Below are 72,089 nucleotides of genomic sequence, written 5' to 3' on the forward strand. Positions count from 1 at the left end.
CTAGGTTATTCGTGATTGCATTGTCGAGCTTATCTCAAAAGAGGTTCTAGCTTAAAGATGACATAATGACAATGGGGATTGAGATGATTAATGATATATCAGAGGTGTTCCCTTTACTGATCTTCCAGAGAAATCCGTGCCTTCAGAAAAGATCTCACGTACTCAGAAAATGGGGTTGTTACAAGATACCCCAACAAACTATATTGTTCTGTGAGATCTTTGATGTGTGGGGTATTGACTTCATGGGGCCTTTCCCAAACTCTAATAATTTTCTCTATATTCTACTAGCTATTGACTATGTGTCCAAATGGGTGAAAGTGGTATGCACCCGGACGGATGATGCTAATGTGGTTCTTTCTTTTGTTCGGAATAACATAATTTGTCACTTTGGATCACCAGGAGCAATCTTGAGTGATCAAGGCTCACATTTTTGTAACAAGAGAATGACAGGGCTAATGAAGAAGTATGGCATCATTCACAAAGTGGCCACGGCCTACCATCCCCAAACGAATGGCCAAGCCGAGGTTTCCAATCGGGAGATCAAGCGCATCTCGGAGAAAATTATGAAACCTCATCTGAAGGATTGGAGTGCTAAGCTCACTGATGCGCTATGGGCCTACCGAACAGCTTACAAGACATCAATTGGCATGAGCCCATTTCAGTTGGTCTATGGCAAAGCTTGCCATTTACCGGTGGAGATAGAGCACAAGGCGTATTGGGCCGTCAAAGAGTGCAACTCAAGTTTGGGGGGGCCGAAAGTGAAAAAAGCCACAATTAGTGGAATTGGAGTGTTTGAGATTAGAAGCTTATAAGAGTTCTAGACTCTACAAAGAGAAAATGAAAGCGGTGCATGACAAAAACATCCAAAGAAGAGAATTTAGAGTCAAAGAGCTTATCCTTCTCTACAATTCTATATTGAGGTTGATGCCTGAAAAATTGAGATCAAGATGGGAAGGACCCTATAGAGTAGAGAAAGTGGAACCGTATGAGGTGTATCGCTTGTGTCATCCTTCTAGCCGCACAATCTTCAAGGGTAATGGTCATTGTCTAAAGCTATACCATTAGGAAAAGGTGAAAAGCAACAAGGAAGTTGAGGTGTTCCTCCTAGAGGATGCACTCGAAGAAGAAAAGCCATGAGCTCATGACCATCCAACTTAAGGACGTTAAACAAAAGTGTTAGGTGGGAGACACCACACCATGGTAGGATCTTCCTATTTGTATCTTTTGTATATAGTTCTTGAACTCTTTGTTGATTTGATGATTGCTTAGTTCTAGACTTGATTTTGGTTGCCTTAGTTAAGTTGTTCATGAAGGATTTCATTGATCTTAAGTAAGTAGATTCATAGTGTGGAAGAAAACACTCCATTTTAAGTATTGCATGGTTTTTTGAGTGTTTTTTGTCCTTTTAGCTTGCATGCCTACTAAATTTGTGCTAAAAATGCATCTCTTCGTGTCTATGAAAAAAAGGGGTCCCTACGCGTGAGCGTGCTAGACGCGTACGCGTCGATGGCCTTCGCAACTCCTGGTACAAAAATCCAGAGAGTTATGCGATAATTGAGCCAGAACTGAGCCCCACGCCTGACCCCACTCATGCGTACGCGTGCCTGACGCGTTCGCATCCCTAGTCATGAGTACGCAACCTACGCGTAAGCATGGGCGACGCGCACGCGTCTACTGCGCCACCTGCAACTCTTGGTACATTTTCGAAAGAGTTAGGCGATGTTTATGCTGACACTGTGCCCAACGCCTAACCCTGCCCACGCGTACACACGCATGACGCGTACCCGTCCTTTTTGCTGATCCGTGCATCCACGAGTGAACGTGCATGATGCGCACGCGTCGATCGCGTAACTTCACCTCTGGTACATTTTTCCTGAGAGTTGCACGAACATTGTGCAAACACTGTGCTGGGAGCCCAGCTCCCACCCACGCATAAGCATGGGCGATGCTAACGCGTCGCTTGCTTTATGCCAATGCACGCATGCGCGCGCTTGACGTGTACGCGTCGATAGTCTATATAGCCAACTCCTAGTACAAAAACCAGAGAGTTGCGCAAGTTTCATGCTAACATTGCGCTACTAGCGCAATTCCCCCCACGCATGTGTGCCACTTGCGCGTACGCGTCCTCCCTGCTTCTGCTGCACACGCGTACGCATGGGCGACGCTTCCGTCTCCTTACTGATTCCTACTCATCCACGCGTATGTGTAGATGGCGCGCGGGCATCGATTTTGCGACGCAATTTCAAACCAATGCACCTTATTTCACTCTTTTCTTCATTCTTCGTCTTCCCCACTTCTTCTTTACCCATTCCTACCACCCTATCTCCGCCCACTACCACCGGCAGTACCACCCACGGGCGACCACCACCTCTGGCAGTCCCACACTTTTCTCTCTCATCTCTTTCTCCCATTTTTCTTCTCCTCTCGTCACTTGCATTCTACACCACTTTTTTTCCCCTCTCAAGGTATTACTCACCTTTCCTTTCTCTTTGTTTTGTTTCAATTCCTTTTCTTTTCTTAGTTGCATTTCTTTGCATTCTTTCTTAGTTAGCTTCTCCTTTATGCATTTTTGTTATTTTCTTGATTCTTTCTTCTATTTTTCATGGGTGTTGAGGATGGAGTTATCTCTTGTATTAATGGGTTATTTTGCTATGTTTGATTCCTTTGTGATATGTGGTGCTATATGATGATTAGTAATGCATTTTGGGGTGCTACATTGCTACAATTCCTCCACTTATGATGGGTGAAAAATTAGATTTCCACACAAACACACCGACAAGTGTACCGGGTCGCATCAAGTAGTAATAACTACAAAGTGAGGTCGATCCCACAGGGATTGATGGATCAAGCAACTTTAGTGAGGTGATTAGTTTAGTCAAGCTAACAGTTGGGAATTGGGTGAAAATGAAGCGACAGAAAGTAAATTACAGAGAATGTAAAGTGCAGAATGCAAATTAGCAGAACCTTAAAGAGCAAGAAAAGTAAATTGCATCAAATGTAAAGGAAATTGGGTGCAGAGAAATTAAAGAAAGCATTAAATCAGAACTCAGAACAATTGCAGATGATTTAAATTGTATGAAAAGTAAATTCAGATCACAGCAAACTCAAATGTAAAGTTGCAGAAAGGGAAATTTGCAGAAGAGAATTATAAGAAACTGAAACTGTATAAGCCAAATTGAATACTGAAATGTAATAGTGCAGAAAAATAAAAGTGTATCAACTATGCTAAGCTCTCTGGAGTCTCTAATCCTCCAAAAGAGATTTGGAGTCTCTAATCCTCCAGCCTGAGCCTTTTATTCCTTGCCCGACGCGTGCGCATCTTGTACTCTTGCACGTCGTTATGTTTTCGCGCCAAGAGCCTTTTCTTTGTTTAAATCATAGGCCATGCTTTTAAAAGCGTAGCCTATGGCTCCAAAGTGTGCCCAAGCTCAAAAATGTGCCCCAGAATTCCTCTTTTCTCCTGTTTAGCTTATTTTGTGCTTTTTGCTTCTTTTTTCACTTATTTTCTACAAAGTTTATAAAATTAAAAGATTAAAGAAATATACCATTTAAGCACAAAAAGCATTCAATATTTAAGCACTAATCATCAATTTCTTGTATGAAAAAGCATAGAAAAACATGACATGATGACATGTCATCAACTTACTGCTTCAAAGTTGCATACCAAGTGTTTGTTGAAAGGCACTTATGAGTTCTTGTTGAAAAATTGACTTGACGCTTTTAACATAGTGCCTTTTCTCATTCACTTACTTATTTCTATGTGCATTGAGCCCATTACTCTTCACGTTTCCCATTTATTTGCTCATTCCTTATGACTTACTTCTTGTTATTGATGCTTGAGTGTATGCCTCTCATGCCTTTTACTTGCATGCTTATATCACTCTGGCATCACATGCTCGTGACTTGCCCATTGTTTCCATTCTTGTCTTGCCTACATGTTGCAGTTGTCATGTTTTCAAGACACTTATTCTTTTGTGGCTTTCTTTCTCACTTGCATGTTACTATTCATGGGTATTTCTTTGAGTTGAATGTCTCCTCCTTTTCCCCCTTTTTAGGATGGTCATAAAAAAGGGGACGGAAAAGGCACTGAAGAAACCGCTTACCAAAAGGGCACCTCAAAGATTTACCACCAAGGCGCACCAAGCACCAAAAGCTAAGCCCCTCCTCAAGAAGGCAAGGAGCATCATTAATGTTGATGAACAAGAGAAGGATAACTGATGAGCGGATAATTTATACGCTTTTTGGCATTGTTTTTAGGTAGTTTTTAGTAGGATCTAGCTACTTTTAGGGATATTTTCATTAGTTTTTATGCAAAATTTACATTTCTGGACTTCACTATGAATTTGTGTGTTTTTTTGTGATTTCAGGTATTTTCTGGCTAAAATTAAGGGACCTGAGCAAAAATCTGATTCAGGCAGAAAAAGGATTACTGATGCTGTTAGATTCTGACCTCCCTACACTTGAAATAGATTTTCTGGATCTACAAAACTCTAAATGGCATGCTCTCAACGGCGTTGGAAAGTAGACATCCATAGCTTTCCAGAAATATCTAATAGTCTATACTTTGTTCGAGTTTAGACAATGCAAACTGGCGTTCAACGCTAGTTCCATGCTGCATTCTAGAGTAAAACGCCAGAAACACGTCACAAACCAGAGTTAAATGCCAAAAACATGTTACAACTTGACGTTTAACTCCAAAAGAAGCCTCTGAATGTGTAAAGCTCAAGCTCAGCCCAAGCATACACCAACGTAGGCCCCGGAAGTGGATTTCTGCATTTAGACTTATTTTTATAAACCCTAGTAACTAGTCTAGTATAAATAGGACATTTTACTATTGTATTAGACATCTTTGGATTAATTTTGTTCACCTTTTAATCCTTTGATCACGTTTATGGGGGCTAGCCATTTGGCCATGCCTGGACCATCACTTATGTATTTTCAACGGTGGAGTTTTTACACACCATAGATTAAGGGTGTGGAGCTCTGCTGTACCTCGAGAATTAATGCAATTACTACTGTTTTCCATTCAATTCAGCTTATTCTTATTCTAAGATATTCGTTGCACTTCAACATGATAAATGTGATGATCCGTGACACTCATCATCATTCGCACCTATGAACGCGTGACTGACAACCACTTTCGTTCTACCTTAGAACGAGCGAATATCTCTTGGATTCCTTAACCAGAATCTTCGTGGTATAAGCTAGAATTATTGGCGGCCATTCTTGAGAATCCAGAAAGTCTAAACCTTGTCTGTGGTATTCCAAGTAGGATTCAGGGATTGAATGACTGTGACGAGCTTCAAACTCGCGATTGTTGGACGTGGTGACAGACGTAAAAGAATCAATGGATTCTATTCCGACATGATCGAGAACCGACAGATGATTAGCCATGCTGTGACAGAGCATTTGGACCATTTTCACTGAGAGGATGGGATGTAGCCTTTGACAATGGTGATTCCCTACATACAGCTTGCCATGGAAGGGAGTATGAAGGATTGAAGGAAGGTAGTAGGAAAGCAAAGATTCAACAGGGACAAAGCATCTCCATACACTTATTTGAAATTCCCATCAATGATTTACATAAGTATCTCTATCTTTATTCTATTTTTTATTTATTATTATTTTTGAAAACCATTATAACCATTTGAATCCGCCTAACTGAGATTTACAAGATGACCAAAGCTTGCTTCATACCAACAATCTCCGTGGGATCGACCCTTACTCACGTAAGGTTTATTACTTGGACGACCCAGTGCACCTGCTGGTTAGTTGTGCGAAGTTGTGACAAAGTGTTATTCATATTTGAGAGCGCTACCAAGTTTTTGGCGCCATTCTTGATGATCACAATTTCGTGCACCAATAACCCTGTGAGGGATCCAACCAGGTTTCCCACCCGATACTGTGAGCTCATATGCCACATGATGGTTGAATGGAATTCTGAGCCTCTTCTTGCCCCTCCGGAGCATGTTGTTCAGTTTGTCATACCCCGCATCGAGCGGCGCCAATGGGAGTTTCTCATGAGAAGATCGCAGGAGGCCAACCTTTCTTGGGTGGTGGAGTTTTACTCCAACTACCACTCACCTTCTCTCGCATCAATTTTTGTGCGTCAGAAGCAAGTCCTCGTCTCGGAGGAAGCTATTCAAGGAGTACTCAAGATCGTGCCATTGGCGGATGGGATAGACGCTTACCAAGAGGTCTTGTCGCAGCGTTGTGAATATGGTTTCAATTGGGATGCTATTCTCCGGGTAATTGCCGAACCGGAAGCGTTTTGGACCCAAGGGAGAATGAGACCCCGACCCAAGGGCATTGACGCACGTTTCCTCACTGTAGAGGCTCAGGCATGGGCCCAAATATCCCATTATGTGCTCCCAAGCACCCACGGGTCATTTATCACGGCGGAGCTAGCCCTATTAGTTTGGTGCATACTTACAGAGAAACCGGTCAATATCCCTCTCCTCATCTGACAAGCCATGGGTCCTATCCATGCTAAGGAAAACCTCCCCTTCCCTACTTTGGTGACGGACTTAGTTGCTGCAGCTGGTGTTCCCTGGGAGGCTAAGGATCGGAAGGCAATGATTCTGCTAGCAGGCGATGTCGTCCTAACCAAAAAATATCTCAAGCCTCCAGCGGAAACTGGTAACCTTGACATAGCTATTCCCGCGGGCGTCCCCACTACTTCATCCGTACCACCGAGATCGTCCTACCAACAGCTTGTGGATCTCCATTAGAAGATGGACCGATATGAACGGCGGAACCAATGCTGGTTTCCTTATGTGAAGAAGCTTTTGAGTTTTGTGACCCCACCAATGGAGGAACCAGAGATCTCTACATCTACCTCGAACTTAAATAAAGATAGCATCCGTGAAGGGGATAGTGGAAGTGTTGGACCTGATCGCCCCTTACCCCTCACCAATAGCACAGAGGACCGTGCTAATTCTTAAGTGTGGGGAGGTCGTCCGACCGATCTCCGTAGGTAACACCCAGTAAAACTTTGATCTTCTTTTGTTAAGTAGGATAGATTGCATGAGTAGTTTTTGCTTTTTGAACACCTTTTTGCATGATTAGTGTTTCTTGTCATAACAACTTGGTTAGGGTAATGACTTCTGTTCATACCCTGGGTCGAGCTGTCCGAGCCGGGATGTTCAGTAGCAAAGCGACCGACCTCTTTAGGTCAAGCGAACCGACTTCTTCGTAAAGAACTCGGCCGAATCGACAGGAAAGCCTAAAGAAGGGCCCAACTCAAGGAATACGACCCCGATCTAAAGGCAGCCCAAGCCTATAGAGATAAGGGCGGTTCCATGGAAGATAAGCTGACCTCGACAAAAGATAAGATAAGATAAGATAACTAACTTATCTTATCCAAAGAAGGTCACATCTCACCATTATAAATACACTGGAGCACCCAGGTATAACTCATACTCTGATTCTACTCAATACCTGCTTAATACCCTTGCTAACTTAAGCATCGGAGTCCCTTGCAGGTACCCCCACCCTTCGATGACAAAGGATCAGCAGCATTCTCAGTTCCACAAGTCGGACACACCAGCTCAGGGCCGCTATACACCGGCTGGACACGTCGACTCCGACCAACTCAGAAGATCTCGACCGAGATCGACCTATAGTTTCAGGTAACCATCGGAACATTGGCGCCGTTGCCGGGGAACCTGGAAGACATCCCATCACCATGGCGGACGACCATGACAACGACCACGACTCAGATCTAGAGGATAGAACGCCACACAAAAATGCGGACACTACACCAAAGGATACTCCTTAACTTAACAACAAAAAGGATTCCCCAAACGCGGGAGCTATAGAGGCGCTTGAAGATCGATTAAAGCAACTCGAGAAAGAAGCCCAACATCAACGCGAAAAAGAAGAGGATCTATATCGGGAGATAAGGCGACGCCGGGAATCAGAAGATAAGCTTCTAAAACTCGAAGCCGATCTCAAAACCAAAGCTACTCGATCCACTCCAGAGGATAGCTCTCGCAAGGATCAAGATCCATTCACCAGGGAAATCATGAAGACCAAAATCCCAAAGGACTTCAAACTTCCGGATATGACTCTGTACGATGGCCGTTCAGACCCTAACCATCACCTCAGAAATTTCAAAAGTAGAATGTACCTTACTGACACCTCGGATGCAGTTCGCTGTAAAGCCTTTCCAACACTCTTACCAAGACAGCCATTAGATGGTTCGACAGCCTACCTCCAAAGTCCATCTCGAGCTTCGACGACCTGGCCAAAAAGTTCCTGGCCAAATTTTCCATACAAAAAGATAAGGCTAAATACGGCCCCAGCCTACTAGGAATCAAGCAAGGAGATAAGGAAAGTCTTCGTAAGTACATGGAAAGATTCAACAAAACATGCATGGACATACAAAGTCTACCAACAGAAGCTGCCATTATGGGCCTCATAAATAGCCTACGAGAAGGACCTTTTAGCCAATCTATATCTAAGAAATACCCTGCATCCCTGGACGAAGTACAAGAACGGGCGCAGAAGTACATCAACGTGGAGGAGAATTCACGACTTGGGGAAGCCTCGAGGTTCGGTTCCACCTACCGAGACAAAGACATAGAATCCAAGAAAAAGGAAGATCGCTTCGGGGAGAAAATCAAAAATATCATAACTACACCCCTCTTATGGTATCCTTGGTAGATGTTTACAAAGAAGTCTGCCATACGGAAAAAATACCCCCAGCTCGGCCACTCAAAGGCAAAAGAGGAGGAGGAAATCGGAACGAATACTGTGAGTATCATCGAGTCCGAGGACATTCCACTAACGAATGCTTCGACTTGAAAAATTTCATAGAAAAATTAGTAAGAGAAGGAAAATTAGATCGGTTTTTGGCCAACCGTGATGAGGAGCCAAGAAAAAGAAGAAGGGATGAAGATGTCGGGCGGTCTGAGCGATCACCTTGCACACCGAAAAGACATGTCCACATGATACACGGCAGATTTGCAGGAGGAGGAATCTCCAAATCATCCCGCAAGCGACATCTCAAAGAAGAATACCATGTCGAAGGAAAGAAGGAGGCGCCAGATATCTCAGCAATTACGTTTACCAAAGAAAACGCATCCGGAATCATCCCAGGACATGACGACCCCATGGTCATCACTATCATACTAGCAAACGCCAACCTCCACCGTACATTAATTGACCAAGGAAGCATCGCCGACATCTTATTCAAAACTACCTTTGACAAGCTCGGCTTAGAAGAAAAAGAGCTAAGAGCATATCCGAACAGCCTGTTCGGACTTGGGGATACCCCAGTACAACCACTGGGATACGTATCGCAACATACAACCTTTGGAAAGGGGAACCAATCCAGAACACTCAAGATAGACTACATCGTAGTCAATGTAAGCTCAGCCTACAATGCCTTAATAGGTCGGACAACGTTAAACAAACTCGGCGCAATAGTTTCAACTCCACACCTATGTATAAAATTCCCAACTGCAGAAGGGATAGCTATGATAAAAGCAGATCAAAGGATGGCGCGTTGCTGTTATAACAAAAGCCTAAACCTCATAGGCGAAGGAGAAAAATTCCACACAATTGAACTTGGTGGAGTTCAGAGGTGAGAAGAACTCCGTCCACAGCCCGAAGGAGAAGTAGAGAAAGTTTAGATCGGAGACACCTCGGATAAGACAACTAATATTGGCACAATCCTACAAGGAGACGCAAAGGAATCACTCATACAGTTCCTACGAGATAATGTTGATCTCTTTGCATGGAAAGCCACCGACATGCCAGGCATAGATCTCAAACTAATGAGCCACAAGTTGGCAGTCTATCTGGGATCCCGTTGGTACAATAAAAACGAAGAAAACTCGAGCCAAAATAGTCTCAGGCTGTGGAAGAACAGGTGCAAGCACTGCTAGAGGCAGGATTCATAAGAGAAGTTAAGTACCCACTATGGCTAGCAAATGTCGTCTTGGTAAGAAAGTCAAATGGGAAGTGGCGAATGTGCACCGACTACACTGACCTCAAGAAAGCCTGCCCAAAAGATCCTTATCCACTCCCAAGCATCGACGCTCTAGTAGATGCCTCATCTGGATATAAGTATCTCTCGTTTATGGACGCATACTCGGGGTACAACCAGATCCCATTGTATCCACCGGATCAAGAAAAAACCTCGTTTCTAACACCCAAAGCAAACTATTGCTACATCGTAATGCCTTTCGGCCTTAAGAATGCGGGAGCTACTTATCAAAGGCTAATGAATAAGGTCTTTTCAGACCACATCGGAAAAATCATGGAGGTCTACGTGGACGACATGTTGATAAAGACACAAAGTGAAGAGACATTACTGACCGACTTGATTCAAGTGTTCGACACCATACGGAAGCATGGCATGCGACTTAACTCGGCTAAATGCACCTTCGCAGTGGAAGCAGGTAAGTTCTTGGGCTTTATGCTCACACAAAGAGGAATCGAGGCAAATCCAGATAAATTCCAAGCCATACTCAACATGAAGAGCCCAACCTGCGTCAAAGAGGTACAACAACTCAATGGGAGATTGGCGGCATTGTCCAGATTCCTAGTAGGGTCAGCGATAAGGTCCCTCCCTTTCTACGCTACTTTAAGGAAGGGAAAGAACTTCGAATGGACAACGGAATGTGAGCAAGCCTTCCGAGACTTCAAAGAATTCTTGGGACGGCCACCTATCCTATCTCGACCATGAGAAGGAGAACCACTCATATTGTACCTCGCAGTAGGAAGTCGAGCAATAGCTAGAAAAGACGAGGGTGGGCAACAACCCGTCTACTTCATTAGTAAAGCACTGTAGGGGTCAGAGCTGAACTACCAGAAAATAGAGAAGTTTGCCTACGCTCTCATACTAACATCCCGACGACTTCGCCCGTACTTCCAAGCTCATACCATTAAGGTTCGGACCAACCAGCCCATAAAGGGGATATTGCAGAAAACAAATCTAGCAGGAAGCATCCTACAATGGGCAATCAAATTGTCCGAGTTTGACCTCCAATACGAGGCACGGACAGCCATTAAGTCACAATACCTAGCCGACTTCATTGCAGAATTCACAGACACCCCGGAGATCCCCATAGAGTAGAATATATACGTGGACGGTTCCTCGAATAAAACCGGAAGCGGTGCAGGTGTGATAATCGAAAGCAACTAAGGAACCCAACTTTAGCTTTCTCTCAAATTCGGATTCCCGGCTTCAAACAACCAGGCGGAATATGAAGCGTTATTAGCTGGTTTGAATCTGGCTAGGGAGGTTGGAGCTCAGAAACTCAACATCTACAGCGATTCATAAGTCGTTACCTCACAAATAACAGGGAGCTACTGATGCCAGGGCATTTCGGCCAGTTTTACTGACCTTTCTTTATTGTTTTTAGGGTAGTTTCATGCATTTTCTTAAGAAATAAGCTAGTTTTGGGTGGATATTCACTTACATCTTGATTCAAGCATACATTGTGCACTTTACGTGATTTCATGAGAATTTTGCATGAATTATATGACAAATTGGATGATGCATGACTCATGACTTAGACTAGAACTTTGATGCACTTTGTTGCTTGATTTCAGGACAAAGGAAGCAAAGAAGAACCACGTTAGCAGTCACGTTAGTCTAACTAACGTGACTTCTAATGTGGAATGAGAGCTAGCTTGCAAAGTTAGTGAGAAAGGTAATCGCCAATAATGCCCTCGAAGCCATCATAGCCCACGTTAAAAGTCACGTTAACTAAGTTAACGTGAACTCTAACGTGGAAGAAGAAACAAGGCCAATGTTAATGACACTCTTTTTTGTCACTAACGTTGGACCAAGCTCATAATTGGCCACGTTAACTTCGTTAATGATGAGCGGATAATTTATACGCTTTTTGGCATTGTTTTTAGTATGATTTTAGTATGATCTAGTTAGTTTTTAGTATATTTTTATTAGTTTTTAGTTAAAATTCACTTTTCTGGACTTTACTATGAGTTTGTGTGTTTTTCTGTGATTTCAGGTATTTTCTGGCTGAAATTGAGGGTCCTGAGCAAAAATCTGATTCAAAGACTGAAAAGGACTGCAGATGCTGTTGGATTCTGACCTCCCTGCACTCGAAGTGGATTTTCTGGAGCTACAGAAGCCCAATTGGCGCGCTCTCAACGGCATTGGAAAGTAGACATCCTGGGCTTTCCAGCAATGGATAATAGTCCATACTTTGCCCGAGATTTGATGGCCCAAACCGGCGTGGCAAATCAGCCTCAGAATTTCCAGCGTTTAACGCTGGAACTGGCATAAAACTTGGAGTTAAACGCCCAAACTGGCATAAAAGCTGGCGTTTAACTCCAGAAAAGGTCTCTACACATGAAAGCTTCAATGCTCAGCCCAAGCACACATCAAGTGGGCCCGGAAGTGGATTTTTCTGTCATTTACTCATTTCTGTAAACCTTAGGTTACTAGTTTACTATTAATAGGATCTTTTGACATTGTATCTGGGCGGATGACACTTTACACGTTTCTTTGTGTACCTTTCACAGCATGAGTCTCTAAACCCCATGGTTGGGGGTGAGGAGCTCTGCTGTGTCTTGATGGATTAATGCAATTACTACTGTTTCTTATTCAATCATGCTTGCTTCCGTTCTAAGATATCACTTGTTCTTAACTCGGATGAATGTGATGATCCGTGACACTCATCATATTCTCAACTATGAACGCGTGCCTGACAACCACCTCCGTTCTACCTTAGATTGAGTAGATATCTCTTTGATTCTTTAATCGGAATCTTTGTGGTATAAGCTACAACTGATGGCGGCATTCAAGAGAATCCGGAAGGTCTAAACCTTGTCTGTGGTATTCTGAGTAGGATTCAATGATTGAATGAATGTGACGAACTTCAAACTCCTGAGGGCGGGGCGTTAGTGACAGACACAAAAGAATCATTGGATTCTATTCCGGCCTGATTAAGAACCGACAGATGGATAGCCGTGCCGTGACAGGGTGCATTGAACATTTCCACTGAGAGGATGGAAGGTAGACACTGACAACGGTGAAACCCTACATACAGGTTGCCATGGAAGGAGCCTTGCGTGTTTGATGAAGAAGACAGTAGGAAAGCAGAGATTCAGAAGATGGAGCATCTCCAAAACCTCAACCTATTCTCCATTACTGCAAAACAAGTAATCATTTCATGTTCTTTTGCTTTTCACAATCAATCCTGATAATTTCTGATATCCTGACTAAGATTTACAAGATAACCATAGCTTGCTTCAATCCGACAATCTCCGTGGGATCGACCCTTACTCACGTAAGGTATTACTTGGACGACCCAGTGCACTTGCTGGTTAGTTGTGCGGGATTGCAAAAGTGTGATTGCAATTTCGTGCACCAAGTTTTTGGCGCCGTTGCCGGGGATTGTTCGAGTTTGGACAACTGACGGCTTATCTTGTTGCTTAGATTAGGACTGTTTATTTTTGTTGGTTTAGAGTCTTTTAGTTGAGTCTAGCTTCATATTTTAAGTTTGGTGTCAATTTCATGCTTTTGCTTTTCTTTTAATTTTCGATTTTGCATGTCCTTAGTCCCTTTTTGATTCATAAAAATTCTAAGTTTGGTGTCCTCTTTGTGTTTTTCCCTTAAAAACTTTCGAAAATTAGTGTTTGATTTTCTAAAAAATTTTAAGTTTGGTGTCATTTTGTTGTTTTTCTCTTTCCTCTTTTCAAAAATCAAATCTTTTTCATAAAAACTTTTCAATCATATCTTTCTAATTGCTATTTTCAAAATCTTTTTAATCAACTAATTGATTCAGTTCTCAATTTGCTTTGATCTTATTTTCTTTTTGATTTTCGAATTTTTATTTTAATTTCCTTTTGTTTTTATTTTAATTTTCGGTTAATTGAAAAAAAAAAGAAAAAAAAAACAAAATTTATCTATTGGCAATCCATATCATTTCCCTTTATCCATTATGGACCTAAGTGGGATTGATCAGTCCAGAAGGACTCTGGGGTCATATGCTAACCCCATTACAGCTGCATATGGGAGTAGCATCTGTACACCTCCCATCAAAGCAAGCAGCTTTGAGCTAAACCCTCAACTCATTATCATAGTGCAGCAAAATTGCCAGTATTCCGGTCTTCCTCAGGAAGAGCCTACTGAGTTTCTGGCACAGTTCTTACAAATTGCTGACACAGTACATGATAAAGAGGTGGATCAGGATGTCTACAGACTATTACTGTTTCCATTTGCTGTAAAGGATCAAGCTAAAAGGTGGTTGAATAACCAACCCACAGCAAGCATAAAGACATGGAAACAGTTATCAGCCAAATTCCTGAATCATTTTTACCCTCCAAAGAGGATGACACAGCTAAGGCTGGACATCCAAGGCTTTAAACAAGAGGATAATGAATCCCTTTATAATGCCTGGGAGAGGTATAGAGGTATGCTAAGAAAATGCCCCTCTGAAATGTTTTCAGAGTGGGTACAGTTAGACATCTTCTACTATGGGCTTACAGAAAAAGCTCAGATGTCTTTAGACCACTCAGCTGGTGGATCTATACACATGAGGAAGACAATTGAAGAGGCTCAAGAGCTTATAGACACTGTTGCTAGAAATCAATACTTATACTCTAGCAATGAGTTCTCTCCAAAAGAGGAAGTCATGGCAGTAGTCACTGATCCTAATCCTCAAGAACAGATGATTGAGCTTAATCAACAATTGCTCCTGATGACAGAACAGTTAGCAGAATTTAAAGAAATGCTCCATGATACTAAAGTTACTAACAAGAACATAGAACTGCAGTTGAATCAAGCAAAACAGCAAATATCTAAACAGATAACAGAAGAATGTCAAGCAGTTCAACTGAGGAGTGGGAAGACACTGAATAACACTGCTCAAAAGAGCAAAAAGCCAAACAAGGAACAATTGACAGAGGATAACCAAACCACTGTTCAAAATCCCTCTGAGGACAGTAAGAGCCCAGAGAGGAATGTTATTGGCGTTCAAACGCCAGAAAGGGAGGGAAAGCTGGCGTTAAACACCCATTCCCTGCCCAGTTCTGGCGTTCAAACGCCAGAAAAGGGGGAAAAGTTGGCGTTAAACGCCCATTTTCCACCCAATCCTGGCGTTCAGACGCCAAGGAAAGATCAGACACCTGAGAGTGCTGACAGTAATCCCTCTAACAAGGCTTCTTCAACCACTTCTGTAAGGAATAAACCTTCAGCATCTAAGGTTGAAGACTATAAAGCCAAGATGCCTTATCCTCAAAAACTCCGCCAAGCGGAGCAGGATAAGCAATTTGCCCGCTTTGCAGACTATCTAAGGACTCTTGAAATAAAGATCCCGTTTGCAGAGGCACTTGAGCAAATACCTTCTTATGCTAAGTTCATGAAAGAAATCTTAAGTCATAAGAAGGATTGGAGAGAAACTGAAAAAGTGTTTCTCACTGAAGAATGCAGTGCAGTCATTCTGAAAAGCTTACCAGAAAAGCTTCAGGATCCAGGAAGCTTTATGATACCATGCACATTAGAAGGTGCTTGCACCAAGACAGCCTTATGTGATCTTGGAGCAAGCATCAATCTAATACATGCATCCACTATCAGAATGCTTGGGTTGACTGGAGAAGTCAAACCAACCCGGATATGCCTCCAACTTGCTGATGGCTCCATTAAACACCCATCAGGCATAATAGAGGATATGATTGTCAAGGTTGGGCCATTTGCCTTTCCAACTGACTTTGTGGTGCTGGAAATGGAAGAGCACAAAAGTGCAACTCTCATTCTAGGAAGACCTTTCCTAGCAACTGGACGAACTCTCATTGATGTACACAAAGGGGAAGTAACCCTGAGAGTCAATGAGGATGAGTTCAACTTGAATGCTGTAAAAGCTATGCAGCATCCAGACACACCAAATGACTGCATGGGCACTGACATTATTGACTCTTTGGTAGAAGAGATCAATATGACTGAAAGCCTAGAATCAGAGCTTGAAGACATCTTCAAGGATGTTCAACCTGATCAAGAAGAACCACAGGAAACAAAGGAATTTTCGAAAATTCCTCAGGAGGAGGATAAGCCTCCCAAACCTGAACTCAAACCACTACCACCATCCCTGAAGTATGCATTTCTTGGAGAGGGTGACACTTTTCCAGTGATTATAAGCTCTGCTTTAAATCCACAGGAAGAGGAAGCACTGATTCAAGTGCTAAGGACACACAAGACAGCTCTTGGGTGGTCCATAAGTGATCTTAAGGGCATTAGCCCAGTTAGATGCATGATGCCAAGGCATCTTAGGCTAGTTTCACTAGCATTTTTCGGTTAGTTTTAGTTGTTTTATGCATTTTCTTGAGCTTAAAGTAACCAAGAATGGTTAAATGAATAACAAAGCAATGAACCATCCAAACAGTATGATTTTGATGCAAATTCCATGAGTTTTTAGTTATATTACTTGAATGCTATGAATGAAAGATTTCTCATGAAATTTTGCAAGACTTTGATGCAGTTGTTTGGATGATTTCAGGGAAGAAGAGGCTAGGCAAGGAAGCAACAAAATCAATAAAAGAAGCTTGAATATCACATGTGGAGTTTAAGTTCCAGTTTAAGCTTAAACTGGAACTTAAACTGCCAAGCCATATAATGCTGGAAACTATCAGTGGCGTTTAAGCTCCAGTTTAAGCTTAAACTGGAGCTTAAACGCCAAAATCATGAAAGCTGAGGAAAAGCTGAAAGTGGCGTTTAACCTCCAGTTTAACCTTAAATTGGAAGTTAAACGCCAGAAATGAGAAATGCACCAGGGAGCCATTTCCACGTTTAAGCTCCAGTTTAACCTTAAACTGGAGCTTAAACGTGTTCGACCAAAATTCTCCTCCAGGGTTGCTTTCTTCATTTCCACGTTTAAGCTTCAGTTTAACCTTAAACTGAAGCTTAAACGTGTTCGACCAAATTCACACTCCAGGGTTGCTTTCTTCATTTCCACGTTTAAGCTTCAGTTTAACCTTAAACTGAATCTTAAACGTGCTTGAGTTATACCACCTCCAGGAGTGTCCAACGTTTAAGTTCCAGTTTAAGCTTAAACTGGAACTTAAACGTGCTTCCACAAAAGGCATCACTAGAAGTGTCTGGCGTTTAAGTTGCAGTTTAAGCTTAAACTGCAACTTAAACGCCACTATTTGAAAAGGTTTCTGGGCCAAAGATATTGCAGTTTAAGTTAGTATTTGAGCACAAACATTAACTTAAACGTACTCTGGTATGAAACCCAATTGAATATCATGGTTTATGGGATTGGGCCTGAAGAATTGATGAGTCTGGAATTTCAATTTGTTGAGTCATGTGTCATTACTTGATTATCACTAAGTTGGCTCAATGAATGTTACAGAATTGGATCAGCAGCCTCATCAGGATTATGGATCATAAACCCAAAGCAAAAGGAAATCAGGGAAAGGCCTCAAAGCCCAAGAAACACAACAGAAGCTCAATTTAGAAAGTGTATAAATAGGATAGAATTTAAGTTAAAAAAAAAACTTTTGGGATCATTTTTGGATTTTTCATACTTTTTGTAATTGAATTCAGAGCTATGACTCACTAAACCCCTTTCATTGGGTTAGGGAGCTCTATTGTAATTCAATGAATCAATAATAGTTTTTATCTTCTTCTTCAATCTTTTCTCTTGAATTTTGTTAGAAAGCTTCTCGATCTAATTCCATTGGTTAGTTGTCTTGGGAAAGAAACTATCCATAATTGGAATCCTTCGGAACCTTGGGAAAGGAATGGAGGATTCATGCTAGAGAAGCTTTCTCACAGTGAATTGGATTGGGGTTTGGATGGATATTGTGACATGTAATCCTACCAAATTGTGGTTCATGAAACTGTGTGGTATAATCAGTGATCGAGCATCATCTCTTCTTATGAACATTTAAACCAAGGGATTGGGAATTTGTTTGTTTTTAGAGAGAATTGGTGAGCCAAGGGATTGGGATCCAATCATATAAGATTGCCAAGCAAAATTCAATGAATGCATTGGTTGAGGAAGGGATAAAAATGGTTTGATTCGGAGATCTCAATATCTCCTGAAACCCAATGAATTCCCCATTTCTGATCTACCACTTTCTCTTTACATTCTGCAATTAAATTCATGCAATCACCCCGATCCCTTTTTAATTTCAGCAATTTAGCTTCTCGCTCTTTAATTCATGCAATATTAGATTCTGCAATTTCAATTTCTTGCCATTTACGTTTCCCGCCAATTTTACATTCCGTAATTTTCATCTAAATCTTGATTCCGCTCAACTAGAACACACTTCTAATCCGAATTGCTCACTCAACCAATCCTTGTGGGATTCGACCTCACTCTATTGTGAGTTTTTACTTGACGATAACCGGTGCACTTGCCGGAAGGAATTTTTGCCGATCGTGCAATTTCCTAAAATCGTAGCATCAAGTTTATGGCGCCGTTGCCGGGGATTGGTTTTCGATTGACAATTCTCAAATTGGAAGTTAACTAGATTGAGCATTTTTCTTGTTTTGTTAATTCAGTTCAAGTTACTTGTTGAATTTTAATTTCTGCACTCTGTTACTTGCTTTCTTTCTTTATGCCTTTAAATTCAAGCAACTAACTCACTAACTCACTAACTATTTGAATTAATTCCTCAACTGCTCTAACCATACTCTTCCATTAACCAAGAGTATTTCACTTGTTTGTTGCCTGTGCTGTGTTCTTGTATGATAGGTAGGAGAGGAGAGACATTAACTCCTCCATATACCGAACCAGAGAGGACCCTTCATAAACTTAGAAGGGAAGCAAGAGGGAAGAGAGTACTGGGAGAAGAAGAATCTGAAGGAGAATCTGAGGACAATTTTGAGGAAGCTCTAGATCTCACATGGATAGAGAAGTTCACAACCATGAGAGAGCTGATGGAAACAATGCCATTCCCGAGAGGAGGTTCTTGGTTCATACATAAACCCAACCTCTGGGAATTGTGGTAGCAGCATTCAGAAACCACCCATTCAGGCCAACAATTTTGAACTCAAACCACAGCTAATATCACTGGTGGAGAATCATTGTTCATTTGGTGGGAGTACTAATGAAGATCCAAACCAACATCTCACAAAATTCCTGAGAATTTGCGACACTGTGAAGTCCAATGGAGTCCAGGAAGATGCCTATAAACTGCTCTTGTTCCCATTTTCACTTAGGGACAAGGCAGCTAAGTGGCTGGAATCATTCCCAAGGGGGAGCCTAACAACCTGGATGAGGTGGAAAGCAAGTTTCTGGCACGTTTCTACCCCCCACAAAAGGTCAATAGGCTTCGATCTGAGGTTCAGACTTTTAGACAACAAGATGGTGAAACTCTCTACGAGGCATGGGAGAGGTTCAAGGATTTGACAAGGAAATGCCCACCAGACATGTTCCATGACTGGGTGCAATTGCATATTTTCTTTGATGGACTTTCTTATGAATCAAGGAAGGCTGTAGACCATTCATCAGGAGGTTCATTGAACAGGAAAAAGACTGTGGAAGAAGCCATTGAAGTGATTGAGACAGTGGCTGAGAATGAGTACTACTATGCTTCAGAGAGACACAACACTAAGGGAGTCATGGAGCTGAACCATGTTGATACAATTCTAGCCCAAAACAAGGTGTTTGCCAAGCAACTAGCAGAGCTCACCAGGAAATTAGAAACAAATCAAGTGGCTGCAATACACACACAAGATCAAGAGGAGGTAAGCACTGAAGGAGGTGATGGGAAGAGGCCAACTATGTGGGAAATCAACAAAGGCAACCATATGATCCACATTCCAACACTTACAACCCAGGCTGGAAAAACCACCCAAACTTTGGGTGGGGAAACCAGCAAACCCAACCACAAAACCACAAACCTTACAACCCCAACCAACATAACAATTCCCATACCAAAACTCCAACCAAAGATCATACCAAGCACACAAAACACTTACTCTCAACCACCATATCATGGCCAAAATAATCAACCTGCCCAACCTAATCCGAACCAACAATTTCAAGATCAATTAAACAGGATAGAAGAAATGCTTGCAAACATGGTTCAGGACATAAGTGAGTTGAAAAGCTTTAGGGATGATGTGAGATCTACCTTAAGGAACGATGGTGAAAAACTCAAGAGGATGGAGTCTCGAGTAGGAGAGCTCTCTCAACAGGCCCCCAAGTCAACTGCAGTGTTCCCTAGTGACACAGAAAAGAATCCTAAAGGGGAACAAAAGGGAGTGAGATGGGGAAGAATGCAAGGCCATCACCATATTGAAGGAAGTCTCAGAAGAAGAAGGAATCAGACCCTCAGACAGGAGCCAGAAATCTTGAAGGAAGGTGTGGAAGAAGCTGAGCAGGAAAGTGAAACTGAGCAAGCCAGGAACTGCAAAATAAAGGCATGCTGGAAACATACCAACCAAAAGCACCATTTTCTCAGAGGTTAGGAGGAGAGGTGAAAAAGGGAAAACTATTCAAGGTTTTTAGAGACATTTAAGTCTCTCCATATTAATATTCCCTTTCTTGAGATTCTCCAGCAGATGCCTACACATATCAAGTATTGAAGGAATTGCTGAGCAAGAAAAGAGTTTTGAAGGGAGGACAAACTGTAATAATGAACAAAGAATGCAGTGCCCTCATCAAGAAGGACATAGTCTCTAAGAAAACAGACCCAGGAAGTTTTCATAACCCCTGCATCATAGGGGAAACAAAAATTGACAGAGGATTCTGTGATCTAGGAGCTAGCATAAATGTGATGCCTCTGACTCTTATGAAGAGGCTACAACTGAATGAGGTAGATCCACTGATGTAATCATACAACTGGCTGACAAAACTCAGAAGCAAGCTGAAGGGGTAGTTGAGAATGTGCTGGTGAAAATGGGAAATTATTTCTTCCCCACAGACTTTGTCATTTTGGACATGGAGGAAAGCTACCTACACCCTATCATTCTGGGAAGGCCATTTCTAGCCACTGCTAGAGCGCTCATAGATGTAGACAAGGAGAGCTAATTTTGAGAATACATGATGAAGGATCCTCCTGGCATAAGGGTCAATGAAGAAATCCTCAAGAGAGAGGGAAGAATTGTAAAGAAATTACCAAGAGGGTGGAGAAACAAGAAAATTCCCACTGAAAGTTTCTCTCAGGGAGATAAAGTCATATCAAGTCATTATCTGCCAATCCCACCTGGCCTCAAAACCATTCCTTCCCAGCTCCCTCAAGTGTTCACAATCAGGAAAGTTCTTTCTATGGAACATTTGGAAATCATGAAGGAATCAAATGGGGACGTTTTCATAGTGAGAGGAGAGGACATCAAGCACTACAATCCACCCTAACAAGGGACAACCGTCAAGCTAGTGACGTTAAAGAAGCACTTGTTGGGAGGCAACCCAACCTGAGGTAATACTTCTTTGCTGTTTCTTTTATTTGTTTCAATAAAAAGATGAAGTAGTTTCTGTGCATTGCAAAGAATTAAGTTTGGTGTTTCACACCAAACAATGAATTCGTGGATCAATAATTCAAAGGGGAATGTGTGACTCTAAGTTTGGTGTTCCACCATACAGATCAACTGAACACAACAACCTTTGAATTATATGAAAGGAACAACCATTCTAAGCAATCACAGAAATGCTTAAAATCCTTAGCAGCAACTTCATTCCAAGGAGAATTCAAGGATTCAAAGAGCAGAGGAGTAAGTAGGAGACTAAGTTTGGTGTTCACACACCAACTTAAGACTCAGACACTTGCCCCACATACATAGTGAGCTAACCACTCAAGTGCTTGAGAAGCAAGCAACTTCATCACTCTTTGCAGGAAAGGAAATAAGGATTTGGAAAGAACATGAAGCAAACAACTAGGAGAAGAAGGAGAAATCAAATTGTTTCCTGGCAACAAAGAGAAAACAAGAATTTCACAAGGTGGTGTTGTTCCTTGACCATTCTTTAAAAGGCAAACAAAAGCATGCTTGTTCTGGTTTAAACTGTAATTGTTGAATCTTTCTGGAATGTGAAGTTTTTTTTTTAGTATGAGTGTTGGTTTATGCTATTGAATAAAGTGAATGCCTAGATGTTTGGATATAACTCACCTTCTTAAACAAATTGCCATGCTTGTTCTGTTTCCAAAAATAAAAGAAAAGTTTGAACAAAAGTAACTTGGCTCAATTAGTGACAAATCAAGTAGAATTAAGTGGTGGTATGCATGCTTGATTGTTAGTCAGATCACTGGAAATTGAGTGTAGAATTATCATTTTTGTGTAGAAGTTTGAATACTGTCTATGGATCTTGATGAATAAATGTCTTTGGCCATGAAAAAAGAAAGAAAAAGAAGAAAGAAAAAGCCACTGAAAAAGGGCAACCAAAAAGCAAAAAAATTGAGAAAATAAGCTAGGCACAATGGTTTGAACTTCTGACAAATGCCTGTGGTGTTTATGTATTAAGGATATGCTTGGATGAATAGGTTCTGAGGAGTGTTTCAACACTTGGTAACTTGGGTTAACTAACCCGGGATTATCAACCAAAAGTCCATTATCAAGAGCAACCTAAATACAAAACATTTAGTCCACAAAGAGGTGCTGGGCACCAATGTCTCAAGAAGAAATGTAACTAAAATGCCTGTAGTGGATATGTGTAGTGCACTGATAAGAAAAAGAAAATGCCAAAGGCTGTGCAACACATGACACTGAGCAAACAAGGAGCAAAGGAGCTCTAAGAAAAAGAAAAACAAAGAAGAGAAAAGTGCCAAGGACATAAGAATAACAAGAGGCCATAGCAGTGTTTGATGGATGCAATGAAAAGTGATAATCTTACCTGATAAGAATGAAAAAGTGATGCTGCAACTTTCTGCATAAAACCCTTCTGATGAACTTCAAATGCTTGCTAATATAGCCAATGTAATTGCTTTCTGTTTCATACTTTTCTCAAAAACTCAGGACTTGCTTAGGGACAAGCAAGTATTAAGTTTGGTGTTGTGATGCCAAGGCATCTTAGGCTAGTTTTCACTAGCATTTTTCTGTTAGTTTTAGTTGTTTTATGCATTTTCTTGAGCTAAAGTAACCAAGAATGGTTAAATGAATAACAAAGCAATGAACCATCCAAACAGTATGATTTTGATGCAAATTCCATGAGTTTTTAGTTATATTACTTGAATGCTATGAATGGAAGATTTCTCATGAAATTTTGCAAGACTTTGATGCAGTTGTTTGGATGATTTCAGGAAGAAGAGGCTAGGCAAGGAAGAAACAAATCAATAAAGGAAGCTTGAATATCACATGTGGAGTTTAAGTTCCAGTTTAAGCTTAAACTGGAACTTAAACTGCCAAGCCATATAATGCTGGGAACTATCAGTGGCGTTTAAGCTCCAGTTTTAAGCATAAACTGGAGCTTAAACGCCAAAATCATGAAAGCTGAGGAAAAGCTGAAAGGGAGCTTAAACGCCAAAATCATGAAAGCTGAGGAAAAGCTGAAGTGGCGTTTAAACCTCCAGTTTAACCTTAAATGGAAGTTAAACGCCAGAAATGAGAAATGCACCAGGGAGCCATTCCACGTTTAAGCTCCAGTTTAACCTTAAACTGGAGCTTAAACGTGTTCGACCAAAATTTTCCTCCAGGGTTGCTTTCTTCATTTCCACGTTTAAGCTTCAGTTTAACCTTAAACTGAAGCTTAAAACCAAAATTTCCTCCAGGGTTGCTTTCTTCATTTCCACGTTTAAGCTTCAGTTTAACCTTAAACTGAAGCTTAAACGTGTTCGACCAAAATTCTCCTCCAGGGTTGCTTTCTTCATTTCCACGTTTAAGCTTCAGTTTAACCTTAAACTGAAGCTTAAACGTGTTCGACCAAATTCACACACCAGGGTTGCTTTCTTCATTTCCACGTTTAAGCTTCAGTTTAACCTTAAACTGAAGCTTAAACGTGCTTGAGTTATACCACCTCCAGGAGTGTCCAACGTTTAAGTTCAGTTTAAGCTTAAACGGAACTTAAACGTGCTTCCACAAAAGGCATCACTGGAAGTGTCTGGCGTTTAAGTTGCAGTTTAAGCTTAAACTGCAACTTAAACGCCACTATTTGAAAAGGTTTCTGGGCCAAAGATATTGCAGTTTAAGTTAGTATTTGAGCACAAACATTAACTTAAACGTACTCTGGTATGAAACCCAATTGAATATCATGGTTTATGGGATTGGGCCTGAAGAATTGATGAGTCTAGAATTTCAATTTGTTGAGTCATGTGTCATTACTTGATTATCACTAAGTTGGCTCAATGAATGTTACAGAATTGGATCAGCAGCCTCATCAGGATTATGGATCATAAACCCAAAGCAAAAGGAAATCAGGGAAAGGCCTCAAAGCCCAAGAAACACAACAGAAGCTCAATTCAGAAAGTGTATAAATAGGATAGAATTTAAGTTAAAAAAAAACTTTTGGGATCATTTTTGGAGTTTTCATACTTTTTGTAATTGAATTCAGAGCTATGACTCACTAAACCCCTTTCATTGGGTTAGGGAGCTCTATTGTAATTCAATGAATCAATAATAGTTTTTATCTTCTTCTTCAATCTTTTCTCTTGAATTTGTTAGAAAGCTTCTCGATCTAATTCCATTGGTTAGTTGTCTTGGGAAAGAAACTCCCATAATTGGAATCCTTCGAACCTTGGGAAAGGAATGGAGGATTCATGCTAGAGAAGCTTTCTCACAGTGAATTGGATTGGGGTTTGGATGGATATTGTGACATGTAATCCTACCAAATTGTGGTTCATGAAACTGTGTGGTATAATTAGTGATCGAGCATCATCTCTTCTTATGAACATTTAAACCAAGGGATTGGGAATTTGTTTGTTTTTAGAGAGAATTGGTGAGCCAAGGGATTGGGATCCAATCATATAAGATTGCCAAGCAAAATTCAATGAATGCATTGGTTGAGGAAGGGATAAAAATGTTTTGATTCGGAGATCTCAATATCTCCTGAAACCCAATGAATTCCCCATTTCTGATCTACCACTTTCTCTTTACATTCTGCAATTAAATTCATGCAATCACCCCGATCCCTTTTTAATTTCAGCAATTTAGCTTCTCGCTCTTTAATTCATGCAATATTAGATTCCGCAATTTCAATTTCTTGCCATTTACGTTTCCCGCCAATTTTACATTCCGCAATTCTCATCTAAATCTTGATTCCGCTCAACTAGAACACACTTCTAATCCGAATTGCTCACTCAACCAATCCTTGTGGGATTCGACCTCACTCTATTGTGAGTTTTTACTTGACGATAACCGGTGCACTTGCCGGAAGGAATTTTTGCCGATCGTGCAATTTCCTAAAATCGTAGCATCAATGCATGCACAAGATCCTGTTGGAGGATAATGCCAAACCAGTGGTCCAACCACATAAGAGGCTAAATCCAGCCATGAAGGAGGTGGTGCAGAAAGAGGTCACTAAATTACTAGAGGCTGGGATTATTTATCCTATTTCTGATAGCCCCTGGGTGAGCCCTGTCCAAGTTGTCCCCAAAAAGGGAGGCATGACAGTGGTTCATAATGAAAAAAATGAACTGGTTCCTACAAGAACAGTCACAGGGTGGCGTATGTGTATTGACTACAGAAGGCTCAATACAGCCACCAGAAAGGATCATTTTCCTTTACCATTCATAGACCAAATGCTAGAAAGACTAGCTGGTCATGATTATTACTGCTTTTTGGATGGCTATTCAGGTTACAACCAAATTGCAGTAGATCCTCAGGACCAAGAGAAAACAGCATTTACTTGCCCTTCTAGCGTGTTTGCCTACAGGAGGATGCCTTTTGGTCTGTGCAATGCACCTGCAACCTTTCAGAGGTGCATGCTCTCTATCTTCTCAGATATGGTAGAGAAATTTCTGGAAGTCTTCATGGATGATTTTTCAGTATATGGAGACTCATTCAGCTCCTGTCTTAACCACATATCACTTGTCCTGAAAAGGTGCCAAGAGACTAACCTGGTTTTAAACTGGGAGAAATGTCACTTTATGGTGACTGAGGGAATTGTCCTTGGGCACAAAATTTCAAGCAGGGGAATAGAGGTGGATAAGGCAAAGGTAGAGGTAATTGAAAAATTACCACCACCTGCCAATGTTAAGGCAATCAGAAGCTTTTCTGGGGCATGCAGGATTCTACAGAAGGTTTATAAAGGATTTTTCGAAAATTGCAAAACCTATGAGTAATCTGCTAGCTGCTGACACACCATTTGTGTTTGACACACACAGTGTCAGCAGGCGTTTGAGACCCTGAAAGCTAAGCTGGTCACAGCACCAGTCAACTCTGCACCAGATTGGACATTGCCATTTGAATTAATGTGTGATGCCAGTGACCATGCCATTGGTGCAGTGTTGGGACAGAGGCATAACAAGCTTCTGCACGTCATTTATTATGCCAGCCATGTTCTAAATGACGCACAGAAGAATTACACAACCACAGAAAAAGAGTTACTTGCAGTGGTCTATGCCATTGACAAGTTTAGGTCTTACCTAGTAGGATCCAAAGTGATTGTGTACACTGACCATGCTGCTCTTAAATACTTACTCACAAAGCAGGATTCAAAACCCAGGCTAATAAGATGGGTGTTGCTTCTGCAGAGAGTTTGATATAGAAATAAGAGACAGAAAAGGGACAGAGAACCAGGTCTGATCATCTGTCCCGAATAGATATTGCAAACTATAAAGCTGTGAGGTTCATACCCCAGGAGTACAGCAGAGTGCAGAGAAAGAAATTAATTTCAGATGCCAAGTACTACCTATGGATGAGCCATATCTCTTTAAGAGATGTGCAGACGGAATGATCCGTAGAGTGTACCCAGAGAAGAAGCACAAAGGATCCTATGGCATTGCCAGGATCACAGTATGGAGGACATTTTGGAAGTGAGCGAAAGCCACTAAAGTCCTCCAATGTGGCTTCTACTGGCCTACTCTCTATAAAGACTCCCGAGAGTTTGTGCGTAACTGTGACAGTTGCCAAAGAGCTGGTAACTTGCCTTATGGATATGCCATGCCTCAACAAGGGATATTAGAGATAGAATTGTTTGATGTATGGGGAATTGACTTCATGGGTCCATTCCCACCATCATACTCAAACACTTACATTCTGGTGGCAGTGGACTATGTATCTAAGTGGGTAGAAGCAATTGCTACACCCACTAATGATACCAAGACCGTGCTGAAATTCCTCCAGAAACACATCTTCAGCAGGTTTGGTGTTCCCAGAGTACTAATCAGTGACTGGGGCACTCATTTCTGCAATAGACAGCTATACTCTGCTATGGTTAGATATGGAATTAGCCACAAAGTGGCAACTCTGCTATGGTTAGAGGAGTTCAGACTCAATGCCTTTGAAAATGCAAAAATTTATAAGGAAAAGGCAAAGAAATGGCATGACAAGAAGTTGTCATCCAGAGTCTTTGAGTCAGGACAAAAAGTTCTGCTATTCAACTCTAGGCTCAGATTGTTTCCAGGAAAACTTAAATCCCGGTGGAAGGGTCCGTATGTGATTACAGGAGTGTCACCATATGGATATGTTGAGCTTCAAGATATTGATTCTGACAAAAGGTTCATTGTTAATGGACAGAGAATCAAGCATTATCTTGAAAGCAATTTTGAGCAGGAATGCTCAAAACTGAGACTTGAGTGATTCTCAGTAAAGGTCCAGCTAAAGACAGTAAAGAAGCGCTTGTTGGGAGGCAACCCAGTCATTAGGAGGTTATATGATTTGTTTTTACAGAGGCAAGTATCAAAAATGAAGGAATTCACAGAGTTACAGAAGGATTCAGCTCAAAAAGCAGAGAAAAAGAGCTTACTGGCGAAAAAATGCTAGTAAGGGGCATTTTGGGCGTTAAACGCCAGAATGGGCACCATTCTGGGCGTTTAACGCCAGTAAAGGTGCCATTTTGGGCGTTAAACGCCAGAATGGGCACCATTCTGGGCGTTTAACGCCAGGTGTGCAGCATCCTGGGCGTTTAGAAAAATGCCCAGTGATAAAGGAATTCTGGCGTTTAACGCCAGCCAGGGCACCTGGCTGGGCGTTAAACACCCAAAAGGGGCAACAAATGGGCGTTAAACGCCAGAATGGGCGCCATTCTGGGCGTTTAACGCCAGAAAGGTGGGGGGACCACAATTTTGTTTTCAAACCAAATTTTTTCAAACTTTCCTTTCTTACCCATACTTTTCTACAAAATCATATCTCAACCCTTCATCATTCACTTTCAAATTTTCAAAAATCTAAAATCATTCTTCAAAATCAATCCCAAAAAATCTCTCTCCCCACCTTACCTTAAATAAATACGTTTGGACCCCTAATTGCCACACCATTCGAATTTGCTTCTCCTCTATCTCTCTTCCTTCCTTTCTTTTGCTTGAGGACAAGCAAACCTCTAAGTTTGGTGTGATTTTCCGTGATCACTAAGCCAAGAATCATCAAGATCATGGCTACTAAGGGAAAACAAACCAATTTAAGAGGAAAGAAAGAGAATAATCCAAAGAATCTTTGGAATCAAGAGAAGTTCTTAACCAAAGAACATGAAGACCATTATCACAAGATAATGGGTCTGAGGTCAGTGATCCCGGAAGTTAAATTTGATCTGAAAGAAGATGAACATCCGGGGATCCAAGAGCAGATTCGAAACAGAGGATGGGAAGTTCTAACCAATCCTGAGATAAAGGTTGGAAGGAACATGGTTCAGGAATTCTACTCAAATCTGTGGTTAACAGATAAGCAGATAATGACTGGAACTGCTTACCATACCTACAGAACCATGGTCAGAGGGAAGGTTATGTACTTCCATCTGGACAAAATAAGAGAAATCTTCAAACTGCCTCAACTGCAAGATGATCCTGAATCCTTTAATAGGAGAATGGTGAAAGCAGATAAAGGGTTGGATCAAGTTCTAGAGGACATATGCCTCCCTGGAACTAAGTGGATAACCAATTCTAAGGGTGTCCCAAACCAACTCAAGAGGGGAGACCTCACACCAATTGCAAGAGGTTGGCTAGACTTTATTGGGCGTTCCATACTGCCCACTAGCAACCGTTCTGAGGTCACTATCAAGAGAGCAGTGATGATTCATTGCATTATGCTTGGAAAAGAAGTGGAGGTGCATCATGTGATTGCCTGTGAGATTTACACAATTGCAAATAAGAATTCCACTGAAGCCAAATTGGCTTACCCAAGCTTGATCTCCTTGCTCTGTAAAGAGGCTGGGGTGAAGATGGGAGTGGATGAATTCATACCCATTGAACATCCAATCACCAAGAAGTCAATGGAAGGACAAATGCAAGACAACTCCATCAAAAGGAGGGCGCAGGAGTTCCTCCCTGAATTCCCTGAAATTGGCTACTGGGCCAGCCTAGAAGCATCTATCACCAAGTTGCAAGAGACTATGGAGCAACTTAAGGAAGAACAGCAGAATCAGAACTGCATGCTCTGCAAATTGCTGAAGGAACAAGAGAAGCAGGGGCGTGAACTCCAAGAGTTGAAACGCCAAAAGCTCTCCTCTCAAGCTGAGGGAGCATCCACTTCTCAAAATCAAGGTTGTTGAGTCCTAACTCAGTGAAAACCTCTATCATTAGGAGCCTATTTTTGCGTTTTTTTGTTTTCTATTTTTTTTTTTTAGTCTCATCTTATATCTATTTTTAAGTCTTGTTCTTAATTCATAATTAATAAAATTTAGAATTCATGTCTTAAAGCTATGAATGTCCTATGAATCCATCACCTCTCTTAAATGAAAATGCTTTAATCACAAAAGAACAAGAAGTACAAGATTTCGAAATTTATCTTTGAAACTAGTTGAATTAGTTTGATGTGGTGACAATAATTTTTGTTTTCCGAATGAATGCTTGAACAGTGCATATGTCTTTTGAATTTGTTGATTTGAGAATGTTAAAATTGTTGGCTCTTGAAAGAATGAGGGAAAAAGAGAACTGTTATTGAGGATCTGAAAAATCATCAATTTGATTCTTGAAGCAAGAAAAAGCAGTGAATACAAAAAAAAAACAAAAAAAATTTTTCGAAAAAAAAAAGAAGAAAGAAAAAGAAAGAAATAAAGTTGTGAACCAAGGCAAAAAGAGTGTGCTTAAGAACCCTGGACACCTCTAATTGGGGACTCTAGCAAAGCTGAGTCACAATCTGAAAAGGTTCACCCAATTATGTGTCTGTGGCATGTATGTATCCGGTGGTAATACTGGAAGACAGAGTGCTTTGGGCCACAGCCAAGACTCATACACTAGCTATGTTCAAGAATCATTATACTTAACTAGGAGAATCAATAACACTATCTGAGTTCTGAGTTCTTATAGATGCCAATCATTCTGAACTTCAAAGGATAGAGTGAGATGCCAAAACTGTTCGGAAGCAAAAAGCTACTAGTCCCGCTCATCTAATTGGAGCTAAGTTTCATTGATAGTTTGGAGTTTATAGTATATTCTCTTCTTTTTCTCCGATTTGATTTTCAGTTGCTTGGGGACAAGCAACAATTTAAGTTTGGTGTTGTGATGAGCGGATAATTTATACGCTTTTTGGCATTGTTTTTAGTATGATTTTAGTATGATCTAGTTAGTTTTTAGTATATTTTTATTAGTTTTTAGTTAAAATTCACTTTTCTTGACTTTACTATGAGTTTGTGTGTTTTTCTGTGATTTCAGGTATTTTCTGGCTGAAATTGAGGGTCCTGAGCAAAAATCTGATTCAGAGATTGAAAAGGACTGCAGATGCTGTTGGATTCTGACCTCCCTGCACTCGAAGTAGATTTTCTGGAGCTACAGAAGCCCAATTGGCGCGCTCTCAACGGCATTGGAAAGTAGACATTCTGGGCTTTCCATCAATGTATAATAGTCCATACTTTGCCCGAGATTTGATGGCCCAAACCGGCGTGGCAAATCAGCCTCAGAATTTCCAGCGTTTAACGCTGGAACTGGCATAAAACTTGGAGTTAAACGCCCAAACTGGCATAAAAGCTGGCGTTTAACTCCAGAAAAGGTCTCTACACATGAAAGCTTCAATGCTCAGCCCAAGCACACATCAAGTGGGCCCGGAAGTGGATTTTTCTGTCATTTACTCATTTCTGTAAACCTTAGGTTACTAGTTTACTATTAATAGGATCTTTTGACATTGTATCTAGGCGGATGACACTTTACACGTTTCTTTGTGTACCTTCCACAGCATGAGTCTCTAAACCCCATGGTTGGGGGTGAGGAGCTCTGCTGTGTCTTGATGGATTAATGCAATTACTACTGTTTCTTATTCAATCATGCTTGCTTCCGTTCTAAGATATCACTTGTTCTTAACTCGGATGAATGTGATGATCCGTGACACTCATCATATTCTCAACTATGAACGCGTGCCTGACAACCACCTCCGTTCTACCTTAGATTGAGTAGATATCTCTTGGATTCTTTAATCGGAATCTTCGTGGTATAAGCTAGAACTGATGGCGGCATTCAAGAGAATCCGGAAGGTCTAAACCTTGTCTGTGGTATTCTGAGTAGAATTCAATGATTGAATGACTGTGACGAACTTCAAACTCCTGAGGGCAGGGCGTTAGTGACAGACGCAAAAGAATCATTGGATTCTATTCCGGCCTGATTGAGAACCGACAGATGGATAGCAGTGCCGTGACAGGGTGCGTTGAACATTTCCACTGAGAGGATGGAAGGTAGCCACTGACAACGGTGAAACCCTACATACAGCTTGCCATGGAAGGAGCCTTGCGTGTTTGATGAAGAAGACAGTAGGAAAGCAGAGATTCAGAAGATAGAGCATCTCCAAAACCTCAACCTATTCTCCATTACTGCAAAACAAGTAATCATTTCATGTTCTTTTGCTTTTCACAATCAATCCTGATAATTTCTGATATCCTGACTAAGATTTACAAGATAACCATAGCTTGCTTCAATCCGACAATCTCCGTGGGATCGACCCTTACTCACGTAAGGTATTACTTGGACGACCCAGTGCACTTGCTGGTTAGTTGTGCGGGATTGCAAAAGTGTGATTGCAATTTCGTGCACCAGTTAACGTGGACTCTAACGTTAAAAAGCAAAAGAGAAGCCAACGTTGGTGACATTCACCTTTGTCACTAACGTTGGCCAAGCCTCCATGAGCCACGTTAACACCCGCGTTAACTTAGTTAACGTGGAAGCTAACGTGGAGAGAGCAATTGATCGCCAACGTTAGTGACACTTACCTTTGTTACTAACGTTGGGGTGAACCACCAAGAGCCACCATGAGCAACGTTTTGTTAATGTGGAAGCTAACGTGAATAAAGAGATGATGAGCCAACGTTAGTGACACTCACCTTTGTCACTAACGTTGGAGATGGCTAGCATGACTACGTTAGAAGCCACGTTAACTTAGTTAACGTGGACTCTAACGTGGGAAGTAGGGGCACATTGAAACGTTAGTGACAAAGGTAAGTGTCACTAACGTTCTCGAAGAATTGGCAATGCTACGTTAGAAGCCACGTTAACCTAATTAACGTGGACTCTAACGTAAGGAAAAGGGGTGACTCACCACGTTATTGGGAAAGGTAAGTCCCAATAACGTATGCGAAGTACCAAGAGGCAACATTAGTGGTAACGTTAGTACCACTAACGTTGAAGTCAATGTGATCTTATTTGGGTAAGGAACGTGAGTGAAAAAGGTGATAGTCACTAACGTTCTCGAACCCACACTCTCACTTAACGTTGACACCACTAACGTCCTGAGCCAAAGTCCCTGCCTACTTCACATTTTCTCTCTGCAAGAAAAGCTAAGCCCAATAAAGAGTATAATTGCTTCAAATTCAAGATCCAGAGGCCCATACCCAAGACTTGAAGAGCCAACTAGGAGATCAGAAGAGTAGTATATATAGGAGTAGCTTTGAATTAATTGGGAGTGGGGAAAAACTTTAGGGGTAGAGAACTACTCTCTGTATTTTACTTTCTCTGCAACTTCTAGTTTTACTTTCATGATGTATTCTCCATCTTTGTTTTCATTTTCCAGAGCTATGAACAACTAAACCCCTTTCATTGGGTTAGGGAGCTCTGCTGCAATTTGATGGATCAATATTAGTTTTCATTCTTCTTCTTCTATCTTTTCTCTTGATTTTACTAGAAAGCTTTCAATCTTCATCCAATTGGGTAGTTATCTTGGAAAAAAAACTATTCATACTTGGATCTCTTCGGAACCTTGAAAGAGGAATGAAGAGATCATGCTAGAAACGCTTTCTCATGCTGGACCAAATTGGGTTTGGATGGATATGTGACTATAATCCTACCAATACTTGATTTGGGAATGCATGTGGTATAATCAGTAACCATATTTCATCTCTTCTCATGGGCAATTGACCAAGGAATTGGCTATTGATCAAGATTTGAGAGATTGGATTACCAAGGAATTGGAATCTGATCACTTAAGATTGCCAAGGAGATCAATGAATACATTGATTGAAGAAGAGATGAAAATGAATTTGATTCGGAGAATGCAACATCTCCTAAGCCCAATGAACTCCCCATTTCTGATCTTACCCATTCTCTTTAATTTCTGCCATTTACTTTTATGAGTATTTCCCCCATTCCCATTTAAGATTTTGCAATTTACTTTCTGCCATTTACATTCAGCTCTTTATTTCTAGCATTTACTTTTTCTGCTATTTACTTTTCTGCTATTTAATTTTCTGCAAATCTCAAATCAAATTCTGATTCGCTCAACTAGAACATTCCTCTAATTAAAGTTGCTTGATCAATCAATCTCTGTGGGATTCAACCTCACTCTATAGTGAGTTTTTACTTGACGACAATTCGATACATTTGCCGAAGGGAAATTTGTTGAGAGACGAGTTTTCATGCATCAACTACCAAGCCAAAGACCCTACCATGAAAAAATATTTGGATAAAACTAAGGAACAGCTCGGATAACTTGGGGAATATAGGATCTACCACATACCTCGCGAGCAAAACGCCCGAGCTGACCCACTCTCAAAACTAGCCAGCACCAAACTAGGGGGCAACAATAGAAGCCTCATCCAGGAAATACTACAGAACCCGTCAATATCGGAAGAAGAAAATGTCCTAGCCATAACAGGTCGGGATCAAGGATGGATGACCCCCATAATTAACTACCTCAAAACAGAAGCGCTCCCTACATATGAAAAGGAGGCAAAGAGGTTAAAAAGGGAGGCACAGTACTACACTATCGTAAACAACACCTTATACAAAAGAGGGATCTCAGTACCATTGTTAAAATGCGTACCGACCTCCAATACAAAGGGAGTCTTGGAGGAAGTACACAACGGCATTTGTGGCAATCATCTCGGAGGGCAAGCTCTCACCAAAAAGGTATTTCGAGCGGGATTCTATTGGCTAACTCTACGAAAGGAAGCTACAGAATTTGTAAAGACATGTCCACCATGTCAGAAGCATGCCAACTTTCACATCGCCTCGCCAGAAAAGCTCATCAGCGTGACCTCACCCTGGCCATTTGCAAAGTGGGGACTCGATCTTCTCGGACCCTTTCCCCAGGGATCGGGACAAGTTAAATTCCTCATAGTAGGGGTAGAATATTTCACAAAATGGATCAAGGCAGAACCTCTAGCCAATGCCACTGCTCAAAAAAGCCAAAAATTCCTATATAGGAACATCATTACAAGGTTCGGGGTCCCATACTCCATCACCACAGATAATGGCACCCAATTCACAGATGTAGGCTTCAGAAAACTAGTGGGCGACTTGAATATAAAACACCAGTTCACCTCCGTTGAACATCCCCAAGCCAATGGACAAGCCGAAGCGGCCAACAAAGTCATATTGGCCGGGCTGAAATGGAGACTGCAAGAAGCAAAGGGAGCTTGGGCCGAGGAACTTCCACAAGTCCTATGAGCGTATCAAACAACCCCCCATTCTACTACAAACTAATCACCATTTCGATTAGCATATGGAGTGGAGGCAATGATTCCAATAGAAGTCGAGGAAGGGTTTCCCCGAGTAGTCCACTACAATGAACAAACCAACTCTCAACTTCAAAGAGAAGAGCTCGACCTACTTCCGGAAATCCAAGAAAGAGCTCGGATCAGAGAAGAAGCACTAAAGCGGCGAATAGCTTCCAGGTATAATCAAAAGGTAGTGCCAAGAGGTTTTGCTGAGAATGATCTCATCTTAATCCGAAATGATATTGGAACAACTCGACCCAGAGAAGGAAAGCTGGCAGCCAACTGGAAAGGACCCTACCGAGTCAAAGAAGTACTTGGGAAGGGCTACTACAGACTGTCCGAACTCGAGGGATGAGAACTCCCTAGATCATGGCATGCTTGTAACCTAAGAAGGTACTATAGCTAGGAAAGGTAAAAGATCTCATCACAAGATGCACTCTTTTTCGTAAAAAGGTTTTTTAATGAGGTATCAAGACTGAGATTTAATTCGACTTAAGGGAACGAAAAACTCTGCATGTATATATTTGCACTTTCTTTGAATAAAATACATTTCAGATATTTTACAAATTCCCAAGACGCATTAATCTGAAGCATTCATCGTCCGATTATAAAGCAACAGATCGACAGAAAGTGAAGAATAGATTCACTGTACGATCTCGATAGGAATGATCGACTGACAAAGGTGAAAATGTGATTCACCTAAAGGACGATCAAACCAGGACAGAAACCGCCATCTACAAATCGGCAAAGATGAACACAGAATAATGCAAGAAGTTATCGAAAGTGATCCCAAAAAAGAACCTGACGAGGTTTTATGGATTGCTATATAATAACTTAAAAAGACTGGCCGACACTAAAAAATCGGACCAAGTCAACCCAAGTTATCAGCGAATCTCTGGAAAGAGGTCTAGCCAACCCTATTAAAAAGGAACTGCTATAACTTAGAAGAGATCGACCTAACGAAGTCGGTCTCCTACAAGACAAGTTATAAAAGTAATTCCTGAAAGAGACCTAATAAAGGTCCAAGAAAGAGGATTACAAAAATAACTTAGAAGGGGACCAACGTAAAGATATCGGTTATGGGGCGCTAAAAATACAAGCAAAAGCGAGAAAACTGAGAAAACAAGTCGGACACATACAGTCACGGCCTCAAAGGATCCAAGTTACAAACAATAAGTACAAAAGCAATCCAAAAAGGTCAAGCAGCAAGATTCCAACACTCTCAGAAACCAGAAGAGATACCATGTTAAAGCACAATAGAAGCATAGTATAATAAAGCTTCAAGAGGCTACCAAAATTCTACCTCAGAAAGCTACTTTGTTTTTCAAAGTAAAAGTTGCCAGGCAGGCAACTAAAAAGCGTCAGCAGTTAAACAAAATAATAAAACAGTTCAAAAGCCCACAAACCGGGCTATTTACACAAATACATAAAAAGAAGATCAGCAAAAGATCAGGAGCCTTTCCGGCAGCATCAGTACGGGGAGAAGGAGGGCGAGTCTGAATAGGCACAGCATCTACAGTTCCATAATCCCGGTTCAAAATCTGACAATCCGGATCAGACATAACTAGAGGAACCGAAGAGGTCGACACCTTGATAGAAGGCATTGGGGGAGGTTCAACATCATCATCGGGATCATCTGGGACAATCTTGCCATCCTTTACTACGTTATCAAGGCTAACGAGAGTCAAATCGGCATCAGGAGCAACAATCCGGAACTACTCCATCAGGTTCTCAGTGGCGGCAGTCACGCTGCCCACAAGGTGACCTTGAAACTCGGCATAATCAACCCGAGCAGTTTCCAAATCATCCCGGAGATGCACCAACTCCCTATAAGCTAAGACATAGCTACCCTTGTGCTTTAGTGCCATGTCCTCCGCCAACTTCAAAGAAGCAGCGAAGGCAATAGAGCTGGCCTTCTGATGCTACGATTTTAGGAAATTGCACGATCGGCAAAAATTCCTTCCGGCAAGTGCACCGGTTATCGTCAAGTAAAAACTCACAATAGAGTGAGGTCGAATCCCACAAGGATTGGTTGAGTGAGCAATTCGGATTAGAAGTGTGTTCTAGTTAAGCGGAATCAAGATTTAGATGAGAATTGCGGAATGTAAAATTGGCGGGAAACGTAAATGGCAAGAAATTGAAATTGCGGAATCTTAAATTGCATGAATTAAAGAGCGAGAAGCTAAATTGCTGAAATTAAAAAGGGATCGGGGTGATTACATGAATTTAATTGCAGAATGTAAGAGAAAGTGGTAGATTAGAAATGGGGAATTCATTGGGTTTCAGGAGATATTGAGATCTCCGAATCAAAACATTTTTATCCCTTCTTCAACCAATGCGTTCATTGAATTTTGCTTGGCAATCTTATATAATTGGATCCCAATCCCATGGCTCACCAATTCTCTCAAAAAACAAACAAATTCCCAATCCCTTGGTTTAAATGTTCATAAGAAGAGATGACGCTCGATCACTGATTATACCACACAGTTTCATGAACCATAATTTGGTAGGATTACATGTCACAATATCCATCCAAACCCCAATCCAATTCACTGTGAGAAAGCTTCTCTAGCATGAATCCTCCATTCCTTTCCCAAGGTTCCGAAGGATTCCAATTATGGATAGTTTCTTTCCCAAGACAACTAACCAATGGAATTAGATCGAGAAGCTTTCTAACAAAAATTCAAGAGAAAAGATTGAAGAAGAAGATAAAAACTATTATTGATTCATTGAATTACAATAGAGCTCCCTAACCCAATGAAAGGGGGTTTAGTGAGTCATAGCTCTGAATTCAATTACAAAAAGTATGAAAACTAGCAAAATGATCCAAAAGTTTTTTCTTACTAACTTAAATTCTATCCTATTTATACACTTTCTAAATTGAGCTTCTGTTGTGTTTCTTGGGCTTTGAGGCCTTTCCCTGATTTCCTTTTGCTTTGGGTTTATGATCCATAATCCTGATGAGGCTACTGATCCAATTCTGTAACATTCATTGAGCCAACTTAGTGATAATCAAGTAATGACACATGACTCAACAAATTGAAATTCCAGACTCATCAATTCTTCAGGCCCAATCCCATAAACCATGATATTCAATCGGGTTTCATACCAGAGTACGTTTAAGTTAATGTTTGTGCTCAAATGCTAACTTAAACTGCAATATCTTTGGCCCAGAAACCTTTTCAAATAGTGGCATTTAAGTTGCAGTTTAAGCTTAAACTGCAACTTAAACGCCAGACACTTCCAGTGATGCCTTTTGTGGAAGCACGTTTAAGTTCCAGTTTAAGCTTAAACTGGAACTTAAACGTTGGACACTCCTGGAGGTGGTATAACTCAAGCACGTTTAAGCTTCAGTTTAAGGTTAAACTAAAGCTTAAACGTGGAAATGGAAGAAAGCAACCCTGGAGTGTGGAATGGTCGAACACGTTTAAGCTTTAGTTTAAGGTTAAACTGAAGCTTAAACGTGGAAATGAAGAAAGCAACCCTGGAGGAGAATTTTGGTCGAACACGTTTAAGCTCCAGTTTAAGGTTAAACTGGAGCTTAAACGTGGAAATGGCTCCCTGGTGCATTTCTCATTTCTGGCGTTTAACTTCCAGTTTAAGGTTAAACTGGAGGTTAAACGCCACTTTCAGCTTTTCCTCAGCTTTCATGATTTTGGCGTTTAAGCTCCAGTTTATGCTTAAACTGGAGCTTAAACGCCACTGATAGTTCCCAGCATTATATGGCTTGGCAGTTTAAGTTCCAGTTTAAGCTTAAACTGGAACTTAAACTCCACATGTGATATTCAAGCTTCCTTTATTGATTTTGTTGCTTCCTTGCCTAGCCTCTTCTTCCTGAAATCATCCAAACAACTGCATCAAAGTCTTGCAAAATTTCATGAGAAATCTTCCATTCATAGCATTCAAGTAATATAACTAAAAACTCATGGAATTTGCATCAAAATCATACTGTTTGGATGGTTCATTGCTTTGTTATTCATTTAACCATTCTTGGTTACTTTAAGCTCAAGAAAATGCATAAAACAACTAAAACTAACAGAAAAATGCTAGTGAAACTAGCCTAAGATGCCTTGGCATCACAACACCAAACTTAATACTTGCTTGTCCCTAAGCAAGTCCTGAGTTATTTGAGAAGAAAGTATGAAACAGAAAGCAATTACATTGGCTATATTAGCAAGCATTTGAAGTTCATCAGAAGGGTTTTATGCAGAAAGTTGCAGCATCACTTTTCATTCTTATCAGGTAAGATTATCACTTTTTCATTGCATCCATCAAACACTGCTATGGCCTCTTGTTATTCTTATGTCCTTGGCACTTTTCCCTTCTTTGTTTTTCTTTTTCTTAGAGCTCCTTTGCTCCTTGTTTGCTCAGTGTCATGTGTTGCACAAGCCTTTGGCATTTTCTTTTTCTTATCAGTGCACTACACATATCCACTACAGGCATTTTAGTTCACATTTCTTCTTGAGACATTGGTGCCCAGCACCTCTTTGTGTGACTAAATGTTTTGTATTTAGGTTGCTCTTGATAATGGACTTTTGGTTGATAATCCCGGGTTAGTTAACCCAAGTTACCAAGTGTTGAAACACTCCTCAGAACCTATTCATCCAAGCATATCCTTAATACATAAACACCACAGGCATTTGTCTCAGAAGTTCAAACCATTGGTGCCTAGCTTATTTTCTCAATTTTTTTGCTTTTTGGTTGCCCTTTTTCAGTGGCTTTTTTCTTCTTTTTCTTTCTTTTCATGGCCAAAGACATTTATTCATCAAGATCCATAGACAGTATTCAAACTTCTACACAAAAATGATAATTCTACACTCAATTTCCAGTGATCTGACTAAACAATCAAGCATGCATACCACCACTTAATTCTACTTGATTTGTCACTAATTGAGCCAAGTTACTTTTGTTCAAACTTTTCTTTTATTTTTGGAAACAGAACAAGCATGGCAAGCATTTGTTTAAGAAGGTGAAGTTATATCCAAACATCTAGGCATTCACTTTATTCAAAGCAGTAAACCAACACTCATACTAAAAACTTCACATTCCAGAAAGATTCAACAATTACAGTTTAAACCAGAACAAGCATGCTTTTGTTTGCCTTTTAAAGAATGGTCAAGGAACAACACCACCTTGTGAAATTTCTTGTTTTCTCTTTGTTGCCAGGAAACAATTTGATTTCTCCTTCTTCTCCTAGTTGTTGCTTCATGTTCTTTCTAAGATCCTTGTTTCCTTTCCTGCAAAGAGTGATGAAGTTGCTTGCTTCTCAAGCACTTGAATGGTTAGCTCAACTATGTATGGGCAAGTGTCTGAGTCTTAAGTTGGTGTGTGAACACCAAACTTAGTCTCCTACTTACTCCTCTGCTCTTTGAATCCTTGAATTCTCCTTGGAATGAAGTTGCTGCTAAGGATTTTAAGCATTTCTGTGATTGCTTAGAATGGTTGTTCCTTTCATATAATTCAAAGGTTGTTGTGTTCAGTTGATCTGTATGGTGGAACACCAAACTTAGAGTCACACATTCCCCTTTGAATTATTGATCCACGAATTCATTGTTTGGTGTGAAACACCAAACTTAATTCTTTGCAATGCACAGAAACTACTTCACCTTTTTATTGAAACAAATAAAAGAAATAGCAAAGGAGTATTACCTCAGGTTGGGTTGCCTCCCAACAAGCGCTTCTTTAACGTCATTAGCTTGACGGTTGTCCCTTGTTAGGGTGGATTGTAGTGCTTGATGTCCTCTCCTCTCACTATGAAAACGTCCCCATTTGATTCCTTCATGATTTCCAAATGTTCCATAGAAAGAACTTTCCTGATTGTGAACACTTGAGGGAGCTGGGAAGGAATGGTTTTGAGGCCAGGTGGGATTGGCAGATAATGACTTGATATCACTTTATCTCCCGGAGAGAAACCTTCAGTGGGAATTTTCTTGTTTCTCCACCCTCTTGGCAATTTCTTTACAATTCTTCCCTCTCTCTTGAGGATTTCTTCATTGACCCTTATGCCAGGAGGATCCTTCTGATCTGTTTCTATTGATTCTTGTGGCTTTAACTCTTGCAATTCTTGTTTGCCTTCCAAGGACTCTTTCAGAGTTTCAGCTGCTGGATTGCTTTCCTCCAAACACAGATGGCTACTATCATCCTTAGGCTTTTCAGGTTCTGGTTCAGGCTCAGATGCAGGTTTGAAAACATGGAAAATGAGTTGTTCATCATGTATTCTCAAAATTAGCTCTCCTTGTTCTACATCTATGAGCGCTCTAGCAGTGGCTAGAAATGGCCTTCCCAGAATGATAGGGTGTAGGTAGCTTTCCTCCATGTCCAAAATGACAAAGTCTGTGGGGAAGAAATAATTTCCTACTTTCACCAGCACATTCTCAACTACCCCTTCAGCTTGCTTCTGAGTTTTGTCAGCCAGTTGTATGATTACATCAGTGGATCTCACCTCATTCAGTTGTAGCCTCTTCATAAGAGTCAGAGGCATCACATTTATGCTAGCTCCTAGATCACAGAATCCTCTGTCAATTTTTGTTTCCCCTATGATGCAGGGGATATGAAAACTTCCTGGGTCTGTTTTCTTAGAGACTATGTCCTTCTTGATGAGGGCACTGCATTCTTTGTTCATTATTACAGTTTGCCCTCCCTTCAAAACTCTTTTCTTGCTCAGCAATTCCTTCAAATACTTGATATGTGTAGGCATCTGCTGGAGAATCTCAAGAAAGGGAATATTGATATGGAGAGACTTAAATGTCTCTAAAAACCTTGAATATGTTTTCCCTTTTTCATCTCCTCCTAACCTCTGAGGAAATGGTGCTTTTGGTTGGTATGTTTCCAGCATGCCTTTATTTTGCAGTTCCTTGGCTTGCTCAGTTTCACTTTCCTGCTTAGCTTCTTCCACACCTTCCTTCAAGATTTCTAGCTCCTGTTCTGAGGGTCTGATTCCTTCTTCTTCTGAGACTTCCTTCAATATGGTGATGGCCTTGCATTCTTCCCATCTCACTCCCTTTTGTTCCCCTTTAGGATTCTTTTCTGTGTTACTAGGGAACACTGCAGTTGACTTGGGGGCCTGTTGAGATAGCTCTCCTACTCGAGACTCCATCCTCTTGAGTTTTTCACCATGGTTCCTTAAGGTAGATCTCACATCATCCCTAAAGCTTTTCAACTCACTTATGTCCTGACCCATGTTTGCAAGTATTCCTTCTATCCTATTTAATTGATCTTGAAATTGTTGGTTCGGATTAGGTTGGGCAGGTTGATTATTTTGGCCATGATATGGTGGTTGGGAGTAAGTGTTTTGTGTGGCTTGGTATGATCTTTGGTTGGAGTTTTGGTATGTGGAATTGTTATGTTGGTTGGGGTTGTAAGGTTTGTGGTTTTGTGGTTGGGTTTGCTGGTTTCCCCACCCAAAGTTTGGGTGGTTTTTCCAGCTTGGGTTGTAAGTGTTGGAATGTGGATCATATGGTTGCCTTTGTTGATTTCCCACATAGTTGGCCTCTTCCCAATCACCTCCTTTAGTGCTTACTTCCTCTTGATCTTGTGTGTGTATTGCAGCCACTTGATTTGTTTCTAATTTCCTGGTGAGCTCTGCTAGTTGCTTGGCAAACACCTTGTTTTGGGCTAGAATTGTATCAACATGGTTCAGCTCCATGACTCCCTTAGTGTTGTGTCTCTCTGAAGCATAGTAGTACTCATTCTCAGCCACTATCTCAATCACTTCAATGGCTTCTTCCACAATCTTTTTCCTGTTCAATGAACCTCCTGATGAATGGTCTACAGCCTTCCTTGATTCATAAGAAAGTCCATCATAGAAAATATGCAATTGCACCCAGTCATGGAACATGTCTGGTGGGCATTTCCTTGTCAAATCCTTGAACCTCTCCCATGCCTCGTAGAGAGTTTCACCATCTTGTTGTCTAAAAGTCTGAACCTCAGATCGAAGCCTATTAACCTTTTGTGGGGGGTAGAAACGTGCCAGAAACTTGCTTTCCACCTCATCCCAGGTTGTTAGGCTCCCCCTTGGGAATGATTCCAGCCACTTAGCTGCCTTTTCCCTAAGTGAAAATGGGAACAAGAGCAGTTTATAGGCATCTTCCTGGACTCCATTGGACTTCACAGTGTCGCAAATTCACAGGAATTTTGCGAGATGTTGGTTTGGATCTTCATTAGCACTCCCACCAAATGAACAATGATTCTCCACCAGTGATATTAGCTGTGGTTTGAGTTCAAAATTGTTGGCCTGAATGGGTGGTTTCTGAATGCTGCTACCACAATTCCCAGAGGTTGGGTTTATGTATGAACCAAGAACCCTCCTCTCGGGAATGGCATTGTTTCCATCAGCTCTCTCATGGTTGTGAACTTCTCTATCCATGTTGAGATCTAGAGCTTCCTCAAAATTGTCCTTAGATTCTCCTTCAGATTCTTCTTCTCCCAGTACTCTCTTCCCTCTTGCTTCCCTTCTAAGTTTATGAAGGGTCCTCTCTGGTTCGGTATAGGGAGGAGTTGATGTCTCTCCTCTCCTACCTGTCATACAAGAACACAGCACAGGCAACAAACAAGTGAAATACTCTTGGTTAATGGAAGAGTATGGTTAGAGCAGTTGAGGAATTAATTCAAATAGTTAGTGAGTCAGTGAGTTAGTTGCTTGAATTTAAAGGCATAAAGAAAGAAAGCAAGTAACAGAGTGCAGAAATTAAAATTCAACAAGTAACTTGAACCGAATTAACAAAACAAGAAAAATGCTCAATCTAGTTAACTTCCAATTTGAGAATTGTCAATCGAAAACCAATCCCCGGCAACGGCGCCATAAACTTGATGCTACGATTTTAGGAAATTGCACGATCGGCAAAAATTCCTTCCGGCAAGTGCACCGGTTATCGTCAAGTAAAAACTCACAATAGAGTGAGGTCGAATCCCATAAGGATTGGTTGAGTGAGCAATTCGGATTAGAAGTGTGTTCTAGTTGAGCGGAATCAAGATTTAGATGAGAATTGCGGAATGTAAAATTGGCGGGAAACGTAAATGGCAAGAAATTGAAATTGCGGAATCTTAAATTGCATGAATTAAAGAGCGAGAAGCTAAATTGCTGAAATTAAAAAGGGATCGGGGTGATTGCATGAATTTAATTGCAGAATGTAAGAGAAAGTGGTAGATCAGAAATGGGGAATTCATTGGGTTTCAGGAGATATTGAGATCTCCGAATCAAAACATTTTTATCCCTTCTTCAACCAATGCGTTCATTGAATTTTGCTTGGCAATCTTATATGATTGGATCCCAATCCCATGGCTCACCAATTCTCTCTAAAAACAAACAAATTCCCAATCCCTTGGTTTAAATGTTCATAAGAAGAGATGACGCTCGATCACTGATTATACCACACAGTTTCATGAACCACAATTTGGTAGGATTACATGTCACAATATCCATCCAAACCCCAATCCAATTCACTGTGAGAAAGCTTCTCTAGCATGAATCCTCCATTCCTTTCCCAAGGTTCCGAAGGATTCCAATTATGGATAGTTTCTTTCCCAAGACAACTAACCAATGGAATTAGATCGAGAAGCTTTCTAACAAAAATTCAAGAGAAAAGATTGAAGAAGAAGATAAAAACTATTATTGATTCATTGAATTACAATAGAGCTCCCTAACCCAATGAAAGGGGGTTTAGTGAGTCATAGCTCTGAATTCAATTACAAAAAGTATGAAAACTAGCAAAATGATCCAAAAGTTTTTTCTTACTAACTTAAATTCTATCCTATTTATACACTTTCTAAATTGAGCTTCTGTTGTGTTTCTTGGGCTTTGAGGCCTTTCCCTGATTTCCTTTTGCTTTGGGTTTATGATCCATAATCCTGATGAGGCTGCTGATCCAATTCTGTAACATTCATTGAGCCAACTTAGTGATAATCAAGTAATGACACATGACTCAACAAATTGAAATTCCAGACTCATCAATTCTTCAGGCCCAATCCCATAAACCATGATATTCAATTGGGTTTCATACCAGAGTACGTTTAAGTTAATGTTTGTGCTCAAATGCTAACTTAAACTGCAATATCTTTGGCCCAGAAACCTTTTCAAATAGTGGAGTTTAAGTTGCAGTTTAAGCTTAAACTGCAACTTAAACGCCAGACACTTCCAGTGATGCCTTTTGTGGAAGCACGTTTAAGTTCCAGTTTAAGCTTAAACTGGAACTTAAACGTTGGACACTCCTGGAGGTGGTATAACTCAAGCACGTTTAAGCTTCAGTTTAAGGTTAAACTGAAGCTTAAACGTGGAAATGGAAGAAAGCAACCCTGGAGTGTGGAATGGTCGAACATATTTAAGCTTTAGTTTAAGGTTAAACTGAAGCTTAAACGTGGAAATGAAGAAAGCAACCCTGGAGGAGAATTTTGGTCGAACACGTTTAAGCTCCAGTTTAAGGTTAAACTGGAGCTTAAACGTGGAAATGGCTCCCTGGTGCATTTCTCATTTCTGGCGTTTAACTTCCAGTTTAAGGTTAAACTGGAGGTTAAACGCCACTTTCAGCTTTTCCTCAGCTTTCATGATTTTGGCGTTTAAGCTCCAGTTTAAGCTTAAACTGGAGCTTAAACGCCACTGATAGTTCCCAGCATTATATGGCTTGGCAGTTTAAGTTCCAGTTTAAGCTTAAACTGGAACTTAAACTCCACATGTGATATTCAAGCTTCCTTTATTGATTTTGTTGCTTCCTTGTCTAGCCTCTTCTTCCCTGAAATCATCCAAACAACTGCATCAAAGTCTTGCAAAATTTCATGAGAAATCTTCCATTCATAGCATTCAAGTAATATAACTAAAAACTCATGGAATTTGCATCAAAATCATACTGTTTGGATGGTTCATTGCTTTGTTATTCATTTAACCATTCTTGGTTACTTTAAGCTCAAGAAAATGCATAAAACAACTAAAACTAACAGAAAAATGCTAGTGAAACTAGCCTAAGATGCCTTGGCATCACCTTCTCACCCTCCAGTTCCTTCTCTAGCTTCGCCAACTTCACCTCCAACTCCTCCTTCAGACCCTTGTTCCGATCAAATTCTGATTTGGCCTCCTCCATGAAGGATTTTGTGGCATGAATCGGGATCCCCTGAACAGTTCAGAAAATAGCCGCACCCATATGTGCCATTTTCACACTACTTTTGGTGATAAAATCCAGATGCTGAAGAAGAGACACATCATCCATGGAGAGCCCACCATAGGGGGCAATTTGCTGGTCAACAAACTCGACAGCTGATGAGCGGATAATTTATACGCTTTTTGGCATTGTTTTTAGTATGTTTTTAGTATGTTTTAGTTAGTTTTTATTATATTTTTATTAGTTTTTAGTTAAAATTCACTTTTCTGGACTTTACTATGAGTTTGTGTGTTTTTCTGTGATTTCAGATATTTTCTGGCTGAAATTGAGGGACCTGAGCAAAAATCTGATTCAGAGGCTGAAAAGGACTGCAGATGCAGTTGGATTCTGACCTCCCTGCACTTGAAGTAGATTTTCTGGAGTTACAGAAACTCAATTGGCGCGCTCTCAACGGCGTTGGAAAGTAGACATCCTGGGCTTTCCAAAAATGTATAATAGTACATACTTTGCCCGAGATTTGATGGCCCAAACTGGCGTTCCAAATCAGCTCAAAACTGTCCGGCGTTAAACGCCGGAACTGGCACAAGAATGGGAGTTAAACGCCCAAACAGGCACAAAAGCTGGTGTTTAACACCAAGAGAAGTCTCTACACGAAAATGCTTCAATGCTCAGTCCAAGCACACACCAAGTGGGCCCGGAAGTGGATTTTTATGTCATTTACTCATCTTTGTAAACCCTAAGCTACTAGTTCTCTACAAATAGGACCTTTTGCTATTGTATTTTATATCTGTTGATCACTTTCGATCTTAGGATCATCTTTGGGCATCTAGTTCTTAGATCATTGGGAGGCTGGCCTCACGGCCATGCCTAGACCTTGTTCTTATGTATTTTCAACAATGGAGTTTCTACACACCATAGATTAAGGTGTGGAGCTCTGCTGTACCTCGAGTAATAATGCAATTACTATTGTTCTTCTATTCAATTCAGCTTATTCTTGTTCTAAGATATCACTTGTTCTTCAACTTGATGAATGTGATGATCCGTGACACTCATCATCATTCTCACCTATGAACGTGTGCCTGACAACCACATCCGTTCTACCTTAGATTGAGTGGATATCTCTTGGGTCCTTTAATCGGAATCTTCGTGGTATAAGCTAGAATTGATGGCGGCATTCAAGAGAATCCAGAAGGTCTAAACATTGTCTGTGGTATTCTGACTAGGATTCAATGATTGAATGACTGTGACGAGCTTCAAACTCCTGAAGGCTAGGCGTTAGTGACAGACGCAAAATAATCAATGGATTCTATTCCAACCTGATTGAGAACCGACAGATGATTAGCCGTGCCGTGACAGGGTGCGTTGAACATTTTCACTGAGAGGACGGGATTGTAGCCACTGACAATGGTGATGCCCAACATACAGCTTGCCATAGAAAAGAGTAAGAAGGATTGGATGAAGACAGTAGGAAAGCAGAGAGACGGAAGGGACAAAGTATCTCCATACGCTTATCTGAAATTCTCACCAATGAATTACATAAGTATCTCTATCTTTATGCTTTATTCGTATATCACTCATAACCTTTTGAATCTGCCTCACTGAGATTTACAAGATGACCATAGCTTGCTTCATACCAACAATCTCCGTGGGATCGACCCTTACTCGCGTAAGGTTTATTACTTGGACGACCCAATGCACTTGCTGGTTAGTTGTGCGAAGTTGTGAAATTATGTTTAGACCATGGTATTGAGCACCAAGTTTTTGGAGCCATTACCGGGGACTGTTTAAGTTGTGAAAAGAATGAATCACAATTTCGTGCACCAAGTTTTTGGCGCCGTTGCCGGGGATTGTTGAGTTTGGACAGCTGACGGTTCATCTTGTTGCTTAGATTAGGTATTTTTCTTCAGAGTTCTCAAGAATGAATTCTAGTGTTTCAAGGTGATGTTCTTATCATTACCAAAGCTGATTGATTCTCATCAATTTAGCTCTTGAATGCAATGTCCTGTTGAAGCTTGGCTAGCCATGTCTAATTTCTTTAGACTGAAGCTTTAGACTAACATTGCATGATTCTTGGAATTCTCATTAAGAATTTTGATACCTTTATTTTCTTTTCCACTTAATTTTCAAAAAATCCAAAAAAATTACAAAATCATAAAAACCAAAAATATTGTATGTCTCTTGTTGAGTCTAGTGTCTCCTGTATAATTCTTCTTGCATTCATTCATGTGTCTTAAGTGATCTTCAAGATGTTCTTGATGATTTCCTTGATCTGATCTTTGAATTCTCTTGACCTGGGTGTTTTGTTATATGCATTCTCATTTTGTTAGTGTTAGTAGTATACAAACTTCTAAGTTTGGTGTCTTGCATGCATTGTTTATTTGATTTTAGTTGCATTGTGATTTTTCCTCATTATTAAAAAATCCAAAAATATTTTTAATTTGTGTCTTTTCAAGTCAATAATACAGAGAATTGAAGATTCAGAACATACAGCAGAAGAATTATACAGAAAAAGCTGGACGTTCAAAACGCCCAGTGAGGAAGGCAAACTGGCGTTTAAACGCCAGCCAGGGTGCCTGGTTGGGCTTTTAACACCCAAAAGGGTAGCAATTTGGGCGTTAAACGCCAGAATGGATACCATTCTGGGCGTTTAACGCCAGGATGGCACAAGAGGGAAGATTTTGTTTTTAATGCAAATTTTTATTAAGTTTTCAAAATTTTTCAAAATCAAATCTTTTTCAAATCATATCTTTTCAATCAAATCTTTTTCAGAATCAATTTCTTTCCATTTTCAAAAATACTTGCTATCAATTAATGATTTGATTCAACATTTCAAGTATGTTGCCTTTTCTGTTGAGAAAGGTTTAATGTTTGAATCATATCTTTCCTTGTTAGCCAAGTCATTAATTTTCAAAATTAAATCTTTTTAAATTATTTTTCAAATCATATCTTCTTAATCACATCTTTTTCAAAATAGTTTTCAATCATATCTTTTTTATTTCTAATTTCAAAATCTTTTTCAAAAATCACTTGATTTCTTTTCCACTCTTAGTTTTCGAAAATCAATTAGTATTTTTCAAAATGTTTTTAAAATGTTTTTAATTTATTTTCGAAAATTTCTTCCCCTCTTCTCACATCCTTCTATTTATGGACTAACACTCCTCCTCAATGCACAATTCGAACTCCATCATACTTGATAAGTTCGAATTTTCTACCCCCTCCTTCTAATTTTCTTTTCCTTTGACACCTCAAGGAATCTCTATACTGTGACATAGAGGATTCCATATTTTCTTGTTCTCTTCTATTTCATATGAGCAGGAGCAGAGACAAAAGCATTCTAGTTGAGGCTAATCCTGAACCTGAAAGGACCTTGAAGCAAAAGCTAAGAGAAGCTAATGCACAACTCTCTATAGAGGATCTAACAGAAATCTTCAAAGAAGAAGACATGGCAGCCGAAAACAACAACAATGCCAACAATGCAAGGAAGGTGCTGGGTGACTTTACTGCGCCTACTCCCGACTTTTATGGGAGAAGCATCTCTATCCTTGCCATTGGAGCAAACAACTTTGAGCTTAAGCCTCAATTAGTTTCTCTAATGCAACAGAATTGCAAGTTCCATGGACTTCCATTGGAAGATCCTCATCAGTTTTTAGCTGAATTCTTGCAAATATGTGACACTGTCAAGACTAATGGGGTTGACCCTGAGGTCTACAGACTTATGCTATTCCCTTTTGCTGTAAGAGATAGAGCTAGGATATGGTTGGATTCACAACCTAAAGAAAGCCTGAACTCTTAGGAAAAGCTAGTCAATGCCTTCTTGGCAAAGTTCTTTCCACCTCAAAAATTGAGTAAGCTTAGAGTGGAAGTCCAAACCTTCAGACAGAAGGAAGGTGAATCCCTCTATGAAGCTTGGGAAAGATACAAACAATTGATCAGAAAGTGTCCTTCTGACATGCTTTCTGAATGGAGCATCATAGGTATCTTCTATGATGGTCTGTCTGAACTGTCCAAGATGTCATTGGATAGTTCTGCTGGAGGATCTCTTCATCTGAAGAAGATGCCTGCAGAAGCTCAAGAACTCATTGAAATGGTTTCAAATAACCAATTTATGTACACTTCTGAAAGGAATCCTGTGAGCAATGGGACGAATCAGTAGAAAGGAGTTCTTGAGATTGATACTCTGAATGCCATATTGGCTCAGAACAAAATATTGACTCAGCAAGTCAATTTGATTTCTCAAAGTCTGTCTGGAATGCAAGCTGCACCAGGTAGTACTAAGGACGCTTCATCTGAAGAAGAAGCTTATGATCCTGAGAACCCTTCAATGGAAGAGGTGAATTATATGGGAGAACCCTATGGAAACACCTATAATTCTTCATGGAGAAATCATCCAAATCTCTCATGGAAGGATCAACAGAGACCTCAACAAGGTTTCAACAACAATAATGGTGAAAGAAACAGGTTTAGCAATGGCAAGCCTTTTCCATCATCTTCTCAGCAACAGACAGAGAATTCTATGCAGAGCCACTCTGACTTAGCAACCATGGTCTCTGATCTAATCAGAACCACTCAAAGTTTAATGACTAAAATAAGGTCCTCCATTAGAAACTTGGAGGCACAAGTGGGTCAGCTGAGTAAGAGAGTTACTGAACTTCCTCCTAGTACTCTTCCAAGCAATACAGAAGAGAATCCAAAAGGAGACTGCAAGGCCATTAACATGATCCACATGGCCAAACTAAGAGAGGTGGAAAAGGCAGTGAACGCCATTGAGGAAGACCCCAATGGACGTCCACTGGCCTTCAATGAGTTCCCTAATGAGGAACCATGGGAATCTGAGGCTCACACTGAGACCATAGAGATTCGATTAGATTTACTTCTGCCATTCATGAGCTCTGATGAGTATTTTTCCTCTGAAGAGGATGAGTTTGTCACTGAAGAGCAAGTTGCCAAGTACTTTGGAGCAATCATGAAGCTAAATGACAAGTTATTTGGTAATGAGACTTGGGAGAACGAACCTCCTTTGCTCACCAAAGAACTGGATGACTTGTCTAGGCAGAAATTACCTCAAAAGAGACAAGATCCTGGAAAGTTCTCAATACCTTGCGCCATAGGCACCATGACCTTCAAGAAGGCCTTGTGTAACCTAAGGTCAAGTGTAAACCTCATGCCTCTCTCTGTAATGGAGAAGCTAGGGATTTTTGAGGTACAAGCTGCAAGAATCTCACTAGAGATGGCAGACAATTCAAGTAAACAAGCTTATGGACTTGTAGAGGATGTTCTGGTAAAGATTGAAGACCATTACATCCCTGCTGATTTCACAATCCTAGAGACTAGGAAGTTCATGGATGAATCCATCATCCTTGGCAGACCCTTCCTAGCCACAGCAAAGGCTGTGATTGATGTGGACAGAGGAGAATTGATCATTCAAGTGAATGAAGAATCCTTTGTGTTTAAGGCTCAAGGATACCCCTCTGTAACTATGGAGAGGAAGCATGAAGAGCTTCTCTCAAAACAGAGTCAAACAGAGCCCCCATAGTCAAACTCTAAGTTTGGTGTTGGGAAGCCACAACCAAATTCTAAGTTTGGTGTTGAACCCCCACATTCAAACTCTAAGTTTGGTGTTGGGAGGTTCCAACATTGCTCTGAGTATCAGTGAGGCTCCATGAGAGCCCTCTGTCAAGCTACTGACATTAAAGAAGTGCTTGTTGGGAGGCAACCCAATGTTATATTTATCTATTTTCCTTTGTTATTTTATGTTTTCTGTAGGTTGATGATCATGGGAAGTAACAAAATCAATTAAAAAAGCAAAAACAGAATGAAAAACAGAAAGAAAAATAGCACACCCTGGAGGAAGATCTTGCTGGCATTTAAACGCCAGTAAGGGCAGCAAATGGGCGTTTAACGCCCAGTCTGGCACCATTCTGGGCGTTTAACGCCAGAAAAGGGCACCAGACTGGCGTTAAACGCTAGGAAAGGGCAAGAAGTTGGCGTTAAACGCCAGAAATGGGCGCCAGCCCGGCGTTTAACACCAGAATTGGCATGAAGAGCATTTTTGCTCGCCACTTGGTGTAGGGATGAATTTTCCTTGACACCTCAGGATCTGTGGACCACACAGGATCCCCACCTACCCCACCACCCTCTCTCTTCTTCTTCACCCATTCACCAATCAACTCAACCACTCTTCCCAAAAAACCCCTCACCTATCAAATCCCACTATTCTCTTCACCACACACATCCATCCTTCATAAAACCCCACCTACCTCACCATTCAAATTCAAACCACTTTCCCTCCCAAACCCACCCTCCTAGAGCCGAAACCTACCCCTCTCTCCACCCCTATATAAACCCATCTTCACCCCTTCATTTTCACACAACCTAAACACTACTTCTCCCCCTTTGGCCAAACCACAAAGCCATCTCCATCTCCTCTATTTCTTCTTATTCTACTCTCTTCTTTCTTCTTTTGCTCGAGGACGAGCAAACCTTCTAAGTTTGGTATGGTAAAAGCATTGCTTTTTGTTTTTCCATAACCATTTATGGCATCTAAGGCCGGAGAATCCTTTAGAAAGTGGAAAGGAAAGGCAAAAGCTTCCACCTCCGAGTCATGGGAGATGGAGAGATTCACCTCAAGGGATGCACTTTCCTCCACAAAACTATTGGGAGCAAATCAACACCTCCCTAGGAGAATTGAGTTCCAACATGGGACAACTAAGGGTGGAGCACCAAGAACATTCCATCCTCCTCCATGAAATTAGAGAAGATCAAAGAATCATGAGAGAGGAACAACAAAGGCAAGGAAGAGGCATTGAGGAGCTCAAGCACTCCATAAGATCTTCAAGAGGAAGAACAAGCCGTCATCACTAAGGTGGACCCGTTCTTTAATCTCCTTGTTCCTTATTTTCCTGTTTTTCGAATTTTATGCTTATGTTTATCCATATTTGTGTCTTGTGATCATTAGTGTCTTAGTGTCTATGCCTTAAAGTTATGAATGTCCTATAAATCCATCACCTTTCTTAAATGAAAAATGTTCTTAATTGAAAAAGAGAAGAATTGCATGAATTTTGAATTTTATAACAGATTAATTATTTTGATGTGGTGGCAATGCCTTTGATTTCTGAATGTATGCTTGAACAGTGCTTATGTCTTTTGAATTTGTTGTTCATGAATGATTGGCTCTTGAAAGAATGATGAAAAAGGAGACATGTTACTGAGGATCTGAAAATTCATAAAAATGATTCTTGAAGCAAGAAAAAGTAGTGATTATTCAAAAAAAAGAGAGAAAAAAACAAAAAAAAAAGAAGAAAAAGAAAAAAATAAAGTTGTGATCCAAGGCAAAAAGAGTGTGCTTAAGAACCCTGGACACCTCTAATTGGGGACTCTAGCAAAGCTGAGTCACAATCTGAAAAGGTTCACCCAATTATGTGTCTATGGCATGTATGTATCCGGTGGTAATACTGGAAGACAAAGTGCTTTGGGCCACAGCCAAGACTCATAAAGTAGCTGTGTTCAAGAATCATCATACTTAACTAGGAGAATCAATAACGCTATCTGGATTCTGAGTTCCTATAGAAGCCAATCATTCTGAATTTCAAAGGATAGAGTGAGATGCCAAAACTGTTCAGAGGCAAAAAGCTAAAAGCCCCGATCATCTAATTAATACTGATCTTCATAGATGTTTTTGGAATTCATTGCATATTCTCTTCTTTTTATCTTACTTGATTTTCAGTTGCTTGGGGACAAGCAACAATTTAAGTTTGGTGTTGTGATGAGCGGATAATTTATACGCTTTTTGGCATTATTTTTAGTATGTTTTTAGTATGTTTTAGTTAGTTTTTATTATATTTTTATTAGTTTTTAGTTAAAATTCACTTTTCTGGACTTTACTATGAGTTTGTGTGCTTTTCTGTGATTTCAGGTATTTTCTGGCTGAAATTGAGGGACCTGAGCAAAAATCTGATTCAGAGGCTGAAAAGGACTGCAGATGCTGTTGGATTCTGACCTCCCTACACTCGAAGTGGATATTCTGGAGCTACAGAAGCCCAATTGGTGCGCTCTCAATGGCGTTGGAAAGTAGACATCCTGGGCTTTCCACAATGTATAATAGTCCATACTTTGCCCGAGATTTGATGGTCCAAACCGGCGTTCCAAATCAGCTCAAAACTGCCCGGCATTAAACGCCGGAACTGGCACAAGAATGGGAGTTAAACGCCCAAACTGGCACAAAAGCTGGCGTTTAACTCCAAGAGAAGTCTCTACACGAAAATGCTTCAATGCTCAGCCCAAGCACACACCAAGTGGGTCCAGAAGTGGATTTTTATGTCATTTACTCATCTTTGTAAACCCTAAGCTACTAGTTCTCTACAAATAGGACCTTTTGCTATTGTATTTTATATTTGTTGATCATTTTCGATCTTAGGATCATCTTTGGACGTCTAGTTCTTAGATCATTGGGAGGCTGGCCTCATGGCCATGCCTAGACCTTGTTCTTATGTATTTTTAACGGTGGAGTTTCTACACAACATAGATTAAGGTGTGGAGCTCTGCTGTACCTTGAGTATTAATGCAATTACTATTATTCTTCTATTCAATTCAGCTTATTCTTGTTCTAAGATATCACTTGTTCTTCAACTTGATGAATGTGATGATCCGTGACACTTATCATCATTCTCACCTATGAACGTGTGCCTGACAACCACCTCTGTTCTACCTTAGATTGAGTGGATATCTCTTGGGTCCCTTAATCGGAATCTTCGTGGTATAAGCTAGAATTGATGGCGGCATTCAAGAGAATCCGGAAGGTCTAAACCTTGTCTGTGGTATTCTGAGTAGGATTCAATGATTGAATGACTGTGACGAGCTTCAAACTCTTGAAGGCTGGGCGTTAGTGACACACGCAAAAGAATCAATGGATTCTATTCCAACCTGATTGAGAACCGACAGATGATTAGTCGTGCCGTGACAGGGTGCGTTGAACATTTTCACTGAGAGGACGGGACTGTAGCCATTGACAACGGTGATGCCTAACATACAGCTTGCCATAGAAAGGAGTAAGAAGGATTGGATGAAGACAGTAGGAAAGCAGAGAGACGGAAGGGACAAAGCATCTCCATGCGCTTATCTGAAATTCTCACCAATGAATTACATAAGTATCTCTATCTTTATGCTTTATTCGTATATCACTCATAACCATTTGAATCTGCCTGACTGAGATTTACAAAATGACCATAGCTTGCTTCATACCAACAATCTCCGTGGGATCGACCCTTACTCGTGTAAGGTTTATTACTTGGATGACCCAGTGCACTTCCTGGTTTGTTGTGCGAAGTTGTGAAATTATGTTTAAACCATGGTATTGAGTACCAAGTTTTTGGAGCCATTACCGGGGACTGTTTGAGTTGTGAAAAGAATGAATCACAATTTCGTGCACCAACAGCATCAAAATCCGGGGCATCCAGGTTAAAAGGCTCGGACGTTTTTTGCTTTTTTAAGGGAGGAGCACCAGAAGCAGTGGCTGAAGTCTGTGAAGGATCGATCAGACGTACCCGAGGAATAGGAATTGGTTTCTTCGGCCTGGGAGAACTCGGCACAGGAAGATTCACTGGAACCTGAGAAGATCCCTCTCCGGCCACCTTGGCCGAAATGTTTTGAGCAGCAGTTGCCTTCGTTGCCCTTTTGAAGGCCTTCATGGAGTCCTTATTTTTAGACATCTCTGCAAATACAGAATCAGCCATAGTAAAGGGTTACAATCACAAGAAGAGGAAGCAAAACTAAGAAAACAAGTACAGAAACAAGTCAGACATGAACCCAAAACAGTCCGAACCAAGGACGGGTCATTCAAAAACGTTTTTGTATCAAGATGGGGTGGTTCCCCCCAAAAATCCTCAAGAACAACAACGAAAGCACGCTCAACCTCGTCAAGCATCTCCCATGTATACCGAGACACTCTCACATCCTTCTGCCACTCTAGAGGGAAAGAAGGCTCATCATTTTCATCAAGAAAAAAGGGGCGGGCCCCCTCGACAGCACGAACTCTAAAGAAGTAATTCTTAAAATCCTTAAAGGACTCGTCATACATGGCGAAAACTTTATGGCCCTGGGCAGACCTGAAAGAAACCTAGGAAGCTTTCTTTTTGCAAGAATCACCAGGCTTGGCAGAAACAAACAGATAAAGGAAAAGAGTCTGAGAAGGTGTTACGCCTAACTCTTGGCAAAGTAGCTGAAAGATCTTGACAAAACCCCAAGAATTTGGGTGAAGCTGGGATGGGGCAATATTACATGACCACAACAGGTCGGTCTCGAAAGCAGTAAAAGGAAAAGTAATGTCCAACTGACTGAAGAAATATTCATAGGGATAAAAGAAGGGACGCTCTCCCTCGATGGAGGTAGGAAAACAAACCCTTTCATCAGAATCAGGAGCGACAAGCTCATAATTCCTCTCCCGGGCACTATTACCATAGATCCTATGATGCTTCCTCAGCTCTACGCAAAATTTAGCATCCACAACAGAGACACACATCAAGACAAGGGAGTCCATCCAATCGGACATCCCCGCGGGAACTCTGGAAGACATCTCTACAATGTTATTGCGAGAAGACATGAGGCCAACTAATCCTACAATAAGAAAAGAAGATGGGATTACTAAAAACATCTCAGACGAAGGACAAAACAACTCGATTAATACGACACAGGCGAACAAACAGAAAAGGAAAACCCCAAGACTCAAACCAAAGTCCTGGGGCATCCTTTAGAGGCAGTAACAAAACAAACAAAGCATATCGAAAAAGGAAATGTAGAAACACAAAAATCATCAAAGCCACTATTTTTCTACAGCCTACCAGCAAAGAGCATTGTCAACAACACCAAGCAGAAAATCGTCAAAAACACAACCTTTTGCAGACTCAAGCAAAAACCCTAAAAAGTATCAAGAGGAAGTCAAGAAAATGCACTCCAAGCAAAAAGCAAACTATAGGTATCATTATCTCCCACAAAGGTACAACAACAAGGATCTTTTGAAATTAAGGAACAAGAGATAGTTTTTCCAAAAATAACAGCCAGAAGCAACAATAAAACATGCAAACCCCTGGGAAACCGCAAAGAAAAAACACCAGGAATACGCGAAGAAGAAAAAACACATTACAGCGACAAGAAAACACAAGATCAAAAGAAAGGTTCAAAATTTTTCGACATTCAAGCAAATATCAACAATTTACCAGAGAATTAAAGACAAAGCAAAACGAAAAGAAAGTAGAACCAACCTAGAAAAAAGCAGGAAGCTTCAGAAAAGTTGGAGAAACGGAACCACCGACCACTGAACGATGCCACAACGCAAGAAAAGCAAAATGTGGGTGAAAGACAGAGAGCGAGAGAACAAAGGGAGAAGTTACAAAGAGGAGCGAAGAAGGGAAACCGTTTTCTGATCGCAAATTCAAAATAAAAGGCCACAAGGAAAAACGGGGCCATTAATACCAATTAGTGAAGGTATTAAACCCTCGCACGTTCCCAAAGCGCTGATATAAAAGCACGCGCTTTTAGAGAAAAACGTTCTACATTCAAAAAGCTTCTACAAAGGAATCTACTAAATGCTTGAGTTCGGCTTCACTAGAGAAGGACCGGAGTCAAGGATTCGACCTCAAAAAAGAAGACCGAGCTTAAGCAGGGGCACTGTTCATACCCTGGGTCGAGCTGTCCGAGCCGGGATGTTCAGTAGCAAAGCGACCGACCTCTTTAGGTCAAGCGAACCGACTTCTTCGTAAAGAACTCGGCCGAATCGACAGGAAAGCCCAAAGAAGGGCCAAACTCAAGGAATACGACCCCGATCCAAAGGCAGCCCAAGCCTATAGAGATAAGGGTGGTTCCATGGAAGATAAGCTGACCTCGACAAAAGATAAGATAAGATAAGATAACTAACTTATCTTATCCAAATAAGGTCACATCTCACCATTATAAATACACTGGAGCACCCAGGTATAACTCATACTCTGATTCTACTCAATACCTGCTTAATACCCTTGCTAACTTAAGCATCGGAGTCCCTTGCAGGTTTCCCCCCACCCTTCGGTAACCATAGGATGTTCTTACCTGAAACTATGGTTACCAATCAAATATTCAAATAAGGACATTTATGGTTTTCCACTCTAGGCTTGTAATGTGCTCAAATTAAGAACAAGTGGGTTTATTGCAGGCTCAAAGTTGGCTAACAAAGGTTGTTGTATGGTAAGGCTATTTAGGCGAGTGGCTTAAACAAAATGATGGCCTTAATCACATACATGTATTCATACACACAATAATGGACATATAGAGTCAAACAAATCAAGGATCACAATTATAGAAGGAGAACAATGCACACAAGAAGGAAGATAAGTGGTTATAAGATGTAACCACGCAATTAGGCTCAAGACTCGCAAGCTTGTGTTCTTAGCTCAAATCCATGTTCTAAAATACATTCTTCAAGCAAGCTTAACACCAAAAATTTTTTAATTGGTAGGATGCCCTAAAAACGTAGTTTCTTGGAAACGAAGTTGCTCCAACTCATGTGTTAATTAAATGTGTAAACCATATGCATTGATACCGTCGTATATAAGAACATCAAAAGAAAAAAAAAGAGAAAAACAAAAAAAAAGAAAAGAAAAATGAATACAAAAAAATACAAAAAAAATAGAAAGAAAAGAAAGAGAAAAAGAAAGAAATAAAAAGGGGACAAAATGCCCCAAAGTAAAGATCAATAAAAATCAATGCATATGTGTTGAGAAGTGAAAAGAAAATGGATGAGTATGTGAAAAAGTGGATAATGGGTAGTTAGGTTAGCACTGTATAGGTTGTTATATAGGTTAGGTGGAAAGCTTAGGTTAATCAAAGATTCAAATTCAAGTCCACTTAACCATATATATAACACTACCTTGACCCTAGCCCCATTACAACCTAAGAAAAGACCTCATGATATAGGTATTCATGCATAGAATAATTGTTGATTGTTAGAGGAAGAACAAATTTTGGAAAGCATGAAGTAGAGGAGAATTGAGTGATTAACCCTATACACCGAGCGAATAGAGTGCAAACACTTCCGGTGAGGGTTCAAAGCCCAATTCCTTGTTCCCGGCTCTCACGAGTATTCTTCATGCAAGTTAGGCGCACTTCACTTTGATGTTTGAATTGGTAGAGTTCACATATTGTCTTATCATTTTGCCCTACGTACTCATATATGTTCTTGGAAGATTGATTTTCTCTTGACCAAGTATATAGTAGCATTCATTTTAGTTGCATTCATATAGGTAGATTGCATCTCATAAATCACATTCTCTTATGATTCTTTGGTCTTTTGCTTTCTCTTTAGCATGAGGAAATGCTTGGTTTAAGTGTGGAGAGGTTGATAAACCCCATTTTTATGGTTTATCTTGTATGGATTTTGGGGGTTTTATTGTAATAACCACGTTTTTCGAGTACGAGAGATCTTTTCTGAAGGCACGGATTTCTCCGGAAGATCGGTAAAGGGAACACCTCTGCTATATAATCAAATATCTCAATCCTCATTGTCATTATGTCATCTTTAAGCTAGAACCTCTTTTGAGATATGCTCGATAATGCAATCACGAAGAACCTGGTTTTTGAACCGTATCGGTTAGGAGTTTTGATTCTAGTTTTTGTAAATAGTCTCTGTTTGATGAACTGGACTCGTTTTATGAGAGAAGAAAGATAATAGTATAATTTTATTATTATATTTGTATTAGAAGATGTTTGAATGATATGATAAGGTTACCTGGTCTGTTTTAGTTAAAAATAGGAAATCGGTTTAACTAGGTTCACAGTTTACTGGTGCAGCTTAGCACTGGCACTCTCTGATGACTTTAGCAATGCTAAGGCCTAATTATACATATTTTATTCTCATAATAAATATGTTACTAGTGTCATTTATGCTAGTAGCTCAGAAAATAATTTTTAGAGATATTTTTACGAGTGTTCCGATAAATCTAATTTTAGTAGTTATACAGCTGAGATATTTTAATATTATTTTAACCCACCTCCAAGCCAACCAATCACATCTCACCCTACACCCCCAAAACCCCCAAGGCTGCCTCATTTTCTCATTGTGGCCGAAAATCATCAAGAGAAAAAGGAGAGAAAAGTTCTTAGTTCCAAATCTTCAAAGCTTGATTTCTGTTGAACTAATACTTAAATCAAGACTCCGATTTCACCAAAATGATCCTCTCTTCTTCCTGTACATAACCACGTAACATATCAAGGCTGGAAATAAGTTGATATGACTGTCTCCCTCCCTCTTCAATTTGGTTTTCAAGGAAACATGCTTAAACATGTGTTTTCTTGACGTTCTTTCTTAGATCTATTGCTTAGCTTGACTTGTGAGCCAAGAATCTTCAATTCCCAGCATGTTTAAGGTGAGGAATCCCCTCCTAACATGTTGATTAAGGTTTGGTCAGTTGAGGGTTTGTGGATTTAAAGTTGTTCTTGATGTGATTTAGGAGGAAAAAGTGGTTAAGGACCACCTGAAAGTATAACCAGATTTAGAGCAGCAAATCAAGGTAGGGTTTGACGAATTTAATCTTAATTGATTGTGTTTGAGTTGTGTGATTATGATATGGTTTGGCTGTGCTTGAAATTGATTGTTTATATGAGTGATTCTTGTTAAAATTTTGGTGAAAATTTGATGAAATTTGATGATATTCAAGTTATGAACTTGTGTTCTTGTGGCTGCTGAAAAACGAAACCCTAAACCTTAAATTGGGGTTCAATTTGTGTTAAAATAAAGTAGAAAAGATGGGGTTTTGGTTGCTGCTAATTTATTATGAATTATGGTAAAAATTGGTTGCTGAAAAGATTGAAAAACGGGTGAATACAGAGAAAGAATCTGAAGAATTTATGAAGAACATGAAGAACACTTTGAAAGTGATGAAGAACATTGAAAAACACATTTTAGATCTTAAAAAGGGCAAGATTGTAATTATTTTTGGTGTTTGGGGGGTTATTTGGTAATTTCTGAAAGTTAGGGTGGTTAAAGTAGAAATATTAAAAGTTACAGGTGGTAAAAACTGAATTTTAAAGTTTAAAAGGTAAAGGCAAGGTAATTTTTGAAAATTTAATGATAAAATAATAAATAATAATATTTAATTAAAAATAATATTTTAATAAAAATAATAAAATAATGCGGAAAAGGCAGTTTTCTGTAAAAGTTTTAGAAAGACAACTTTAAGCTTAGATCTCATAATTACCTTCATAAAACACTTAGGGAGTGGTAATAACATGATATTGAGGCAAACATAAAGGAAAGATAAAAAGTTGAAGAAGAGATAAAAATCAAAGAAAAGTCTGTAAAGTTTTAATGACAGAAAATCAGAGAGGGATTAGTGAATGAACTAGGGCAACATAGTTAGTTTTTGAGTTCCAACTAGGGCTAGGTATAATATGAAAAGTTAAACTGTTTCAGTATAGACTTAATGAAGCTATACTTGGGACAGACTAAGTATTCATAACGAAATTTACATAAGCTTTAAATACATACGTTAAGCAGAGAAATCAGAGCAGAGTAAAGTAAAGGGATAAAGAGAAAAAGAGTAATATAGATACAGAGGAAAGATTAATCAGAGAAAAGTAAAGAGATACAGAGAACAGAGTAATCAGGGCAGAGTAAAAAGACAAAAAGAAAAGAGTAATATGATAAAGAGAATAGAGAATAAGAGCAGAGGACCTGTTGAAAGGTCATTTGTTGCTTAAGGCAACCCATGAGATGTTTGTTTATTCATTTGTTGCACTAAGGCAACTCCTGAGATATTTCTGTGTTCATCTGCTACCAAGGCAGTTAGATAGATGGTGGTACGATCACTGAAAATGCTTTTCTGGGATACCTTGCTATAATGCTTTGCTGTAAGACAGAGGTTTCTTACAGATGTATCGAGATCAGTGTGCTCCTGTAAGACAAAGGTTGCTTACAGTGAGTGTGTTATTGCTTCTGTAAGACAGAGGTTGCTTACAGTGAGTGTGTTGGTTGTATATTGGCTAATAAGTGCCGCCCTGCAAGACAAAGGTTGCTTGCAATGGGTATTGCCAACAGGAAAGCCTTATTTAGACAGAGGTTGCTGGGTAATGTCGGTAGCGGGTATGTAACCGACAGATGAGGTCATTACCTGCACTAGGGCTAGACATGCATCATACTTGGTAGCGCATTTCCTCTATTATGATTGTTGTTTGAATTTATGCTTTCTTTGTTTGTATTCTATTCATTGTGTTTGTGTTTTACTTTCTTATATTCTTCTATTTGTGTTCTATTTTCCATTTTCTCTATTTTCTCTATTTATTTGTATCTTCTGTTTACTGCTTCTTTGTATTCTACTATTCGGTTGCAAAACAACATATAATTAATGAACTTAACTAATAACCCCAGCCCTACTAAGAACTCCGCAGTTCTTACCCCTTCTCTCTCCCTTCCCCCTTCAGATGGAAGTAAGAGTACCTTACTGTAGTTCGTTGATGATCGTTCTGCAAAGAGGATTCCACTCTAGGTAGTCTTCTGAGTCTAGAGTGAACTCCATTTTCTGTTTATATGTATATACTATGAGACCAGCCAACATCTGCACCCCGTTTGTGTGTGAACTTTAACCTAAATCCTGTATACGAGACTCTTGTTATGTGGTTACTTGATGAGGTACCAGAGAGACGTCATATGGCAATGTCTGATCGTGCAGAGGAGTAGTAGATGATGTTCCATCTTTTGGTGATGTTCCACCTGACTTGAGTTTTGAAAACTTAGAACGTACTTTTCCTCGCTTTAGTAGTTTAGAGGAATTAGGTGAGTATAGAGTCTAGACTAGCCTGGGTGCCAGCTTAAGGACTTCTTGAAAAGGTTAGGGCTTGGGATGTTGTATATATATATATATATATATATATATATATATATATATGTATATAGTTATTATCTAGCTATATCTAGGGGTGTTCTAACTAAAGATCTTTACTCTAATAAAAGTTGAATCACTGAATGTTGTTAACTGCTTGAGATGTATTTATGTGTGGTTGTTTATAACTGTTTTATATGTTATTATTTATGAATTAACTATGAATGATTCTATTTATTAATCCAAACATTTTCAAAAAAACAAAAAAGTACCTCAAAAAATAAATACGCTTTTAACAACGAATCAGGCTCATATAATAAATAATAGATAATAATTAGGAAGACAAGTTGGTAGCGCTCAGTTTCTAGTATGATCATGACGTACCACAAATTGGGTCGTTACATTTATCAATATTCTTTCACACTTATTCATATAAAATGCATGATTTTGTATTCCTTCCCCAATTTTGCTTCATGAATGAAAACTTGCTTCTTTTACATTAAATATGTTATATTTTAATCATCTTCTATTACCATTCGATGCCGTGATCTGTTTGTTAAGTGATTTCAGAGTATATAGGGCAAGAATGGCCTAGAAGAGAGGAAGGAAGCATGCATAAATGGAAGGAGCATGGAAAAATGGAGCTTTGGAGCTTGAATAGCGACCCGTACGCGTGCCTTGCGCGTACGCGTCAATGCTCGCACGTGACTTTTAAAGTGAAATCGTGACTGGCAATTTCAGAAGCGTTCCAGGCCCAGTTTTGAGCAGAATTCTGGCGGGAAAAAGGCATAAAAGACCAAGGATTGAAGGGATCCATCATTATTCACACATTTTAGACATTTAGATATTTTTAGTTAGTTTTGGAAGTTACATTCTAGAAAGAGAGGCTCTCACTTCTCTCTAGGTTTTTGCTTTCTCAATTCTCAATTTCAATTCCTCTTGGATCCATTGGTGAGATCAATTGTCAATTCAATTTTACTTTGGTTCAATTTGTAGATCTAATTCTCCTACTCTCAAATTAGTGTTCTTGTTGCTCAAGTTACTTTGGATCTTATATATGGATTTGGTTACTTTGATTTCTATTAATGCATTGAGGTATTTCGTGTTCATTGATGATAATTGGTTGATTGTTGTTAATTACTTGAATTAGATAGCTTGAACTCAAATTCTCTTCTCAACTTCACAATGTCTTCCACTATTGCTCACCAATTGTTTGAGAAAATGTCAACTTTAGCTATGGAGTTGATTCTTCATTCTTGGGTTGGGGGTTGAGTTATTAAAGACACTTGAATTGTCAATATCCTTTGTTGATTATCAATTGGAAATTGCTAATTGATTTGTATGTCACTAAAGCTAGACTTCCCTAGGGTTTGACAAGGACTTGTGACTCAAATTGATTATTTTCACTTGACTTTCCTCCATAGTTAGAGGTTAACTAAGTGAAGCAATGACCAATTATTGTCACAATTGATGGAAACTCTGATGATAGAACTTCTAATTCTCACCCCTAGCCAAGGCATTTATATTGATTGATTGTTATTCACTTCTATTAGCTTGATTTCTTGTACTAAACTCCAAAACAACAAAAGAACTCCTAACTAATGATGTGCATCTTAGGGCAACTCCTAGGGAGAACGACTCGGGATTAATACTCTCGGTTATTGATTTTGAAATGTGGACACACATTTTCTATGTTTGATGTGGGATTGCTTGTGGTTTAGACTATACTCATGATTGGAATTATTGCTAAATTTTATGCCAACATAAAATCACTCATCAAAATGGCGCCATTACCGGGGAGTTGCATATGTGTGCCATGTTATTGGTTAGTGTGAATATGTTGATATGTGAATACTTGTATTTTTCCTTGATTGTTTGTTTGTTTGATTGATAGTTAGGATTAGTCTTTGTTTAGTTCAATTTGTTGTCATGAGCCTATATTTCCTTTATTGTATGACGCGTTCACTACCAGATCCGAGCTTAGCCACATTTGATCCGGAAATCAAAAGAACTTTGCTTCACATTAGACAAGCTCGGAGGCGGTTAGCCTTTGGAGGTGGTGAAAAGGTATTTACCAATTCACCAACCATATCCGAGGTTGATTCTGACTCGTCATCCAAAGAAGGCACTATCTACTCTTTCGTTGATTCTACTAATAGTTCTTCCATTGATCTAGGTACCGACACTATGGCCGCTCCAAGGAGAATCACTCTTAAGGAAGCGGGTGCTCCGGACTTTGTTTTTCAACCCCTCCATGTGCTTCACCCGAACTTGAATGCTAATTTTGAGCTTAAAACTGCTTTGATCAATCTTCTACCGAAGTTCCACGGACTTTACGCACAAGATCTTATAGACAACTTAAGGACTTTCAAGGTGTATGTTCAACAACTAGGCAGGAAGGTTCCGATGAGGTTGCTATTTGGTTGTTTGCCTTCCCATTCTCTCTTGAGGGAAGAGCCAAAGGGTGATTCTACACTTTGCCTAGTGAGGTTGTTACCAATTTAGACTTGCTTAGAAGGGAGTTCTTGGACAAATTCTTTCCCGTGGAAGTAACGGATAAGCTAAGGAAAGAGATTTCATGCATTGTCCAAGGTGAAATGGAAACTTTATACGAGTATTGGGAACGGCTCTGAAAGCTTCTTGACTCATGCCCCAACCACATGATTGACACTCAAGTGTTGCTTAGCTATGTGTGCCAAGGAATGAGACATCAAGACAAAGCTCTGTTGGATGCTTCAAGCAATGGTTCCTTGTCAAAGTATAGAACGGCGGAGGAGGCATGGCAACTCATAACCGACTTGGCCGAGTCCACTCAACACGCTAGATAAAGAACCAATCATCCAAAAACCATAAATGAAGTTTCTTCTAGTAGTGCCACCGCCGTCCTTGCCAAATCCTTGGGTGAAATGACAAACATTCTTAAGCAACTCCAACTTGGTCAACAACAACCTCAACCTCCACCTCCTCAACAACAACCAAGTCAACAATTGGTCCCCCAAAGAGTTTGTGGAATTTGCCCTTGTTACTCTCATTACATGGATGAATGCCCAAATCTCCAAGAAGATAACACTCTAGCGGCCACCAAGGTCTATTATGGCCATCCCAACCAAGGGTATCCTCAATAAGGAGGCAACTATAACCAAGGGAGCAACTATAATCATAGTTAGCAAGACAATTCCAATCAAGAATGGCGAGATAATTCCAATCCCGAGGTTCCAATACTTCGGTTTATAAATTTAGGGGTTTGTTTTAGTGACAAACAACTTTTTGTATGAAAAGATTATTGTTTGGTTTAGGAACTATACTTGCAACGAGAATGCATTTGTGTACTTCTAAACCACACAAAAGTCTAATCATCATGGCTTGGGTTAGGGTGCATGCTTGCTCCCAATAGATCGTTCCGTGAACAAAATGAGCGTTGCGCTCACTCCCTTGGCGTGCCCCCTCATGTGTGCATGTTTGCTTCTCTAGCGCTCCCTTAATGAGCGCTACGCTCACTCACCAAGCACTGCACCATTTGGTGTGCGAGTTTCCTTGCCCAGCGCTCTCCTAGTGAGCGCTACGTTGGTTCCTTGAGCGCTGCCTTAGTGAGTGCTACACAAAACCTTACTTCCAAGTTTGATTTCCCCGAAAAAGTGAACAAAGTGAACGTGGCGCTCACTTTGGAAGTGAATGCTAGCCATGTTTGCTCTTTGAGCGTGGCGTTCCTTTTCTAATCATAACGCTTCCCTGATTCTTCATTTTTTTTCATTTCATCACCTACAAGCAACCAAACAAGCAATCAAAGTCTCACCAAATTCACAAGGTCTTTGCATCATTCATGAAACCAATTAATTCTAGCATAAACCATATGATTTTGTGTAAAATAAATGATGTTTCATTGATTCAAAATAATCATTAAAATCCACTCAAATCACTTACTTATTGTGCAAAAAAGTGCATAAAACCTAATGAAACAAATGAAAAATGCTTGTAAAACTAGCATAAGATGACTTGTCATCAGTTATTAGTTACTTTCATTAATTTCGTGTTGTTTAGCAGACTAATAGCAGAATATAGAAAGTAGTAAATAGAAGATACAGATAAATAGAGAAAATAGAGAAAATAGAAAATAGAAAATAGAAAATAGAAAATAGAAAATAGAACACAAACAGAAGAATACAAGAAAATAAAACACAAACACAGAGGTTGGAATACAAACAAAGAAAGCATACATTCATACACCAATCATAACAGAGAAAATCCACAACCAAGTATGATGCATGTTTTTTCTATGCAGGTGATAAACCACTATTTTATGGTTTATCTTGTGCTTAATTGAGTGGATTTTATCAATCTTTCATGCATTTATTCATACGATTTGCATGTTTTACAACTCCTTCCCATAATTTGTTCTATGATTGAAAACATGCTTCTTTGGCTTTTATTTTCATTTATTTAATCCTCTCTTATTACCATTAGATACCTTGATATGTGTGTTAAGTGATTTCAGGGATTACAGGGCAAGAATGGCTTAGAGGATGGAAAGGAAGCATGCAAAAGTGCAAGGAATACAAGAAGTTGAAGAAACTGCAAAGCTGTCAGCCTGACCCTCTCGCACTAAAACAACCATAACTTCAGCTACAGAAATCCAAATGACGCGGTTTTACTTGCGTTGGAAAGCTAACGTCCAGGGTTTCGATTTGATATATAATTTTCCATAGTGGCCATACAGATAAGTGACGCGAACGTGTCATCCACGCGGACGCATCGCATCTACGAAAATCAGCGTGGCAGATTTCTTCTCCAGCGATTTCTGGGCTGTTTTCGACCCAGTTTGCGGCCCAGAAAATACATATTAGAGGCTATAAAGTGGAGAAATCCATTCATTCATAATCATGCTTTCATAATTCACTTTTTACAGTTTTTAGATGTAGTTTTTAGTGAGAGAGGTTCTCTCCTCTCTCTTAGGATTAGGATTAGAATTTTTATTAGGAATATGAATATTTCTTCTGCATCTCAGGTTCAATGTTCTTTGTATTTATTTATTTTCAATGTTTCATATTTGGATTAATTTTATTTTATTAATACAAATGAGATATTTCAGACTTATATGTCACTGATGCTTGGTGTCTATCCAAATTATTTTCATTCAAGTAGATTTTATTCCCTTTTGGCTTTGGTTGATTAATTGGTAACTCTTGAGTCATCAAACTCATTGTTGACTGAAAATTGGAATTTTTCAAGAATTAATTCGAGATCCAATAACTCTAACTTTTTCCAAGGAAAGACTGGAACTTGAGGATTCGAATCAATTCATTCACTTAACTTACCTTCATAGTTAGAGGTTAACAAAGTTGGAGAAAAATCCAATTCTCATCATAATTCATAAGGATAACTAGGATAGGACTTCCAGTTCTTCATACCTTGCCAAGAAATTTTATTATTGTTAATTTATTTTACTTGTCATTTAAATATGCTTGTGCCCATTGCCCAAACTCCAAAACCCCCAATTTACAAAACTCATAACCAATAATAAGAACACCTCCCTGCAATTCCTTGAGAAGACGACCCAAGGTTTAAATACTTGGTTATCAATTTTATTGGGTTTGCTTAAGTGACAAACAAAACGTTTGTATGAAAGGACTTTTGTTGGTTTAGAAGCTATACTTGCAACGGGAATTTATTCTGAATTCTAGACCTCGCAAAAGTTCTCTCATCAAAATGGTGCCGTTGCCGGGAAATTGCAAACCTGTGCCTTATTCTTGGTTATTGTAAATATTTTTCAAAAAAAAAATTTCTTTTACTTGTTTATTTGTTTCTTCTTTTTCCTCTTATTTCTGATAGCTACTATGAACTCTCACCCCTTTGGCTATGAGTCTGGTTATAATTATGTTGCAGGAAGAGGAGATTATAATGACAACATGCACCATGGTTGGAATAATCAAAGATGGGAGGAGCCACAAGGATTTGATCGACCCTCATGGCAACAACCACCTCCAATGGACTATCAACAACCATTTGTGATACATATCAAGGCAATGGCAATGGTGAGCACTCTTTTGACTATCAACAACCACCACCATACGCCTATGAACCCCCTCCTCAACATAGCTTTGAACCACCATACTCACAAGTCCCTTTCCGCCATTCACCTCCATATGACCCTAACCCTCAACCACCATACCAACCACCTTATGAGCCATATGAACCATATATAGAACCACCCCAATTCCAACCCAATTACTCCCAAGAACCACCACCTCAATATTTGCCATCTCTATATCCATCAATCCAAGAACACTATGATCCTGCTTATGATAGCCGAGCGCGATAAGAATCAACGGATCGTCTCACGGAAACATGTGCAAAACTTCAAGCAACCATTCACCAACTGGATCAAGCGATAAATCAATTAGCTTCCCGATGTTCGGACACTCAAGGAACCCCCATGGCTTCATGTGGGCAATCTAATGAAGAAGGTAGCATGAAGGAGATACTAGAAACTCCAGAGGACAGTACGAAACATGACTTTGTACTGGAACAAGTGGAGGAGGCTGTAATTATCAAAGAAGAAGAAGTGGTTGCAGACTTAGGAGATGCTGAACCTCCATGGGAAAGTCAAGACATAGAGCCTCCTTCCAAGACAGTTGCATTTGATGTTGAGGAGGGTGTACAACCTCCAAGGCATGTCATGATTAAGGAGTTGGAAGAGGTCGATCAAGAGATGGAGACTAAAGAAGCAGAAGCACAACCTCCCATGCCCTTGGTAACCAATGAAGAAGAGAAGATTGAATTGGAAGAAAGCTACCAAGAGGAAGAGGTTGAAATTGAAGAAGCTTACAAGGAGGTGGAAGTTGTCAAAGAGCACAAAGGAGTGGAGCTCGAAATCACCTTGCCAAAGTTATTGGAGACTCCTCCCCCTAAGTTGCCATCATCCTTCACAACATTCAAGTGGGTAAAATTCATATCCGTTAGCTTTCTAATTCCACTTGAATATGGGCTACTGGAGACGGATGGTCAACTTAGAGCTCTTTGTGGCATTAAGAGTAAGAGGAAGATAGCCAGTGGTAAGAATTGTCCTGCAAGGTTCATCATGGTTGGAAGCTTTAAGTTTAAACGCAAAGGTTGGTATAAAGCTCAACTGAATGGGTCTAAGAAGTTGTTTGGCCGCTTTAGTGATAATTCAGATCACCTATCACCCAGCTGGAAAAATACAGATCCCGACAAAAATGGGTGTAAAAGTAAGGTTTAGGATCCTGGAATCTGTTCTGACATTTGTCACCCCGGGAGCCTAAGAATCTGTTTGAAGCTTCTTAAGGGCTTTACAGGCTTAGTTTGGGACCTCGGAGGCTACTGGAAGTACAAACATCGGTGGGGATTCCTGGATCAGTACAAGCATAAACCACCATAACAGGGAGCTCACCAAAGGTCCAACTTAAGGACTTTAACTAAAAGTGCTAGGTGGGAGACAACCCACCATGGTATGATCATTCTTTTTCAATTTTATTTCGTGTTGTTTATTTTTTTTATTTTATTTTATTTTCATTAAACCTGGAAGTTTTCATAGCATCTACATTAACACTGCATATTGCATACTGCATAATTGCATAATAAAAAAAGAAGAGAAAACACGCACGCGACGCGACAGCGTCGCTGATGCGTCCGCGTCACTAGTGCGATGGGGTAGAAAAAGAATTGAACAGAGAGTCACGCGAGAGCGTGGCTGGAGGCGCGCCTTTAGCATACTTTGACCCCACGCAGCCGCATCGCTCACGCGACCGCGTCATGTGGAACTTTGGCCTCCCACGCGACCGCGTCACCCACGCGGATGCGTGCCATGAAAATCGACGTCAAAAAGGTGCATGGCCGAAAGTTGTACTGGAATTGGGCAGGACCCGTGCTAGAAGCCCAAGCCCTCCCACGCGACCGCGTGCCCCACGCGGCCGCGTGCCCCACGCGGCCGCGTCGTCTTTCAAAAATGGCCATCCATGCGATCGCATCACCAACGCGACCGCATCACCCAGATTTTTGGCAAAATAAGATTTTGAACAGAAAGTTGCGCGAGTGCGCGGCTGCTCTCACGCTAGTAGCATGAATTCACTCATGCGACCACATGCCACACACAGCCGCGTCACTTGACAATAGCGCCAACCGTGCGAACGCGTCACTCACGCGTTCGCGTCGCCTGCGCCGCACAGCTTATCCAGATCAGCCAAGATATCTTCTCTTTTCTCCCCCAAATCTAAATCTTTTCTTTCCCTTCTTATTTCTTTCTTCCTTCCTTTCTTTTTCTTCTTTTTTCTTTTAATTGGTGTTGGAAATTTATTTGGGTCATTAATTCCCATATTTTGCTTATGGATTATTTGGGATTTGTTTAAACAAATATATATTATTATAAAGGTGCTTGCATGTTCTAATTAATATTTTCCATACCTTATTTAACATGCATGCTATGTGTTTGTGAAAACGCCCATATGGCATTTTGCACTATTTTTAGATTTCTTTTAAATCTACTACTCTAAATGCCTGCATTTCACGTAACCCCTTCTCTATTTTATTATTTAAATATAATTGTTTTTACAAACATATTATTAGTTTGGAAGACTTGGTAATCCAACTTGGACATTGAATGCTTGATCTATGCTACTCATGCTTTTGCCAGCATGCCAATAAACATCTTGCATTTAACTGTCATCACATGCACTTACTATATTTCCATTGATGACTTTTCAGATGTAGTCATGACCATGTGTTAACATCATTCTTCTTTACTGTGCATTGATTACCACCTTTCCCGCTTTCTTCCATGCTGGATCCCCTAGCTTTACTTGTTACTTTCTTTTTCCCTTTTCAGGATGGCCACCAAGAAGGGTACAGAGAAAGCTACTACCAAACCACCGGCAAGGAAAGGAACAAAGAGAGCACCAGCTGAGGAACCACAACCCCTATCCACCTGCACATCTCAGCATGCACCGAGGATGGTACAATCTTTAAGTGTGGGGAGGTCGATACCGATCTCTGCGGGTTAGTTAATCCCTTCTCAAGACCAATGTTAATTTGTTAATTGTTGCATTTGCATGTTTGTTTGATTTTGTGCATTTAGTTACTACTTGGTTGAAGTAATATTTTCTTTTTCAAGAAATTTCTATAGTATTTCACTAATTTAAATTGAAAATTTTTGTTAAAGTTGTTTGAAGTTGTATTTGGAACATGGTTTTTGAGCCAAAGAACACATAACCTGTGAGATTTTGAGCTTATTTACATGGTTACATTATTTAACCATAAATATTTTATTCTTGTGTGCTTCCTCCTCTATG

General features: G+C 40.1%; 3 non-coding genes across 3 annotated transcripts; 1 reads left to right on the forward strand and 2 right to left on the reverse strand.

The window, feature by feature from the left end:
- Positions 1-19,255: 19,255 nt before the first annotated feature.
- LOC130983637 (small nucleolar RNA R71) lies at positions 19,256-19,359 on the reverse strand. Its single transcript, XR_009087619.1, has one exon. It is a non-coding gene; the product is annotated as a small nucleolar RNA R71 (small nucleolar RNA).
- A 23,341-nt stretch (positions 19,360-42,700) lies between these two features.
- On the forward strand, positions 42,701-42,804 carry LOC130983649 (small nucleolar RNA R71). The gene has a single exon (XR_009087630.1). It is a non-coding gene; the product is annotated as a small nucleolar RNA R71 (small nucleolar RNA).
- A 6,995-nt stretch (positions 42,805-49,799) lies between these two features.
- On the reverse strand, positions 49,800-49,907 carry LOC130983851 (small nucleolar RNA R71). Its single transcript, XR_009087823.1, has one exon. It is a non-coding gene; the product is annotated as a small nucleolar RNA R71 (small nucleolar RNA).
- Positions 49,908-72,089: the final 22,182 nt, after the last annotated feature.

Source organism: Arachis stenosperma, chromosome 5 (assembly GCF_014773155.1).
Source record: "Arachis stenosperma cultivar V10309 chromosome 5, arast.V10309.gnm1.PFL2, whole genome shotgun sequence".
Taxonomy (NCBI): Eukaryota; Viridiplantae; Streptophyta; class Magnoliopsida; order Fabales; family Fabaceae; genus Arachis; species Arachis stenosperma.